Source organism: Lactuca virosa, chromosome 3, assembly GCF_052849685.1.
Source record: "Lactuca virosa cultivar CGN04683 chromosome 3, Lactuca_virosa_CGN04683_v6, whole genome shotgun sequence".
Taxonomy (NCBI): domain Eukaryota; kingdom Viridiplantae; phylum Streptophyta; class Magnoliopsida; order Asterales; family Asteraceae; genus Lactuca; species Lactuca virosa.
Genome location: NC_136428.1, coordinates 104,851,223 through 104,923,311, shown reverse-complemented (window position 1 = coordinate 104,923,311; position 72,089 = coordinate 104,851,223). Strand labels below are relative to the sequence as shown.

General features: G+C 33.3%; 2 protein-coding genes across 2 annotated transcripts; both read left to right on the top strand.

Annotated features, from left to right (window-relative positions):
- Positions 1–30,257: 30,257 nt before the first annotated feature.
- Positions 30,258–32,502, top strand: LOC145162519 (glutathione S-transferase U17-like). The gene is made up of 2 exons (XM_079081638.1): positions 30,258–30,614; positions 31,930–32,502. Exons 1-2 carry the CDS (start codon positions 30,291–30,293, stop codon positions 32,302–32,304), a joined length of 699 nt encoding a protein of 232 aa, XP_078937764.1. The 5' UTR covers positions 30,258–30,290; the 3' UTR covers positions 32,305–32,502.
- An 18,867-nt stretch (positions 32,503–51,369) lies between these two features.
- Positions 51,370–58,256, top strand: LOC145162518 (glutathione S-transferase U17-like). Its single transcript, XM_079081637.1, has 2 exons — positions 51,370–51,715; positions 57,816–58,256. Exons 1-2 carry the CDS (start codon positions 51,374–51,376, stop codon positions 58,185–58,187), a joined length of 714 nt encoding a protein of 237 aa, XP_078937763.1. The 5' UTR covers positions 51,370–51,373; the 3' UTR covers positions 58,188–58,256.
- The last annotated feature ends 13,833 nt before the right edge of the window (positions 58,257–72,089 follow it).

The following is a 72,089-nucleotide window of genomic DNA, read 5'->3' as shown; positions in this document are numbered from 1 at the left end:
AGGATTACGAGTGGGAAGTATTCTATCTAAATTGGTTTCTTGTGAAATCAGTACGATGACGATTTGATGTGAGCATTTTTGTCAGGGAGACAGACCATCTCGAACTTCAGATTTCGGATGAAGCATATGTGATCAGGTTGCAAGGGATTCGTTCATCTTCGGGTTCTAGAACCCAATAAGGGTTGGTTTCGGTGGCCTTGGAAAGGCTATGGTATGCTCGGGGCTATGGCCATGAGGCCTTATTTATTTGGCGTGAGGAATGGTAAGGAATGATTTCGAGAAAGAAATCTAATTTAAGTGGGGGAGAGTTGTGACACCCGATTTTGAAAGTGTTCGATTGCGTCTTCGGAGGCCAAGGGTATAACCGTAATCTGACGATTCGGTCTTTTATGGGTCTCGGGTTTATTCGAGAGGTTTTAATGCTTGGAGTGTAGCTAGGAGCGTAGGGCTCTTGCCACCTTTTCGTGGATATAAAGTTCGTCGGAAACAGACTTAGAACGAAGAAGTTATAGTACTTCGAAGTTCTTGGCAGAATTGGTCCCCGAATGGAAAAGTTTGCATTTCAGCTCGTGCATGCAAGGTGCCAGCCAGGTGAGTACGCCCAGCGTAAGCTGGGGTACACCCAGCGTAGTGTTGGTTAATGAATCGCGGGTGCTGAAGACGTACGCCCAACGTACGGGGATTACCCCCAGCATACGCCCAGGATGTCCAAAACCCTAATTTTTAGGGTTGGCTCACTATTTAAGCACCTTAAGTCCGAGGGGGTGCGCCTCCCTTTCATTCTCAGAGCCTTAAAACCCTAATTTCAAGTGGAAGCTTCATCCAAGAGTGTTGTGAGCTTGGTGGGTGCATTTTGGGTGGTTTTTGGTGCATTTCAAGAAGATGGAACTTGTTGCAAAGATGGGAATCAAGGAGGAGCTTATGGATTTGGCTTTTGGGACTCATTCTCAGCTTGATGAAGGTATAAAGCTTTGAACTTGATCATTCATCTCTTAGATCTACCATTGTGAGTTTTAGTTCATTTTGGTCCCAAGGATGGAACTTTATGGTTGAAATCCAATTCTTAGACTTAGAGTTGTCACTCTCAGTGTTAAATGAGTACCTAAGGCAGAAAGTTGCCATCTTTGACGTCTTTATAGGTTCATGTATGAGTTAAGACCATTTTCATGGGAGTAGTTTATCATTTTTGGAATTTGAGCTTATGTGGGTCATGCAAAGCCATCAAGTAAGAAACTTTATGGTTTTAGACGTTGAAGAGGACTTGGATCTGAAATTGTAGCTTATGGAGTAGAGTATTAAGCACTTAATGGCAAAGTGCCTTAACAAAGGAGTACGTTGGGCGTACATGCAGGTACGCGCAACGTACACGACCCTCAGCTAATACGCTTAGCGTACAAGGGAGTACGCCCCGCATACTCATCAGTTATGGGCTTGGAGTGTTTTAGGCCTCGGGTCGGGCCAAGCAGTGGACTTTGGGCCTTTGGGCCTTAGTAGATCATCAGAAGTCAGATGTTTGTGCTTAAGGTAAGGCCCATTGGAGGGGTTGGGCCCAATTTGGCAAATCGGGCCATTAGTGGGCCACTAGTGGGCTTGGAAAGCCTACCTAGTGTTGGGCATTTGTTTTGGGATTGGGCCTTAGTTTTGGAATGTACTGGGCCAGGGGTAGAATGGTCATTTTACCCCATGCATGGATTAAGGATTTTGGTATGGGACCCAATTGCTAATTGGGTATATTGTTTGGTAGTGACAGCTCGGGAAGCTGGCGGGGCAGCAGCTAAGGAATTCATGCGGGAAGCTTCTACAGTGCGAGGTGAGTCTTCTCACCATACCAATGGGTCTAAGGCACCAAGGCCGGCCCATTTTATGTTATGTGGTACACTAGCTGTAGTAGATATATGTGGTATGATAGTTAGCTTTATGCTAAGTGATATGCTAGTGATTATATGATATGTGATATGCTAGTTGTCTTTGTGATACTTGCATGGAAGACCATGCGGGGTATCCCATGGCACAATGGTATAAGACCCTGGGGGAGCCCATGGCAGCCTTAAAGGTTTATGTACGTGTTATGTGTAGATACTTCTGTGATACATGATATGTTATTTGATTATATATGATATTGGCAGGGAAAGACCATGGGGGGAGCCCATGGCACTTGGATGTAAGATCATGTGGGGGAGCCCATGGCTATCCGGCAGGAAAAGACCATGGGGGGAGCCCATGGCACTTAGGTGTAAGACCATGTGGGGGAGCCCATAGCGTCCTTATGCAGGGATATGTGGTAGAGATAGCTTTTATAGCTAATGTTATATGGTAGAGATAGCTTTATGGCTGATATGTTATGTGATATGTGGTAAAGACAGTTTTTATAGCTAATGTTATATGGTAGAGATAACTTTATGGCTAATATGTTATGTGGTATGCGGTAGAGATAGCTTCTATAACTAATATGATATGTGTTATGTGGATTATGTGTGGGGTATGCTCTGGGGGACTCACTAAGCTTTGTGCTTACGGTTTACAGTTTTGGTTTCAGGTATCATCGGTTTGGAAAAGAAGGGCTCGGATTGATTGCAGTGCACACACCTATGATTTCCGCAATGAATGATTTTGGGATGAACTCTGATAAATGATTTAGTTATCGATGATCTGAAATGTTTGAAGTAAATGGTATCAATGTTTTAGCTATATTAAAAATGAAAATTTTACCCTTGATTTTTGGGTCGTTACACGCCACCCCCACCCATTTCCACCACTCGCCACCACCACACCTGCCACCGTCACCAACCACCATCTACCACCACCCATTACCCACCACCACCACCACCCAGACCCACCACCTGCCACCGCTACCAACCACCACCCACAACCCATCACCACCACCACCCGCCACAACCACCCTATCCACCACCTACCGCCATCACTAACCGCCGCCACCCATCACTACCTACCACTATCACCCACTACCACCACCACCACCACCCATCACCACCATCCAATTCCGCCATCCATCACTACCACCCGCCACGTTTACCCCCACCCACTAATTACCAAAACCACCACCACCAACCACCAGCTACCCACTACCACCATCCATTACCACGTACCACCACCACCCATCACCACCACCCTGCCTCCACCACTACCAACCACCACCACCACCTATCAGCACCACCCCGCCTCTACTCCCAAGCACCACCACCCCCACCTACAAAAACTACCACACGTCACCACCAACCACCACCGACCACCATCATCACCACCACCACCACCAAACATCACCACACGCCGCCACTAGCCATCACCACCACCGTCGCCACCCACCCATCAACAAAACCTACACTTACACCCACCACCTACCAGTCACACAACCATCACCCACCAACCACCACAACCCTTCACTACCACTACTATCCACCATCCTTCACCAACCACCACCACTTATCACCCACTACCCCCATCACCCATCACCAATCTCCACTACTACAACCACCACCACCATATGAGATTAAATTCATATAATCACGTAAATCATATGTGATTATATGTATTTAGTCACATAAATTTCATGTGATTAAATACATATAATCACATATGATTATATGTATCTAATCACATATGATTTATATAGACAATATTCGTTTTCATATTCTCCATTCAATATTCTATCTCATGTATTTAATCATACCTGATTATATAATATTTAATAATATATGATTAATGTGGACAAAGTTTTTTTTTGTGCTTTTGTTTTTTGATTTAATAGTTGTTCTCGTGTATATTATCACATGTGATTGTATGTATCAAATCACACGTGATTATATGTATCGAATCACATATGATTTATATGTGATTAAATACATATAATCACATGTGATTAAATACATATAATCACATGTGATTAAATACATGAGAAAAACTAGTGAATCGAGAACGTGAAAATAAATATTGTCCACGTAAGATTTATCGTTACTCATGTCAGCATTCTCAGTTCTGATATCTCCAGGTCTTATCGGTTCTCCAGCATGCGATTTCATTCAGTATCGTATGTGATTAGATACATATAATCATATATGATTAGATGTACTTAATCACATATGATTAAATTTTAAAAAGAAAAATTATTGAATCTTGTCCACATAAATCATATGTGATTCAATAATTGAAAAGATTCGTTTTTGAATTTTCGATTCAATAATTTTATCATGTATTTAATCACATGTGATTAAATGTATCTAATCACATATTATTTATATTGAAAAGATTCGTTTTCGAATTTTCGATTCAATAATTTTCTCATGTGTTTAAATGTATTTAATCACATATGATTAATATGGACAAAGAACAACTTTTGAATCTAAAATTCAAAAACAAATCTTATGTACAATAGTTGTTCTCGTGTATATAATCATATGTGATTATATGTATCTAATCACATATGATTTCATTATCATATGTGATTAGATACATATAATCACATGTGATTAAATATATTTAATCACATATGATTAAAGTGGATAAAAAACAATTATTGAATCGAGAACACACAAATAAATATTGTCTACATAAATCACATGTAATTGGATTCATATAATCACATGTAATTATATGTATTTAATCACATATGATTTATATGGACAATATTTATTTTTGCGTTTTTGATTCAATATTGGTCTCGTTTGTTTAATCATATATGATTATGAGTATCTAATCGCATATGATTTTAATAAAATACTAAATGTTACAGGAAGCCATTTCCACAAAAAAAAAGGTTCATTAAACCATCATAAATGCATAAGCCGAACACATGAACTCAAACTCAAAAAATGGAGATATGACAACCAATTTTCAAAAGAATCCCTTTTACCATGGTTATTAGTTTGAATTTTGTTATTGGATCTGAAAACTAAAACGAGAGAGAGAGGGAGAGAGAGAGAGAGAGAGAGAGAGAGAGAGAGAGAGAGGATGACCAAGATTACCAAAGAGCTTCATGGTGGTGGTTTGCTGCCAGAGATGTGGCTATTTGAGTGTAGTGACAACCGTAAATGACAATCAGAAATCTGATTTCACTTTCTCATTAGCCCTCTTGGTTGAGGTCTTTGAACCTGGATAGCCAACACATTAGAGAAGTATAGTAAAAACCTTTTTAGGAGGATAATCAATCAGATGAAATGAAGTTATTGATCTAAATTACATGTGATTAAATATATATAATCATATACGATTATATGTATCTAATCACATATAACTTATGTAAACAAGATTCAATTTCATGTTTTCCATTCAATAATTTTTCTCATGTATTTAATCAAATATGATTATATAATATTTAATTACATATGATTAATGTGGAAAAAGATTTGTTTTTGCGTTTTTGATTCAATAGTTCTCATATATATATATATATATATATATATATATATATATATATATATATATATATATATATATATATATATATATATATAATCACATGTGATTATATATATAATTACATATGATTTATTTTGACAATATTATATTTTTTCCATATAAATCATATGTGATTAGATGTATTTGATAACATATGATTAAAGTTGACAAAAAACAATTATTAAATCGATAATATGATAATGAATACTGCCCACATAAATCATATGTGATTGGATAAATATAATCATATGTGATTGTATGTATTTAATCATATATGATTTATATGGACAAGATTTGTTTTCACGTCAATGATTCAATAGTTGTTTTCGTGTATATAATCACATATGATTATATGTATCTGATCAGATATGATTTATATGGATAAGATTCATTTTTCCAAATAAAATCATATGTGATTATATATATATATATATATATATATATATATATATATATATATATATATATATATATATATATATATATATAATCACATTTGATTAAATGTATTTAAGTGCATATTATTAAAGTTGACACAACAATTATTTAGTCGAGAACGCGAAAATGAATATTGTCCACATAAATCATATGTGATTGGATACATATAATTGTGATTATATATATTTAATATGATTCATCTGAAATATATTTATTTTCATGTTTTCGATTAAATAGTTGGTCTTATATATTTAATCACATGATTAAATTCTTTTATTAAAAAAAACCTTTACAAATATTTAATCAAACACATAAAGTGCATTTAATAATTTGCAGATACAAAATTTTGTTAAACCAAAGCAAGCCATACGTAGAGAACCGGTAATGATACTAACAAATTCCAAATAGTCAAGACTCAAAAACTTTATTTAACAAAAACAAAAGTTACAAATTAAAGTAATCAAAAGATTAAAAAAAAAGTTAAACTAATAAACCACCAATCCAACATAAATGATAAATAATGAAATGCAAATACAATAAAGCAAATATCAAGATACGTAAAATGTGAAAAGTAGTTCTTGAAAACAATCATTTATAAAAATAAATAAACAACGAAGATGGATTATGTAATAGTCAACAAATTGCCAAAAAAAACGACACCAAGTGTGGACATCATTTTGTCTCGGGTAGTGTATCCAGAATCATTAATTCAAAACAATAGATAATTAGGTTCTAGAAAAGAAACATATTAGATTTAAGTGTTTAAATCGGTGGACCCAACCTACTAAAACAATATTGTAATTCAATATTAACCCATTCCATTGATTATCGTAATTCAGTTTTAACCCATGGCATAAATCAATGAATGAAACACATACCGGCTAGTGGTAAATTAGCTCTGAAATATGATATTGGCGAATTTCTCCGGTCGAAATTGCTTTCTATTTTCTCCCTATGTTGACCAATGGAGATAATAATATCTATACATATGTATATAATGACAAATATATATAACTACTCATTAATACTTTTCATGTCTATATTAACAACAAAATAATAAAAAAAGATTATTAACAAGATTACCACACGATTTGTTTTTAGTAATAAATTTATCTTGTCCATTAAAATTGCATTCAACTTAATAGATTGTTTTAGTTATCATCATACAACGAATGAGAAGACAAACAGACAACAAGTTGCGCCGCTAAGCCCTTTTGTATGGTAAAACCAATTCTTTTGAAGACTACATCCATAGATCTAGGGGATATAACATGGTTATGCATGATCCGTTATAGTCTACTAAGGAGTTCCACTGCATCCGACGCAAGGAAACCAAACGTATCAAATGCAAATTGTATGAACGCGTGTTGATTTTCCATGCACGATTTCTCATGTTTGGTGACCTTGCATGTAGCACCTTTTAATGCAGCCTATCCCGCCGTGAAACCCACACGAATTACCTCCACCAAAGTCATGTCTGATTAGCCATCTAGTACTAGTTCCTAGAGCAATGACATCATTTCCAGATGTCATAGAAGTAATAACTCCATGGCCTTTTGTTGCATATCTCTCTAGAAGATCTATAGTAAATACATGTCTTAAGTCTAACTTCTCTAGGGTCCTGCATCCAAAGCCCAAGTCAAAACTTTAAAAAGGAAAAACTAGTAACATAATCTGTATTTTGGCCTCGTAAAAGATATGTTTGAGAAACTCCAATTCCATGGTGTATAAAAAGACGACAGTAGTAAAGGGAAGTAGAAAAAAAAACAAACGCAAAACTTGTGAACTTATGTTTTTGAGATACCAGATGATACTTTAATTGCATCCCTTCATTGTTTATACTTTTTAATCCACTTATGTGAATACGATATCCTATTTAGGTTCTTTCAGACAATATGACAAACAACTTGTGTGCATAAAATCCTAGAATGATCATCAACCATCTAATAGACTCCAATCCAGCCCACAGAGCATATTATTTTCATTTATCATTGATGCTAACAATTAGCATAAAGGAAAGATTCATGATCATAAATGAGAGAGTACTAAATAAACTGAAGGTAACTCGAGTGAAGAGAGGAAGATGTTTGTTTACCAAAAAAAATTGAATTCACTCCCTGAAGCGTATCAATATTCATCCATTCTTCATCCTCCAATTTCTGATCCACACCTTTCGATTGATTGTTAAAATCCACAAAGTTGGCTTTCACATCACATTTTTCATTATTAAATACCTTATTTTTATTTTCTCCACATATCCTTCTGGATGAAGGATGCCAGATTTGACAATATCATGAATCCAATTCATAATCAGATCAGGCCCATTGTTGTCCTGATCATAGTACAAATTAGAATGATTCTTATAAGGAGGATCTTTGATTCAAAAGCATTATACATAAATCCAATCATTGAAAAGTCTTGTCATTTGATGGTGCTTGATTACATGAGTGAAGAAGCTCAAAGGAGTAAATCGTGTTGAAATTTTCGAGACATAAGCTCGGTGGCCGATTTGTTTTGGAACAAGATGAAGATACGCTCATTTAATTTATTTGATGCACACTTTCGTATGTTAAATTGTTCTCAAATGTTCTCAAATTCGTAAATGTTCTCATTTGAACACACTTATATATATATATATATATATATATATATATATATATATATATATATATATATATGCATACAAACACTGACTCACTATCTCCCATTAATATGTGTTTTAGACTTAATGCCCAACCATTTCAGCTTCAACACGGGTCTATGTGGACCATTAGCCTACATGTCATTTCGTCAACACGAGTCTATGTGTACTTACGGGCTACATGCCAATTCGTCCAAATGTGGGCCTATAGGCCCCCAACCTCTTTGTTATTCCACCGTCACCCCTATCTAAATCTATTATCAAAAAAAGTTTACACATAGTGATTACAGTTTATACTCTACTAGTACATGTACATTTATACTTTCTACTCTTCTAGTTCCAAGCACCTAGAGACTATACTATCAAATCTATTCTACTAGCTCTATATCCTAACACACGTGGACATATTTTGTAATATATAGTATAGTGAGATAACCCACCTGAATAATTACTCAAAGAACTGACGGCTATTTGGGTGATCCTACTGGCGATCCAACTAGCGGGTAACGTGCCTAACAAGAATTAAAATATAATACTATAACTTATTAATCTATATGACGATGTGATAACTAAAGCAAGATCTTTCATTAATCTTAATGAATATTGAGAGTTCTATCAAATAAGGTTCAACCAGGTAGGAAAGTTGGGAGGCAGGACCATTTCGACATATAGCCTTTCTTAAATCCAACAACCAAGCCAACGTGAGCATTCTAGACACCTCTCCCGTAAGTAGATCAATAAGAATTTTAACTAGCATTACTGATAAATCTTATTTATACATTCATAAAAACGACTATGAATATAAATATAAGTTACACTTAAGCCATAGTAGGTGCAACTTACCTTACTAGAAAATTCAAGCGAAAACCAGAAAAGTCGCGGACAGAACCCCGACCCGAAAGATCCTTTTTTTGGGATCCTAGATATTCCATAGCCTTTCTAAAGTGTTTTAAAAACTCAGAAGTATCGGACTCGTGGTGTGAGAAGTCACTAGAGAGTTTTGGAGTGAAGAAGGTGTGAGAAACAAGTGAAATCAGAGCACCTCTATTTATAGTAGAGAGACATGTCACGCCCCATCTCTAGGGATGCCGCACCCTAGGGTAGGTAGGGTGGGTGGTCCAAGGTAGTGCCACGTGTCACCTGATGGGTGGTTCAAGTTTCCAGCTTCTAGAAGGGCGCGTTGCCCCCCATGCGCGTACAAATTTCTATTTTTTCAAAAAATCATATCTTTCTCATATGAACTTAATTTTTGACATTCTTTATATCCATGCGTAGTTTCCGGCAAGATCTACAACTTTTATTTAGACTCCGTCATCTAATTCTCTCTTTGTTTTTAAAGTTATATTTTTAACAGACTTAAACTGTTCAAGTCCGTTTAAAAATCATAACTTGTACATACGAATTATGTTCTCGACTGTGTTTATATCGACATAATTGTATCCAAATGATCTTTAACTTTTGTTTAGATTGTTGCGGCTAATAGTCAACCGATTTCTATTTCGATTTCAGTTTCACGCGCCGCTGCTCTAAAACTTCTAAAAATTATGACTTCTTCATACAAAGTCAGATTTAGACGTTCTTTATATCCACGCTCTTGCTTTTATGACTACTACGACTTTCATTTAAATTACTTCAGCTAATAAGCAATCTATCTTCATTTCATATTTTACGACGCACTTTGTTGTATAAGGTTGAACGCAAAATTCCAAACAATCATAACTTCTCCAAACGAAGTCATATTCAAGCGTTCTATATATCTACGAAAATCGTATTGACGTTTCCTATATGTTTATGACGATTACTTTGGCTTACTTTGGCTACAAAGTTATATATATATATATATATATATATATATATATATATATATATATATATATATATATATATATATATATATATTCTGACATCCCCATTTTCACGGCCAGAAAAGACCGATTTTGTTTATGCTTTATAAAAATCAGAGTATCTCTTTTAGTGAAAATGTTGCGGAATTTGTTCCCAGTAAAACATGATAAATACGTTATCAAAGCATTTCCAAAGAAATGTATTTTTTATTCATTTTAAAACACTTGGGATGTCTTCGTCAATACAGAAACATAAGCATAAACAGAACTTACATTCATTTTCACTAGTGATTTATATCTCCTTAATCTCTCAGTGTATTGTAACTTCGTATCGACACCTGTGATACAAATAAGCTTGAGTGGGTCAGGTTGGGAAACCTGGTGAGTACATAGGGATTTCATTCCCACAATGTTATATCATATAATTTAGAACTCACAAAATATACAATTTCACCATATATATATATATATATATATATATATATATATATATATATATACACACACACACACACATAAGCAACTCTTACCCTACCCCGTTAATCCTCACAACGAGACTATCCATACTCTCGGACCTTAAATTTTTAACTCTTACTTAGTCCATACTCTCGGATCTAATCCATGCTCTCGGATTAATAATTATGCCCATTCCATACTCTCGGGTGAGGGACAAGTGTCTATGTGTAAATCCATACTCCCGGATTAATGACGAACAACTATGTCCTGTCCATACTCCCGGACTAAGGACAACTGACTATGTCTTAATCCATATTCCAGATTAATGACATTTGACTGTGTCCAATCCATACTCTCGGACTAGGGACAATGACTATGTCTAATCCATGCTCCCGGATCAATGACATATACTAAAGTTCTATTCTCTGAGTATAACTCACTCATACTCGTAAGAAGATACTACCCAATATTCCTCATAATTAATTAGGTTTACTCTTTTTCCTAAATCATCATATATAATCGGGTATGTTCTTTAACACGTATTTCAGGCAACATCAAATAACTCACACATAAACATATATTTGATACTTCAATCAATACTTGTATTAAAATCATGTTCATGAAAGGGACTATACACTCACCTGTAGAGGTGGTGACTCTGAACTCGGACAGCACTTCGTTTACTTTAAAACAATTTCCTCGACAAAACCTAGTATCAATATCACTAGGGTTTAGTCTAACATTAACCGCGACTAATTAATAGTCTAGCTATTATTACTATTACACAAGCGTTAGACAATACTTTTCACCCACTATGTACAGACAGGGGAGAGACATGGAACACCGGAGGGCATGATCATTTCAGCATATAGCACTTCTGAATCCAGCAACCCAAGCGGCCCTCCAAACCAGATTCCCCGTACCGCGAGTGGTTAAAAAGACATTATAACGACACTTATATAACCATAATGATAGCCCAAATAATTATTCTAAGGCCCTAATAATATTACTATAATTAAATAAAAGCTATATTAAAAATAACATAGGCGTAGCTCACTTACAGCGGGTTTTTATTAAAAATCGGACTTCGCTGGAGCAGCGTTTCGGAGCCGAAAGCTTTTCTTCTTGGAGTCGTCGGGCGCTCCGGGGCTTCCTTCTCATGCTAGGGAGGTTCCCTAGACTTGGGAGGGGTTTAGGGAGGCTATAGAGAAGTTAGAGAGAGAAAGAAAGGCTTATGGTGTGAAGAAAATATGAATGATTCATCCTTTATTTATAGGAGTTTTATAGTAAAGTAGCCCCTAAGTTTCATCCATATCTTCCGAGTACGAGCTCCGTTTTCTACATTCTTTATATCAACGCGTTGGTATTTACAATTACTACAACTTTCATTTAGACCCCGTCGGCTAATTCTCCTTCTATCTCAGATTTACAAAAACTGTATCGTATTTATCGCGCTCGAAGAGTAGAGACTAAGCTTCGTCCATATCTTTCGCATATGAGCTCCGTTTTTGACGTTATTTATATCCACACGTAGGTAAAAATAAGATCTGCAACTTTCCTTTTGACTCCGTCGGCTAATTCTCGACCGATTTTAAATTTAACAGTATGAGGTGATTACACTGTTAAATGTCCGCGTAAAATCCATAACTTTTACATACTGACTCCGTTTTCGTCTGTCTTTTTGTCGTTGAGTTCCTATTAATGAGATCTTCAATTCTCATTTAGGTCGCGTTGGCCAAAAACTGCTCGATCTAAAATTCGAGTTTCGGGTCGTGCACTGCTATGCCAAATCTTAAAAAAATCATAACTTCCTCATACGAAGTCAGATTTGGGCGTTCTTTTTATGTACGCTCTTGGTTTAATGTATACTACGACTTTTGTTTAGATTTCTATGGCTAAAAAGTATTCTATCGTAAATTCACTATTTACGTCGCGTTGTGTCGTACCGGTTTTGCCGAAATACTTCGACGAGCCATAACTTCTTCGTTATAACTCGGATTTCGGCGTTCTTTATATCTACGGAACCCTTGTAACATATACTATAACTTAGTTAAGATTAATCCTTCTAAATTGATGCTTATTGCCTCTAAATTGACTAGCCCGGATCTAGGGGCGTTATATATATATATATATATATATATATATATATATATATATATATATATATATATATATATATATATATATATATATATATATATATATATATAATGTTCATTAACATGTCATCGACACTAATCAATCGTGCCCAAGTGGCCTTGTGTTAACAACAACATAGAACACGCTAACAAATACATTCATAAACAAATAGTACCTTAATTTCTCAAAGGACTCTCTGAATTATAAATAGGACACCAAAACAGAAAGCTAAAATGCACGAAGTGGGTGAGAAATCACTACAAAATCCAGTTGGAACCAATTCAGTTGGCACACAAAACAAATGTACCAAATTTAACACAATTATTTCCTTAACTTGAGAATGAAAATATTCAAAGATTCACCATGATTTATCAATATCAATCTGAACTTTTGTTGTCTTCAAAGGATCGATATCGAATATCCATTAGAAGCAAATAAAGAATAATACCAAATATGTATAAGAGATAAATATGTGTAAACACCCAAAAACACTTAGACCAATAAGAAAGGATCGTTCATGCATCAAATAAATCCATAAAGACATTTAAACCTAAAATATACCATTATCATGAAGATTATCCAAACTGCTTCAAATGGCATCACACCAAAATATTTCAAAACCCCCATAACAAGGAAAAGTAATAAAAAAAAACTAAAATGAATACTTAAATAGTGATGAGAAAGTTGTGTAACATCCATTATCTAAAGCTAAGTATACCCAAAACATAATCAAATGAGGCAATTCTAAATGATAGTATCTAAACCAAAAATGTTCTCCCCATATAATACAATGAACAAACATGATCATACATCCTCTTTGTATATTAAAAGCAACATAGATCCTCATGGACGATACATATGATCAGAAAAAAGAAATGAATATAACTCATGCATACAAACAAACTATCCCAAACAAATCAAGACACATGTCGGATGTAACGAATTCTCCAAGAAGTAATAACAGACACAATGCTCCTATCTGATCCACCTTAATTCCAAAACCTCAACGTAATACATACACACCTAGACAGATTAGAAAAGTGGACATACAATCATTGCTTCAACAAACAAAATTGGAAGGCAGAAAGAATAATCATTTGAAATTTAAATGAATTCTCTAGAAAAATGAGTGATGATATCACGAGATCTCCAAGCACTCCCAAAATAAGAAACCAATGCCCAAACAAAATGCTCATCCTAGATAACCAAGCTAACTCATGAATAACATGCAATCCAACTTGTTTGTGTGGTTGGGACCAGAGACACAACAAAAACATCTAGCATGGATGGTCCAAGTTAAAAAAACAAGCTAGGGATCAAGCGTGTAAATTACTCCAACCCACATGGACCATTCATGTAATTTACTTTATCAATGTGGTTGATGATGTCAAAACAGATGCGATAAGTTAAGAAAATTTCTCGCCACGGCTCATAGTTAAGGAAATCCATATTAAGAAGAAGATAGATATGAGACTTGATGTTTGTGATCCCAAAACCTTTGTTTGTTTGAGGTTGTGAATTAGTCGTGGTTAGCAATGATGGTATGTCGGCAGTGAGGGAAGAAGTAAATGGTGGGTACGATCAAGAAGAGAGAAACGAGTAGAGATTTTAGGTGAAAATTAGGTAGGATTAGAATTGCTCTAATTCCATGATAATTGATTTCCATATTTTCACATAAAGGAATAATACAACAATATACAAAAGAGATGTTGGGTCTTGGGTTGACTACGCTAGATAAGCTAAACTATGTGTGCTAATTACAAACTAGTGAAGAGACCCATGTTTTGCATGGGTCGGAAGGTATTTTTTTTAGATTTGTTGCCATTTTTGTTGTTTTTTCTAATGAAATAGAATATGTTTGAAGAAATGATTTTTTTAACTCTTTGATGATTTTCATTTAAGAAAGATGCATGTGTTTTTTTAATATTTCTTTATAGGATAAAATGGTATGCTATAATTAGAAGGCCCAAAATTGTAAACCATAAGGAAATTACATTGCTATAATGAGTGAGGAAAGGAAATTACATTTCTAATACAAATAAAAAATAAAGTAAATTGCCTATATTGGCTAAAAGAGTAAAGTCCATTGTTGTTCTTGCAATTCAAATTGAATTTCTTGGTTTCTAGGCGTAGCCAACAAAATCGATTTTGTTCTGTCTTTGGGATCCCTTCACCAGACTAGCTCTCAAAATTCTTTGTGACTTGGTAGTGAAATTACCAATTAGACCATTGCTAATAAGTAACTTAAATAAAGTAAAGATATTGAAATTACGTGAATACATATCCCAAGCAATGGAGATGTTCCCATTTTCAAGTTATCTCCAATTTCTCAACGGAACCTGTAAGAAATGGGCTTTCAAGATTTCTAACTTAATGATCCATAGTTGACCCGACAAACATATTGATCATTTTTTTAACAAAATCCATACATGTTATTTTAGAAGTATAAGTTGAACAGAGAAAGGCAATGCAAAGTCTGAATCTATCAATTAAGCATACCGACCGCTACAAACCACCCAACATGGGAAAATTTCTATGAGAAATGGGATTTGAATATTTCAAACTTCATTAGCCAGGTGGTGAAAATTCATTTTGAATTTTCAAAATTACCATTAATCTAAAATACTTTTTACATCTCAAAGTAATCACTTCTTTTGTGCTGAGAGTTTTCAAAGAACGAATTGCATGTTTAGGAGGTGCAACCAAATTCTTCAAAACCTATCAAGAAGAACCAAAAAAACAATTAGAAAATATTAATATAATAATAATATAGTGGTATGAAGATACTTTATTAATGTAGTATAATACTATTACTATGGAATGAAGGTAAAGTTAACCATCTTATTTTAGAAAATGATGTGGCATCCCCATTCTCACGGCCAGAAAAGACCGATTTTTGTTTATGCTTTATAAAAATCAGACTACCACTTTTAATAAAAAATGTTGCGGAATTTGTTACCAGAAAAAATATTATAAATACGTTATCAAAGCATTTCCGAAGAAATGTATTTTTATTCATTTTCAAAACATTTGGGATGTCATCGTCAATACAGAAACATAAGCATAAACAGAACTTACATTCATTTACACTAGTGATCTACATCTCTTTTAAATCTCTCAGTGTAAAGTAGCTTCATATCGACACATGTGATAGAAATAAGCTGGAGTGGGTCAGGTTGGGAAACCTGGTGAGTACATAGGGTTTTCAACCCACAATAATATAATTATTATGTTTAAACATCAAACAATCAACCCAATTACCCATCCCCATTATCTTCTTTACTCTTAAGGATCTACCCTAAGAATCAACTATTCCTCGTTCATTCGTTCCTAAGGATCATCCTAAGGAATCGGCACGAAGTCCATCGTCACCGGGGTTTAGGCACTAAGTCTGCATAGTCGCCAGGATTTATACAACATGCACTAAGTCCGCATAGTCGCCAGGGTTTAGGCACCAAGTCTGCATAGTCCCCAGGGTTTATACAACAGGCACTAAGTCCGCATAGTCGCCAGGATTTTGGCACCAAGTCTCCATGATCACTAAGGTTTAGGCACCAAGTCTGCATGATCGCCATGGTTTAGAGTACACCGGGTGAACACATCGTTCACAACACCTACAGGTTGCGAGCCTGCTAGTGTACCACTGGACTGTCTAGAATAGTCCTTGGTTGTCATCCATACTCTGCTAGATGACGGGGCCAACATTTGGGAACAAGGCTTCTCACATCGTCCACCTCTCACCCTTACCTCATGGTCTATATCACCTCTCAACTCATCATCCAACTCATATTTCATCTACCCATGTTTTACCCAACATATTATGTAAATATAAATACATATACAGTTTAAATCATATAAAACTTGTATAAAATCGTTCATCCAGCATAGATAGCAAGTATACAGATAATATGCACACATAGCACGTAGTTTATATAAAATACTTCATATCTATGTGTAAGATGAAAGTAACTATGCACTCACTTGATAAGGTGGTGACTCGGTACTCGGACAGCGCTTCGTTTACTTTAAAATAATTTCCTTCGACGAAACCTAGTATTATTACCACTAGATTTTACTCTAATATTTACCGTGACTAATTATTAGTCTTATTATTATTATTATTATTATTATTATTATTATTATTATTATTATTATTATTATTATTATATAAGCATTTAAACAATACTTTCCAACCACTATGTACAGACAGGGGCCAGACATAAAACACCGGAGGGCAAGACCATTTTGGCATATAACACTTCTGAAATCCAACAACCATATGCGGCCCTTTAAACCAGATTCTTTGTACCGCGAGTAGTTAAAAAGATATTATAACGACACTCATATAAGTCATAATAATAGCTTGAATATTTACTATAAGTTCATAATAATAATACTAATTTTAAATATAAGCTATATTAAAATAGGTAAGCATAACTTACTTACAAGGGGGGTTTTAGCTAGGAGTCGGGCTCTGCAGGGGCAGAACTTCGTCGCTGAATCTTTCTAAGAAAGATTTGTGCAGCGCTTCAGCGCTCACCTTACTATACTAAAACTACAGAAAGAGAAGTCGAATCACGAGGGACCGAAATGCTCGGGGGATAAGAAGAGAAAGACTCTTGAATCAAGAGAATGGTGCAAGAAATATGAGAGCCCAAGCCTCTTATTTATAGTAATTGAATTTACAAAAACTACCCTCCATAATTATTTAATGACCTTATAGTTATATAAACGACTAAACACCCCTTCATAATAATATTTTAAATAGATTTAACGATATTTGTACTAAACTAATGTCGAAAGTACTCAACACTAGTCTTATAATAACCGCATCGTCGATACCTTTCTAATGATATATATTTGTATATATATGTGTACGTATATATGATTTATAATTTATTTTAATACGTAAATATGCTATTATAATTTGTAACTCGTTCATAAGAACTTCATTTTTGACGTTCTTTATATCCACGCGTTGGTATTTACGAGTACTACAACTTTCATTTAGACGTCGTCAGCTAACTCTCATTCTATCTCAGATTTACAAAACTGTATCGAATTTATCGCGCTCGAAGAGTAGGGACCAAGTTTCGTCCATATCTTTAACATACGAGCTCTACTCTCGACATTCTTCATATCCATGCGTAGGTAAAAACAAGATCTAAAACTTTCATTTAGACTCCGTCGACTAATTCTCGACCGATCTTAAATTTAACAGTAGGAGGAGATTATACTGTTAAATGTCCGCGTAAAATTCATAACTTGTACATACGGACTCCGTTTTCGTCTGTCTTTTTACCGGTGAGTTCGTATTAATGAGATCTTCAACTCTCATTTAGGTCACGTAGGCCAAAAACCGCTCGAACTAAAATTTGAGTTTCGGGTCGTGCACTACTATGCCAAATCTTAGAAAATTCATAACTCTCTCATACGAAGTTAGATTTGGGCGTTATTTTTTTTTGTATGTTCTCGGTTTAACGTATACTACAAATTTTGTTTAGATCAATAAGGCTAAAAACTCTTCTACCGTAAATTCACTATTTACGTCTCCCGGTGTCGTGCCGGTTTTGCCGTAAAACTTCGACGAGCCATAACTTCTTCGTTATAACTCGGATTTCGGCGTTCTTTATATGTACGGAACCCTTGTAACATATACTACAACTTGGTTAAGATTAATCCTTCTAAATAATCTTCCATAAAAAACTCATTTTTGATGCTCATCTTCTCTAAATTGACTAGCCCGGATCTGCGGGCGTTACAATTATCTCCCCCTTAGGATGATTACGTCTCAGAATTATCAACGAAACAGGGCTGTATAATGACTCCGTACGTTGTCTCTTTATCCTAGATAATAATCGTAACTTCTATGTTCCTTCGAATGAGTATCTAATTCTTGGACTTCTCGACTGCAGGCGGTGCTCGATCTTGCACTTGTTCCCTATCTCACGTTAGACTCCAAATTATGACCTTCAAGTCACAATCTCGATCCTCACTGGATACGAACTTAAGATAAGTTTTTTTTATTACTACAATGGAACGATGTGTCATATTCTAATGACCTATCTTCGTATGTTGCAACGCTTAGACTCAGGTCTCTTAGAGTCTTCCAGAACAGACTATACTTTCGTTTATGTTCTAATCTCTTCTTAAAAGGTAGCATTTCTAGCTACAAGCAACTTTTCGCGATACCTCTACTGATCGCTTTTTATTTCAATCTTCCGTCTTAAGTTAGATGCTACATCGAACTTGATTCTCTGAACCACATAACATACTCAACGTAGTCGGACTCAATTTGATATGACCACTAGGGTCGCTGTCGGAATAACAATCATCTTCTTAGTCATTACCGAAACGATGGTAACGACATACTTGAATAAAACGAAATCAATTACTAGCTCCTTGGTAACCTTTTACTTGATCTAAGCGTGAGTCATGTGCTTCCGATAGTATAGGCCTCTACTACCATTCACACCTACTCATACTCGTCCCAAGTATTGTCTCACAGCTTTCCAAGTTACTATCACAAAAACAATTTTAACACATAAAAATGTGTCCAATCAATCATAAAATTTTCCCTAGACTCTACTAGGACTTCTTCCATGCACATCTTCAATCATCAATTCTACTTCAACTCGGTTGGTGATGGAAATTTTAGAAGATGGGATAACTTCATGGATTATACCAAAAATCTTTCTTTCTACAAATCGAAAGTTTACTTCTCCCGTACTAGACGTATTATTTATTAGATGCATTCTAAAGGCAAGATATCACTCTTATGATATCTTCCGATAAGTACCATTCAGTATCATAAGCCTTCTCATTTCCTCCATTTACTCAATTCACTACAAGTCTTCACCATGATGTTCTGTACACCAAAGCAATCGTTTGGTGTATTGAGACGAGAATAAAGATGGAGGAAGGTTTAGACGCGTATTCCTCCTTATTACCTCAAAAATTATATGCCAATTCTAATATCGTAATTAAACGTTTAGAAATCTGAACACATAAAATTTCCAGATCCGGTCGGCAACAGACCATAGATCCGATCAAACGATAGCATAAAGCATCACAAATTATTAAGCACATAAAAGAATCTTAGGCATCTTCCCTAATTAAGCTAGTGCTTATGTCTATTCAGGCGTACTTCCTAAAATATATTAGACGCACTCCTCACGATCATCGCTTAGCATTCTAAGTTTAAGTCTAGAAATAAATCTTTATTCCTAGTTCGCTTAAACTAATGCTCTGATACCAACTGTGACATCCCCATTTTCACAGCCAGAAAAGACCGATTTTTGTTTATGCTTTATAAAAATAAGAGTACCTCTTTTAATAAAAAATGTTGCGGAATTTGTTCCCAGAAAAACATGATAAATACGCTATCAAAGCATTTCTGAAGAAATGTATTTTTATTCATTTTCAAAACATTCGGGATGTCATCGTCAATACAGAAACATAAGCATAAACAGAACTTACATTCATTTACACTAGTGATCTACATCTCTTTTAAATCTCTCAGTGTAAAGTAGCTTAATATCGACACCTGTGATAGAAAATAAGCTGGAGTGGGTCAGGTTGGGAAACCTGGTGAATACATAGGGTTTTCAACCCACAATAATATAATTATTATGTTTAAACATCAAACAATCAACCCAATTACCCATCCCCATTATCTTCTTTACTCTTAAAGATCTACCCTAAGAATCAACTATTCCTCGTTCATTCATTCCTAAGGATCATCCTAAGGAATCGGCACGAAGTCCATCGTCACCGGGGTTTAGGCACTAAGTCTGCATAGTCGCCAGGATTTATACAACATGCACTAAGTCCGCATAGTCGCCAGTGTTTAGGCACTAAGTCCGCATAGTCCCCAGGGTTTATACAACAGGCAGTAAGTCCGCATAGTCGACAGGATTTTGGCACCAAGACTCCATGATCGCCAAGGTTTAGGCACCAAGTCTGCATGATCACCAGGGTTTAGAGTACACCGGGTGAACACATCGTTCACAACACCTACAGGTTGCGAGCCTGCTAGTGTACCACTGGACTGTCTAGAACAGTCTGTGGTTGTCATCCATACTCTGCTAGATGACGGGGCCAACATTTGGGAACAAGGATTCTCACATCGTCCACCTCTCACCCTTACCTCATGGTCTATATCACCTCTCAACTCATCATCCAACTCATATTTCATCTACCCATGTTTTACCCAACATATTATGTAAATATAAATACATATACAGTTTAAATCATATAAAACTTGTATAAAATCGTTCATCCAGCATAGATAGCAAGTATACAGATAATATGCACCCATAGCACGTAGTTTATATAAAATACTTCATATCTATGTGTAAGATGAAAGTAACTATGCACTCACTTGATAAGGTGGTGACTCGGTACTCGGACAGCGCTTCGTTTACTTTAAAATAATTTCCTTCGACGAAACCTAGTATTATTACCACTAGATTTTAGTCTAATATTTACCGTGACTAATTATTAGTCTTATTATTATTATTATTATTATTATTATTGTTATATAAGCGTTTAAACAATACTTTCCAACCACTATGTACAGACAGGGGACTGACATAAAACACTGGAGGGCATGACCATTTTGGCATATAGCACTTCTGAAATCCAACAACCATATGCGGCCCTTTAAACCAGATTCCCAGTACCGCGAGTAGTTAAAAAGATATTATAACGACACTCATATAGGTCATAATAATAACTCAAATATTTATTATAAATTCATAATAACAATACTAATTTTAAATATAAGCTATATTAAAATAGGTAAGCATAACTTAGTTACAAGGGGGGTTTTAGCTAGGAGTCGGGCTCTGCAGGGGCAGAACTTCGTCGCTGAATCTTTCTAAGAAAGATTTGTGCAGCGCTTCAGCGCTCACCTTACTATACTAAAACTACAGAAAGAGAAGTCGGACCACGAGGGACCGAAATGCTCGGGGGATAAGAAGAGAAAGACTCTTGAATCAAGAGAATGGTGCAAGAAATATGAGAGCTCAAGCCTCTTATTTATAGTAATTGAATTTACAAAAACTACCCTCCATAATTACTTAATGACCTTATAGTTATATAAACGACTAAATACCCCTTCATAATACTATTTTAAATAGATTTAACGATATTTGTACTAAACTAATGTCGAAAGTACTCAACACTAGTCTTATAATAACCGCATCGTCGATACCTTTCTAATGATATATATTTGTATATATTTGTGTACGTGTATATGATTTATAATTTATTTTAATACGTAAATATGCTATTATAATTTGTAACTAGTTCATAAGAACTCCATTTTTGACGTTCTTTATATCCACGCGTTGGTATTTACGAGTACTACAACTTTCATTTAGACGCCGTCAGCTAATTCTCATTCTATCTCAGATTTACAAAACTGTATCGAATTTATCGCGCTCGAAGAGTAGGGACCAAGTTTCGTCCATATCTTTAACATACGAGCTCTACTCTTGACATTCTTTATATCCACGTGTAGGTAAAAACAATATCTAATACTTTCATTTAGACTCCGTCGGCTAATTCTCGACCGATCTTAAATTTAACAGTTGGAGGAGATTATACTGTTAAATGTCCGCGTAAAATTCATAACTTCTACATACAAACTCCGTTTTCGTCTGTCTTTTTACCGTTGAGTTCCTATTAATGAGATCTTCAACTCTCATTTAGGTCGCGTAGGCCAAAAACCGCTCGAACTAAAATTCGAGTTTCGGGTCGTGCACTACTATGCCAAATCTTAGAAAATTTATAACTTTCTCATACGAAGTGAGATTTGGGCGTTATTTTTTTTGTATGTTCTCGGTTTAACGTATACTACAAATTTTGTTTAGATCAATAATGCTAAAAACTCTTCTACCGTAAATTCACTATTTACGTCTCCCGGTGTCGTGCCGGTTTTGCCGTAAAACTTCGACGCGCTATAACTTTTTCGTTATAACTTGGATTTCGGCGTTCTTTATATGTACGGAACCCTTGTAACATATAATACAACTTGGTTAAGATTATTCCTTCTAAATAATCTTCCATAAAAAAATCATTTTTGATGCTCATCTTTTCTAAATTGACTAGCCCGGATCTGCAGGCGTTACAAATGACTCGGGTCTCATCTGTTTTCTCCAACATTTGTAGAATTGCAAAATGTAAGAAGAAATTAATTTTCAAAGGTAAGACTATCAATTTTTAAATTGGAAAAAATCTAAACTGTTACAGATTGTTTCCTTTTCTTTCCCATTAAAAGTATTTGGGTGAATTGTGTTAATGAACAATCATGCATGTGGAACATCCTGATGTCAAGGTAATTTCAATTTCAACCCTAGAATGAAGAATTATTTCATTTTTACCCTTGGAATGAGATTTGGTTGGAAAATGGCCCATAGTGGCATTGTTGTAATTTTTGGGAGAAGCACATTTACGTTGGGCGTACATGCATAGTACGCTGGGCGTAAGGTCCTTATTGGAAAACGATGTCGTTTTGAGTACACTGGGCGTACTCTCAGAGTACGCAGGACGTACTCTGTCTGAACAAAAATCCTAATCTTGAGGGTCTGGACCCTATTTATTGATCCTTAAGTCCCATCCCCTCACCCCATCTCCAACCTCCATCACTAGAGACTTTTCCTTGTAAAAACCCTAGCCCCCTTTCATTGCATTTTGAGACCCTTGAGTGTGTTTTTGTGTATTCCAAAGGAGGAAGAAGGTGGTGGTGAACCTTAGAAGCTAGAAGCAAGCATGGATCTGGAAGTCTTGCATCATTCTTCATCTCCAGAAGGTAAAAAGTTCCCTCCTTGATGAATAAGTTGCTAGATCTATCTTACATGATGAAAATATGAGCTTTTGTCCCCAAATATGGCCTTTCTTGTGTATGGCATGTTATAGAACGTTTGGGTTGTCCTTTTGGATGTGTTTCCATGTCTTTAGTCATAAAAATATGATCTTGGCCCCTGAGATTCTTTCATGCAAGCCATTAAGAGCTTTAATGGTTAAGATAAGTTAGGGTTTTGTTGTTGGGCTTGATTTAGACATGTAGAACCATAAAGTTGGAAACTTTATGGTTTGGGATACCATTTGGGACTATGACTGAGATTTGGATGTCACGGCTTAAGGAAATAAGATCTTAAAATGAAGTTGTTAAGATGTCGTGTACACTGGGCGTAATCTGTCGAACACCGGGCGTACGTGTAACGCCCGTAGATCCGGGCTAGTCAATTTAGAGACGATAAGCATCAAAAATGACTTTTTGATGGAAGAGTATTTAGAAGGAGTAATCTTAACTAAGTTGTAGTATATGTTACAAGGATTTCGTACATATAAAGAACGTCGAAATCCGAGTTATAACGAAGAAGTTATGACCTGTCGGAGTTTCGCAACAGAACCGGCACGACATAGCGCGACGTAAATAGTGAATTTACGTTAGAGCGATATTTGGCCTTAACGATCTAAATGAAAGTCATAGAATACGTTAAACCGAGAGCGTACATAAAAAGAACGTCTAAATCTGACTTCGTATGAGGAAGTTATGATTTTTCAAAGTTTCAGCATTAGCAGTATGCAGCCCGAAGTTCGAATATGAGATCGAGTGATTTCTAGCCGAAAAGATCTAAACCAGAATCGAAGATCTCATCGATAGTAGTCCAACGGTAAAAAGACAGACGAAAACGGACGTCAGACGAAGAAGTTATGGATTTCTAACGGAGTTTTCCTGTCCCGGCCTACTAAAAATAATATAATAAAAATATAATAAAAATAAAGTCAAAATTAGCCGATGAAGTCTAAACGAGAGTTGTAGAGCATAATCTCACCTACGCGTGGATATAAAGAACGTTGAAAACGGAGTTCGTATGCGAAAGTTATGAATTTCTGAAGTTCGGGGCGCGTAACCCCAAAACTGTCAGAGTTCACGACGTGAATACAGTGTTCACGACGTGAACTCAGTATTTATGACTTCTGGAGCCTGACAGACGCAAGTTGCGATGACGCACCTGATGACTATTGAACTCACGACGTGAATATTTGAGATTCACGACGTGAATCCAGAAAAATGACCCTATAAATAGAATTCAAGGGGCAGCCGAGTTTGGTTTGCCCAATCTCTTCTCTCCCACTCCCGATACTCTCTCTAAGCCCTATTTTAACCCCCCGAAGCCCCGGTATCATCCCGAGACACGAAGCAAGTCCCGAAGCCCGAAGATCCCGAGAAGAAAAGAGTTTCCGAGCCGAAGCTCTGCCCGCGAGAAGCCCGGTGTGTGAAGAGATCACAGTTTCACCGAAGAATACTACTCTTAGAGCCGTAGTGCTGTCCGATCATCTTCTGATCAAGTAAATGTATAGTCCCTTTCATAAACACGATCTTAGTACAAGTATTGGTTGAATGTATTATATCTATGTTATGAGTGAGTGTATAGTTACTTTCTTCTAACATATAAGTATTAAGTATTTGCTACGAAATACGTGTTATGTGTTTATATATTGTTGTTTATTTGAGATAAGCGTGGAATGGATGTTTTATATAGGTTTTAAATGAGTTAAACTGTATATGTATGTTATATCTACAAATATGTTGGGTAGAACATGGGTAGACGAATTAGTTGGTGTGTGATGACGGATGAGTTTGAGGATGAGACGAAAGACGAACCTTGGTAGCTATGGATTTAGTACCGTATAGACAAACGTTGGTAGCTATGGACTTAGTACCTACACTGGTAGCTATGGATTTAGTACTGTAAAGATAAACCTCAGTAGCTATGGATTTAGTACTGTATAGATGAACCTTGGTAGCTATAGATTTAGTACCGTATAGACGAACGCTGGTAGCTATGGATTTAGTACTGTTAGATAGACGATGATAGCTATGGACTTAGTACCTGTTAGATAAACATTGGTAGCTATGGACTTAGTACCTACACTGGTAGCTATGGATTTAGTACCCGATGAATGAGCCATAGCAGCTATGGAATTAGTGCTTTACGAAAGAACCTTGGCAGCTATTGTCTTAGTGCCAAATAAAGAATCCTGGCAGCTATTGTCTTAGTGCCAAATAAAGAATCCTGGCAGCTATTGTCTTAGTGCCAAATAAAGAATCCTGGCAGCTATTGTCTTAGTGCCTAATACGGAGTGAACGAATAGATGACTCTTAGGGTAGACCCTTAAGAGTAAGGAAGATAATGGGGATGGGTAATTGGAATGATCGTTTGATGATTGAATATATATATATATATATATATATATATATATATATATATATATATATAATATTGTGGGTTGAAAACCCTATATGCTCACCAGGCTCCCAAGCCTGACCCATTCAGTTTTCTTTGTATTACAGGTTGTGGCACAAGAGTATAAGTTGGCTGACGTAACGAGAGATATGGATTATAGGCCCGTAGTTATAATTAACTGTGTAAGGTCTATGTTGTTCTGTTTATGCTTTTGGTTTGTATTGAACATGACATCCCGAGATTTTGTTATATAATGAAAATACATTCTCTCTGAGAATGTTTTGATAAATGGTTATCATATTTTTTTTTGGGACAAATTCCGCAACCGTTTTCTTTAAACGATCACTCTGATTTATAAAACAAAGCATAAACAAATCGTCCTTTTCTGACCGTGAAATTGGGGATGTCACAGTACGCCTATAGGAGCCTGATCTGGATCGCGAGTACGCGGGGTGTACGAGCCGAGTACGTGGGGTGTACTCGATCTGGGCTGACTTTCTTGACTTTGACTTGGACTTTGACCAAGGTTGACTAAGTTTGACTAAAGGGTATTTTGGGTATTTTGAGCAATAATTAAGTCTTGGTCTCTATTTGTTGAATAGGTGCCCTGTAGAGCCGGTATTTAGAGCAATTTATCGTTCAACTCTTCGTCAGACTGTGAGGTGAGTCTTCCTCACTGTACTTACGGATTGAAGGCACAGAGGTCGGCCTAGTGGATTGGATATCTTGTTATATGATAGTATGGTATTATGTTGTAGAGACTTGTTAGATCGGTATCCTGGTATATAGGATGTTAACATGCAGTAGTGATCTGTAAATCTGCTTGTTTGTCTGATGCTTGGTTAAATCTGCCTGTTTGTCTGATGCTTGGTTATATGTTTATATGTTATGTGTATGTCGACATGTTATGGTTGGTTGGGTTGAGGTGGTCCTACTTTGTGTTGAAGGCCAAGATACCCAGGGCGGTCCGGATACACTATAGGCCCTGCGAGGCGGTCCGGATAGGCTGTAGGCCCTGCGGGGCGGTCCAGTCATGTCAAAGGCTTGGTAGCGGTCCAGATAAGTTGTAGACCCTGCAAGGCGGTCTAGTCAGGTTGAAGGCTCAGTTATGTATGTTGTTGTTTGATATGTTGTATGTGGTGGTACTTTGGGGGAACTCACTAAGCTTTGCCTTACGGTTTTAGTTTATTATATTCAGGTATGTCTGATGATTGCGGGAAGGCGAAGGCGTGACCGTACACATCCTCTTTTTTATGAATCTATGATTTTGGGATACATTGATGTTGATAAACAATTTGGAAACAATGATTTTGTAAACATTTTATGACTATGGGTTGTTCTTAAACGTTTAAATTTGTTGTGATTTTTGAGCCATTACAGTATGCTTAAGGGCACTTTTTTTTTTCTAGACGGAATAAACCGTCTGAATGATACCAAAAGACCATTTTACTCTTACATCCCAGAAACAAATTTTACAATATTCATCATTTCTAAGAATAAAACCTCAAATTCAGTTCAAATACTCCCTTATTTGTTCGTGTAATGAGTACTAGCAATCACAAACATCTATAACCTTTCCTATAACAACTCAATTGGAAGAAACAAATAATCAATAAAAAATTGTTTCTATTTTTTCTACTTTATTAGTTTCAATATGAGCTACGTTGATATCTACATGAAAGTTGCAATAGGAAATATAAAAGAAATCAAGCGCAACTCACAAGGGAAATCATGTGATCGCATTCATCTTCTGTAAGAAAACCCTCGTACACGAAAGCCCTGCACAAATCAAATCATGAAACAAAAACAAATAAACCGAGCTAGTGATTATAAATGAATGAAAAAGCTCAAAGATTTGTATAAATAACTGGGTGAAAGTAATTAAATCAAACTGAACTGGGTTTCGATTAAACTTGTTTGACTCTAGATGGATTGATCATGGCAGAGCTGAAGAATCGGGGTACGATGAACATAAATGAAATCAGTAAAAGATGAAGAGGAAAAAGAGCCCTAAATTAATCACTCAAAATTCAAAAGATTAGATGTTTTTTACATGGTTTTTTACTTTTTTTTTCTTGATGCCTTGATACCATCACTGTATGGAATTCATGGGAAAGAGGAACATTCAAGGATGTAATCAGCAAAAAAACATAGCATGCATGTGAACAAAACCATATGGAGTGAAGGAAATCAACTGATCGAATAGAGAAGGAGACAGATGTACCGAGATGAAACTAGAGGAGACGTAAAATCGAGGAACCGGAAGTCCATGATTTCTGCTCTCACCTTCTCTCTCACACAGACGAACACAAATATCTTTTTCCCCTTTCCACTCTCAATTCAATGGAAAAGACGGAGAAGACACATAATTGACGTGTCGTCGACAATCGGAATACAAGGGACGGTCCGATGGTGGTGGAGTCACCGGTCTTGGAGAAGTCGACGTCAGAAAGCTGGTGGAAAGAGGGGGAGACAGAAAATCAAGGGTTTACAACGAAACAAAATGAGGTAGAGCGGTAGAGGTAGTGATCTTTACCTCTTCTGTTGGCGGTGAGTGGAAATTTCAACAAATATAAAAGAAACCTTTTGATGATTTTGTGATAAGCGAGACGGTGGAGGAACATATGGAAAACAGGACGACACACAGCGTGCAGGTGGAAGACACGTTGTTTGTGTCCATGCAAAGTCATCGGCTCCAAACCATCTGGTATTGGAGCCAGCTCTAAAGCGGGTACTATAGATAAGAGTGTTGTGATTTTATTGTATGATAAATAATACAACATTACAAGATAGTCTAACACCCATGCAGTATGAACGAGAGGTGATTTCCGCATTTTGAATGAGAGACGATTGTCGGACATTTAAACTAAAACTTAAAAGTCGTGAAGAAGCAGGGATGAAAGGCCATCGTGAAGATATCTGCAAACTGAGAGACGATTGCCACATTTTGAATGAGAGACGATTGCCAGACATTTAAACTAAAACTTAAAAGTCGTGAAGAAGCATGGAAGGAAGGCCATCGCAAAGATGTCTGCAAACTGAGAGGTCAATGGAATATGAAAAAACACGTATGAGACCTGTAGCCAACTTTTTTCATTTCACAAAAATTTAAAGTCTCGCGAGTTCTGATTTGGAGTTGCGTGAATTCGTTGCGAAAGCTTATGTTACCCAATAGTGAAGATTATGTGCTACAATCCAGGAATGGTCTTTTGCGGAATTAACAATTTTAAGAAGTTATTTTTGTTTTATAAATGCAATCACAAATTAAAGTTAATTTGAAAAAAAAAAACTGATTTGGCATAATATATGATCTTATGAAAATGTAATTACTTTGATGATATTCAAAGTTATATTTTAATCCCCATGATGGGAGCCTAATGGTTGCAAGTGAATTCCACAAATGAGGTTTGGGATTCGAATCATGAAATACTTAAAGTATTGTTAGTGTTTTGCGATTGACTTCCTACATGTGTCTTCAGACGGGCTGGCGTGGACCGTACATATATACGTACGGTTCACCATTTTTTCAAAATCATTTTTTTTATAGTTTTTGTTACTTGCTTTTTTTTTTACAATTTTGTTTAGTTTTTTTTTGGACATGATGGTTATTGTGTGCCAGTGTACTCCTCATATAAGTTATATTTCTAATGTTAAAAAAATGTATTCAAAATAAGTGCTTTGCATAGTAGTCCATATGAGATGTAGTAGATGGGGTTGGTAGATATGAAAGCAATATAAGATATGAAGGACAAATATTTAATATTTAACCAGAGAAGTTCAAATTGATCTTCTACCAATAACAATCATTTAAAATTGAATTTCCATGTTATGATGTAACTTTCTAAAGTTATATTACACTATCTTTAAATTATAACTTCTCATTATTACAATATACAAAGTCAAAGTACTCCCTCTCATTCAAAGGGGGGCTTCATATTATTTTAATCTCCCAAAAGTCCAACAAAAGCAAGCTGTAACCCCTCAAACCAGGGGTAACTTTTGTCATTTATCTAAACGTTAGGGGCCATATATGATTATATTTTGTATATTATATATATAACTTCTTCTCCCTCTTCAAGTCTACATCTATCTCATTCAATGACGGAAATCAGTCAAATAAAGCTTCTGGGCAACATTGCAAGTCCATATACCAGCAGGGTTCAGTTCGTCCTAAACCTCAAATCTATCAAATACGAGTTCATTGAAGAAGATTTCAATGATAAAAGTGAGCTCTTATTGACATCAAACCCACTTTTTAAACGAGTTCCTGTTCTTATACAATCAAACAAACCACCGATTCTTGAATCTCTTATCATAATCGATTACTTAGAACAAATCTACCCCGATGTCTACAAACTCCACCCAAATGATCATGCAGATCAATCTGTTCTCAAATTTTGGGCTTACTACATTGACACAGAGGTATGTTACCGAGTGATTCACTAATTTTGTTCCTCCAGAACCCTTTTACAAACTATGAAAATAATATTATACTTTATTTAATGTCTATGATCTTAGATAATTTTCGTATACGAATGTTGAAAGTTGAGAATGTTCCGGCGTATTGAAAGTTGAGAAAGTTATAGTAAAAAAATAGAGTTTTAAACAAGTCTAACTTTTTCGCTAACCTTTCGTCAGAAAGTTCGTTTATTTGATAAATGAACAAACATTAACACAAATTTTTATTTGTTAAGTTAAACGAACATGAACAATAGTCTCGTTTGTTCATTTATGTTTGTGAATGCTCGTTTATTTTGTTCGTTTACATCCATTAATGTTTATTTATGTTTATATATATGTTCAATTGTTTTTTAGTACATCACTATATTATATGATCGTTTATGTTCATATATTTTCAATGGTGTTTTTAATTTTGTTCGTTTAACATGTTAATGTTAATGGACGTAAACGAATGAACATAAACAAGATAATTTGTTAAACAAAGCGCGTGTTCATTTTCATCCTTAATAAAAGAAAAAGATAAGAAAACGGTACGCATAAAGGATAAATTATTAGGCCTAAAATAGCGGGATTGTGCTTATCCTTCTTTTTTTTGCATGACTATGTCACATGTCAAGCCAAATTTTGTGTGAGATTTCATTTTAGATTATTCTTGTATTGATTAAACTTTAAATTATTTTTATGAGAAAAACAACTTTTCTACTTTACGTAAGATATGAATCCAATCAATTATGATATATGAATTTTCATATCTTATGTTTTCTTAAATTTTGGTCGCTAAAAGTTTAAATTATATATGTATTCAATCATTGTTGAAAAAAAAGAGTAAATTACATTTTTGGTTTGTCACTATTTTGTAGTTTTGTTATTAAAAAATTTTCTTTTAAATAGTTAGTATTTTTCTAAGCTTTTATAACGTTTTTCTCTCCATATTCTAAGTAATATGAGTATATGACTATTTTTTTTGGCCAAAATTACAAAAATCAACTAACTTAAAACCAGAAATTATTGCATCATTTAGAATGACCATAAAAAAATGTTACAAAAAAGGTCAAATTTGCAAGAAAAGACTTGGTAGAAACAAAATTTACAAAAACTAACAATACTTAATAATGTAATTTACTCAAAAAATTATAATTTCTATTTGGATTTATGTGATAGTTTTAATTTTGTTATATACCTAAAGAGTCAAATTTTGCAAATTGATACACCATAATTATAACTTATTGTCGTTGTATAATCTGTTTTATTTACATATATCCATTTTGTTTGGCAGTTTTTTCCTTTATATGGAAGGTTGAGGAAAACACCCGATAAAGAGGGAAAAGAAGTCCTAAAAAAACAGATTATCGAAAAATCACATGTACTAGAAAATTTATTTGTGAAGTTTAGTAATGGGAAGCCTTATTTTGGCGGAGATGACGTGGGATATCTAGATGTTGTTCTTGGATGTTTTCTAGGTTGGACAAAATTTGTTGGAAATCATAACAATTTCAAGATATTTGATGAAGTTAGGACCCCAAATCTTATAGAATGGTCAAAACGTATGCTGTCACATGAAAGCCTTAAGGGTGTGATCCCAGACCAAGAAATACACATCGATTTCTATAAATGGCTTACAAAAGCTAGACCACCACCAAAAGCTACTTGAAATTACATTTGTGAAACTCATGAATATATGATGTTTCAATCCCAATAGTTAGATCACCAAGTGTTGCATGAAATTGTTGTTATGTTTTTCTTTGCTTGTTTAAACATTATTTGATGTCATGGTGTTTCGGTTTAGCTTGAGCTAATGTATCTTGTTTTATTATATATAATGACTACAATCTTACTGTTTTAGCATTTATTCTCTTTAATCAATGGGGCTAAATGAAATTCTATATTCTAAACTTATTCGTTTTGCTATGCTTGATTATGCGTAAAACTTGATAGAATGTCCATTTACCATTTTTTTTTTTTTGGTTTTTTTGGTATTTTACAGTTAACAAACAAACAATGTGACAATTAATATTAGGAATTAACAAACAAACAATCTGACAATTAATATTAGGAATTAATATCGGATTGTTATTAACTAGTTGTAAGACCCTTGTATTATATGAGTTAATTTAAAAAAAAGTTAAATATAAAGGTCAAAATATTTGACAATTTTGAATTTACAAGAAAATAAGAAAATAATGAATTATTATAATGAAAATGTTTTTTATTTTTTAAACTTAAACAAATCTTCCTATTCTAATCTATATTTATATCTATCTATATCTATCTATCTATATCTATCCATCTATATGTATATCTATATCTATATCTATCTATATCTATATCTATATCTATCTATCTATATTTATATCTATATCTATATCTATATCTATATATCTTATAAAGCTAGCATTTTCCTTTCACCACATTCATTTGAAACTCCCATGCATTTTTCCTTTCACCACATTCATTTGAAACTCCCATGACTTTTCAATTTCTTCATAATAATGGTTATAAGTTGGTTAATAAGATTAAATAAATATCAAACATAAAGTGTAATCATATATACAAACTAAATTTCAATATTAAAATAATATATTTACTTCTACTTATAAAGTTATGTTTTTAACTTTTAACATATTATACTTAATTTATTAGTTTTAATATATTTTTGGGTGTAAACCATTATCATTTTAAAGCTACAACTTTTGAACAATTTGTATAAAATACTTAAATTATAAATTTAAATATAACATTACAGGATCAACTTAAATATAAATTTTAGTTTAACTTAAATAACCCAAATAATATTTTGTAAATAGTTAAAAGTGATAAATTGTAGTGTCTTTCCAATAATGATTATAAGTTGGTTAATAACGTTAAATAAATATCAAACCTAAAGTGTAATCATAAATAAACTAAATTTCAATATTAAAATAACATCTTTACTTCTACTTATAAAGTTATGTTTTTAATTTTTAACAAATTATACTTAATTTATTAGATTAAGATGTTATTGTATGTAAACCATTATCAATTTAAAGCTACAACTTTTGAACAGTTTGGACAAAATACTTAAATTATTAATTTAAATATAACATTACAGTGTCAACTTAAATATAAATTTCAGTTCCACTTAAAAAATTCAATGAATATTTTGTAAATAGTTAAAAGTGATAAATTGTAGTGCTAAATGCAAAACATAATTATAATCTCAATTTAACTAAAATATTTCCTAAAGATATTTGTATAATCGTTAAAAATTTTCAAATAAGTAACTTAAAATAACTTATAATAATAATAGTTAAATATAAGTCTATATAAATGATTATATTGTTACCTTTAAAATAAAAAAAACAATGTTTGATGTTTTAAATAATTATAATGATAGAAATTAAAACGTTAAACAAATACATTTTAAAAAATTAATTAACAATAACAACTATAAATAACATTAAACCATATATTATATTTAATTTTATTCATGAGTAAGTCGCGGGTAGAAGTCTTTCAAATGGTTGAGATTATACCGTTATAATATATGTATATATTATCATATAATTCAAGATAATCAATATATTATATCAATTTAGTATACAAATTATTATATCAAATTTAACAACAACGTTATTGTTATACTAAAAAAAACATATATTTATATAGATTTCAACTATATAAGTCTTTCTGGGCAACGCACGGGCATTCATCTAGTAAATAAATAGATTTATTCACCTATTGACAAGGGTCATTATATTAAACTTCCTCATTAATATTATATGTCTAATATCATGTCACTTGTCAACATATTAATTATTCATTTCAAATTTTAAATTTTAAATTTCCCACCCTAATTACATTAAATTTTAAATTTTAAATTTTAAACTTTTTCACTTTAATTATATTAAATTAATAATATTATATTAAAAAATAAAATAAATTTTATACAGATTATAAGGTGATATAACTTCACGTATTTATTTAAATCAACGATTATAATTTTATATAACTAAAAAATATCTTTTAAGTAATAATTTATTAAAAATAATTGATTAATAATTTTGATTTTTTTATATGAAAGTTTAATTAATTTTATAACCGTGATTTTCACGGGTTATAAACTAGTAATTTAAATAAAGAAAAAAAACTAATAAGCTTTAATTTTAGGAATTTTGAAATTAAAAGGTAAGATTATTAATGAAATTGATATCTATTTATTACTTTATTTATTGCAATTATCACATTAAAATATTATGTTAAATTTAATAAAATAGAAAAATTCATAAAATGACATTTGGAAAAAAAATTAATTCAAAATAACCACAAAATGACATTTAGCAAATTGAATGAGAGTGTGACAAGTGACAAAAAAACATTCATTTATTAGAGAGGATATGAAAAACAAACATGCCGACAAATAATACTAAGAAATAAAATCGACACAATTATAAATCAAAATATTATTATTAGATTACCACCTTTCATCCATAAATCAGATTAACCATTCACGGTTAGATGTGATTATAAGAAAAAATAAAAATAAAAAAAGTGTCTCGTTATCAAACGAATTAACAGACGAAACATAAAATAAAACCAACTTGAAGATTGTTGATTCTTGACTAACATAGGCAACAAAGAACTATCGTCCTTAAAAGTTTTTACATCACTCAATAATTGTAAGCTTCAACATAAAACACCGGGATTAAATACAAATCGTCGTTCTTTTCACTAGTCACGGACACAAAATGGTATCTTAGAAATACGGAAGAACCGGAAATTTGAAACATCCTGCTATATAAATATAAGAATAAAGAAGAGAGTAGAGAAGATCTCGCTATTCCACTAAAAACTGTGAAAACTAAGTGCAAGAAAAGACTTATAAAACCATCAAATATTCTTCCTCCTACCTATATATGACAACTGATAAGAAAACTAGTCACGTTATTATTTCTATTATAATTTCCAATACCTTTAATAATTGCAATATACTTGGTACCTACAAAATGTTTTAAATTCTTAGATAATCATATTTTATATATTATCGAATTTTTAATTGTATATATATATTGAAGTTCAATGCTATAAAATCAATATAAATATAAATAATCATTTAAAAGTTTAATTAACATGGATTCAAATGACAAATGTGGTATGAGCAAATACTATATAATTCATATGATTATATACACAATTTGGATACTTGTCAAATAAATTATTATATACTCCATTTAATTCCACTGATTTTGTTATAAAGCAAACTAAGAACATTTAGAACATATAATACAGATGGAAATCCTTGCGAGAAAACCACAAGTCACAAATATTTAGTCTTGTAAAATTCAAAATGTGAAGATGTTCGTCCTCAACCTCAAATACATCAAGTACAAGTACATGGAGGAAGATTTCAATAACAAAGTGAGCTCCCCTATTACCATCAACCCCAATTCTAAAAAGCTCCATGTTTTTATATAATCAACTTTACAAATTGCTAATCATAATCGATTTTTTAGATGAAATCCACTCCAATGTCCACAAACTGCTCCCATCCGATCCTACAGATCGAACCATTATCTGAATTTAGGCATACTACATCGACAATGAGGTATCTGATTTTTCAAAACACTTTACAACCTATAATAAAAAAAGTATATTATACTTTATTTGGTTTTGGAGGTTGCTTGAGATAACCATATATGATGGTTTTATTTTTTTATTATTATTATCATATGTTAAATGATGCAAATGAGTGGACCTTTAATCTTTTAAATTTTCAACCAAAATTTTTATTTATAAAATAAGATTCAACTATCCAAAATCCATCTATATTAAAAAATAAAGATTCATTTTGTCATATGTAGTTTTCTCATTGAACTGGAAACTTATTTTCTAGGTTTTTGAATTATTTAATATCTACTTGTCTTTTTTATGTTTATTTTCTTTCTTATTCAAATTTCACCTAATAAATATCACCTCATATTAATTAATTTTATTAAAATATTAATTAATGTATATAGTAACCTTCCATATATGTAAAAGCCATTTATATTTGATCAATGTTTTAGAAGGAAAGTCCAAAATTTGAATTTAAGATTAAACTTTATTTTATAATTTTAGGAAAATACAATACGCTACAAGATTTCTCCTTGTATTTTCATTCATCGTAAAAGGGATTTTTCAATACCGATTTAAATAAAGGTAAAGAGCGTAAAAAACACTCCGTTTACACCAAAATTCTAATTTGACACCGTGTTTTTTTTGTCTCAAATTTGACACTGTGTTTTCCAATTTGTTACAATTCTGACCACTTGACCGGTTAACCAGGTTACATGCTGACGTGACATGATAACGTGTCAGTTTTGATGATGTGGCATGCTGACATGATATGCTGACGTGTTAAAATTGAATTTTTTTTCCACAAAAAACACTAAGTTTTCACTTTTTTTCGATTTTGACACTAAGTTAAAATTTTTCTTTCAGTTTTGACACTATGTTTTTTTGTTCCAAATCGAACATCATTTTTTCCAATTTTGTTCAATTTTGACAATTTTCCATTTGAAACCGTATAAATATATTTTTTATTACATTTTAAACCGTATAAATATATTTTTTTTGTTTAAAAACCACATTTTTATTTAAATACAAGGTGTTTTTTTTTTTTACATTCAAAGTATAATGTATAAATATGCATTAGTTATATCATGAGAATCAAACTAACCATAAGTTTCTAATAAGATGTGAAAATTTCAGGGGTTGCAAACTTGACATCCGAGTTTTAATCGACTACACGCCTCCAAACCTACAAACTCATTTTAAAGTTGCGTATTTAATATAAAATACGGTTTTTATATAACTAATACATATTTATACATAAAATTATGGTTTGAATGTAAAAAAAACAAAAAAAAAACTTGTATTTATACAAAACTATGGTTTTTAATTGAAATGGAAAATGGTCAAAATTGAACAAAAATTGATAAATGATGTTCGATTTGGAACAAAAAAGCATAGTGTCAAAATTGAAAGAAAAAATTAAACTTAGTGTCAAAATCGAAAAAAAAATAACTTAGTGTTTTTTGTGGAAAAAAAATTCAATTTTGACAAGTCAGCATATCATGTCAGCATGCCACATCATCAAAACTGACACGTCATCATGCCATGTCAGCATGTAACCTGGTTAACCGGTCAAGTGGTCAGAATTGTAACAAATTGGAAACACACAGTGTCAAATTTGAGACAAAAAAAAAACACAGTGTCAAATTAAAATTTTGGTGTAAACGGAGTGTTTTTTATGCTATTTACCCTTAAATGAATTTTTCAAAACACTATTTGATCATAGATCATTAAACAACAGGGCTGAATTTGTTTTTTAATTATCATGAGTATGTTATGTTATTTGGCAGGAAATTAGGTTTAATAAGTGATTTTAGTTGTTTAATAACATAAAAACTAGCTTCAAAGAAGAAGAAGAATTAAGGAAGAATATTATCATATTCTATTTGATCGACTTCATTAACTTTTCCAATATTATTTAGAAAACGTATATTAATTCTTACATTCAAATTGATAATCTACAAAAGATTCATGATCATCAATAACCGAATTTCATATAACTGTCGAATGCCTCTAATCAATATATTAATAAATTAATGTCATATCTCCTAGATCCATAAATGTGGTTTTCAAAAGAATTGGTTTTGCTATCCAGAAAAGGCTAGCGGCGCAGCTTGTTGCCTGTTTGCCTTCAATCGATATGTATTGAACTATATAATTCATATTAATTTAATAAAAAAAATGTCCAAAATACTAATAAATTAATTGATCACACTCAACAATAGTTATCAATATTTCAGTTTAGCATATATAATTTTAAAACAATATACTTTCGCAAGATTTCAATGAATATGAAGAGTTTATTATGTGTTCGAATTGAATGTCGTATGGTGAAGTACAAATATAAATTAGTTAAGTTACATATAGTAACCGTCAACGAAAATTAACATTTTAGACATTATCATTATATCATTTCCATCAAAAATATATTAAATATCACAACCATTGAATTTTTTTTAACTAACCATACAATTACATGCAACCAAAAAAAAGGTGTAAAATTGCATTTCATCCTTGTCATGTAAATTACACATTTCTAACATTGAATTGATTATTATGTTAAAAAAATTTAACACTTTGTTCACTATAGTTTTATTATAGGAGTTATGATTGTTTTAATGCTTTAAACATGAAATGGATTCTACCAACCCTAAAGACCGACAAAAACATAGAAAATTATTTGTGGATAAAAAAAAATCCAATGTTACGTCTACCATGTCAATTGGTAATTATTTGTCTTAAATTCAATGTAATTCGATTGACAATCATTTTTTTATTTAACATATTTTTCACAAATATTGTTTTATATATTTTGAGTTTGTATGTCACATAACCAACATAAATTTATATTAATCATTGTCACTATTATATTGTAACATCTTGATTTTTCTAGGTATTCCATTTTGCCCATTGGTTTGAGTTTTGTATGCAAATTTAGCCCCAAGTTGCATTTTTGTAATTTTGGGCCATACTTGTGTACGTTGGGCGTACGTAGCCAGGGTGCAAATCCTAAATTTTAGTGTTTTAACCATATTTAAGCATCATTATAGCCCCATACCATTCATTAACTCCGACCTCCCTCTCTATTTCGAAACCCTAATAGTTTACCTTAGGGTTTAGAAGGTAAACCCTTGTATGATTTTAGAAGGTAGACTAAGAGTTTACCTTGTATGATTTATTAGGAGGTATGTAGCATCCTCGTTTCGACCGTGTGAGCCTGTTAGCTACTGAATGCGTTCATGAGGTGAGTCTTCTTACTATACTATGTAGGGTGCTAGTTGTCTTTGCGATTCTTGCATGGAAGACCAGGGTTTCGCTCCTGACATTTGTATGAAAGACCAGGGTGTGGCCACTAGCATTTGCATGGAAGACCAGGGTTTGGCCCCTAACAAATGCTTGGAAGATCAGGATCTGGCCCCTGACACTTATACAAGTAAGACCATGATTTGGCCCATGGCAGGAAGTAAGACTATGATTTGGCCCATAGTAACCGTTTGGGGTTGAAATATACCCGTTATGTTTTGTATGGTATGTGGTATTTCGTGGAACTTGATAAGATTTGTGCTTACAGTTTTATGTATAAAATGTTTCAGGCACTTCTAGTTTGAAAGGGAAGGGCTCGACTTGATCGCACAGTATCCCCCGAATATTTATTATGCATTACCTATTGATACACTCTGATGTTTTGAGATCTTTATATACATTGATTGGTTTTAAACAAATGGTTGTATGGTTTTGGTGGTTTAAAATCAAAGTTTTTACTTAGTATTTTTGGGATGTTACAGGGTGTTACATGATTCATGCAGGAATCAAGATTGTGTATGGTTAGAGAAGATAAAGAAAAGGTTCCATGAGTGGAACAAGGCAAGAGAGTTCTTTTATGAGCATAGATGTAATCCATGAGGGATTAATAGTAAAGAACCCATGAGGGGATTCAAGAGAAGAAGAATGGTTAAGGATCTACGAGTAATCATAAGAGAGGACAGTAAGTTCGGATGAGGTTACTTGGCAATGTAATGGGATGATGTATCCCTTAGAAGATAGATGATATTAGAGTATGAGATGTGGCCGTTGGGTCTAGTTGAAAGTAGAATGTTTAGGCATGAGTACGTGAGAATAGAGATATGAAGAGGAAGAAGAGTATGTGACATGCATGCTAAGAGTAAGAGACGTGTAGAAGAACAGAGTAAGAATATGAGAAGAGCATGCATATAGTATGAGGATAAAAAATAGAGTACAAGAAAGAAAAGAGATGTAGAAAGAAGAGTTTGAGAGATGTAAAGAAAGAGAAGATAGCTAGAGTACGCACAGAGTATGAGATGAGTCTAGGAAGAGGCTAAGAAATAGTATGCATAGAGAAGAAAAGAGTAAAGAATAAGAGTAAAAGATAGAGCATGAGATAGATGAAAGATAGAGCAAGAGTAGAAGGTAAATATGAGAAACAAATATAATAGATAGATGAATGAGAAATAATACTAGTGTATGCTATTAGAGATAGAGATTAGATTGCAGATTATGAGAAAGAAAGAGAAGAAGATTAGAGTATGTAAAGATGGAAAGATAAAATAGAAGAGTAAGATTAACATAAAACATATTATAATATAACTCACCAGACCTGTGGTCTAATATATAGTTTTTCATGTTTTGTAGGTTCAGGTAGCAGTCGTGATTTGTGAGAAGACAGGAACACAAGGACATAAAATAGATTTTATTTCTTTGTTGTTTCAATTTGTATGTAAGATTTTCTTGTAAACCTGTTAACCCTATGGTGCAAAAGGGTTTAATATTCATAGAATTCCACATTTGTTAGAAAACTCTGATATATCCTTGTAGATGTATTTGTAGAAAATCCGGGTCGTTACATACATTTATAGTTTTCATGTTTTTTTTTCTTTTCTTATTTCATAGTTTAGACTAGGTTATCAATGTATGTAGGGGTTTTATTCATCGTTTTAGTTGGTTATCTATTTATTCAATTTGGTTTAATCAGTTTTTTACTTCTAAAATGTTAACCGAAACTGAACCAAATAAGGTTTGCGTAAATCGGTTTTCAGGTTATTTTGTTTGGTTCTCGGTTAAATATGAATAAAAAATTAACATTTCAAGTGTATTAAGAAACATTGATTTGTCCAAAAATAACTTAACAAACAATGTTTTTGCCAGTCGTTGGTCAAAAATAAAATGAAAAAAAACAATGAAAACTATAAATATGCATTGTGTATATATGCACATTTGTGAATATTCAAATTTGCATATCTGCCAACTTGTGCATATATGCACATTATAAAAAACAATATTTTTTTTATTATCATGGTGGAGTGGGCTTAGTAAATGTGGTGGTGTTAGTTTTGAAAAAATTTAACCAAAAAAAAATCTCAAGTTCTCACACAAATATTAGTTTTCTAAAAAACTTTTAATTGTGTTCACATTTAGTCCATTTTTTTACATTGTATATCATATAACTTGTTGAAAATGTTCAGATTTTACCCTTGTAACCTGCACCAACCGGTCACAAGGATCAAATGTGAACAATTTCAACACGTTTGATGGTATATGGTGCACAAAAAGAAAATGACTAAATGTTAACAAAACCAATAGTTCGTTACTCCTCTCAGTCATTTACCCTGGTCTTTTAACGGATATACCACTTAGTAAAATTTGTTTCTTAATGAACATAAAAAAAAAAGTAAAGGAACAAACTTCAAAGTCTGCCAAATAATTGCATGTTTAGCTTTAACGAGCGCTACCCAGAACTGGATTTAATTTATGGATAATGACTTAATAAATTATACTTTTGTAATTTGTATAGACATTAGTTACTAAATTTTTTTATACAATATATATATATATATATATATATATATATATATATATATATATATATATATACACACACTAGCCGTTTACCCGCGCTAAGCGTCGGACGGCAAATAGTTTCTTTCGGAAGATAGTTTTAATGTGATGATTAGTTTCCTTTAGACGTGAGCTATTCATTGCGGCCTTTTGGTAGACTATTTTGTGTCGAATAGTTCATTTCAACGGATAGTTTCTTGTTAGGTGCATAGTCATAAAATACGACAGAAGTTGAGTCTACATTTGAAATTTCATATAATAGTTCATACTTGATTTTACAATATATTGTTAGATTAGTGTCTAAGTCCATAACTATTTTGGTATGTACTTGACCCGATGGTGCATGGTCCTTTTGGGTTGCCTTCACCAAAGCAACTTGATAGGATGAATTATGGAGAGAGAGGATTAATTATGATTTATTAATATATTATGAGAATAATATATTAAAGGAGAAATCATATTGTTTAATTAATATTAGTCAATAATTAATTAAGAATTAATTTTGTGGCTAAAAGACATTTATTAAATAAAGGGGACTAGAACTGTCAATTGTGTGATAGTTGAATATTGGGCTAATGGACTCCATATTAGAGGAGTGGACGAATTCTATGGGGAAACCCATTAGAAATCGTCCAAGGCCTCTAAAGGAGGAGTCTATGGGTTGCTTAGGGCCTAAGCAGTCAAATTAGGGTTTCCTTGTTAGATAACCCTAATAGCCTCACTATTTAAGGACCCTTAGGGCACCAAAAACATGGCCAACTGATTCCTAAGGGTTTCTAGACGTTTTTGGGTGCCTCTCCTCTTCTCCTTCTTCATCATCTTGCTCTTGGTGTTTGTGAGCCATTAGAGGAGTGACATTTGTGACTCTAAGCTTTTAGAAGCCAATTACAAGAAGGAATAGATTGTTATTGCTACATAACAATCAAGGTATGATCTAAACCCTAATTCTTATGTTAATATTGATTATCACATGCTAGATCTAGGGTTTATGGCTTTGGATGATTATTGCATGTTTATTAGACAAACTAGATCCAAAGCTTTATGGTTTGCATGTACACCATATGAATGTTGTAGTGCTCATAACCCATCATATATAAATAACAAAAATCTGCAATCATATAGTTTTGTACATTTATAACTCGTCCAATATATAAAGTACATCAATCTGCAATCATGTTGCTTCGTCTGCTAGCCCTGCATTAAACATCAAATGAGCATCTAAGATGCATATTTGAAGAAATTGTAAAATAATAAGTTGTTGATTGTACCTTGTTAATCACATAAAACTTCTTTGTACACAACGTTTGATGTGTAGATTCCATCATTATCAAACGTTTTTTCCGGCTTTACTAATACCTTGGTATTGACACGTTTATGTTTCTTTGTGTGCTTCTACAGAAGTTCTTAGAGAAGCAACTTCTGGATCAAGAGAAGCAGAACGTGTGAAACTAAAACTTGAAATCAAAGTTGAGGTAAGGTAGGTTTATGGCATCCGAATTCTCATGAGGTCATATTAAAATATGTTATATATATATATATATATATATATATATATATATATTAAAAAAGTTCACTCTTATGAATAGTACCTGACCCCAGGTACTGCTCATGGCGTTTTACCTGGGTTACTCAACAATGGTCACCTATCTTTTCTTCTCTTTCATTCCATCGCCTCTAGATTATTCTTTTTAGCTAAACACGAAAAGGTCTCACCACCACCGCCCTTCAGGCGATCGCTCACCACCAACTCTGCCTCTTCCGTTACTCACCATCACACAACCGCCACCATCATCCAACCGACCCCTCCAACGCCCCTGTCATCCAATAGCCTCTTACACTGCCATAGGCTTGCTCCACCGTTTGGGGTTAATCTAGCGACGCAACACTCATTATGTTCTATGCCCTCTTGTAATCAACCATGAAAAGGGTCTCACCACCACCACCCTACAGGCGATCGCTCACCACCAACTTTTCCTCTTCCGTTACTCACTGTCACACAACCGCCACCATAAGCCAGCCGACCCCACAGAGCCCAAGTCATCTAATATCCTCCCGCACTGCCATAGGCTTGCTCCACCGTTTGAGGTTAATCCACCGACGCAGCACCCCTTATGCTTCTTTGCCCTCTTGCAATCAACCACCGACCACAATGGAATCGCATCATCTTTTTTTTGTCCATTATTGGGAAGAGAGTACTTGAACAAACCGTGTCAACAAGCATAAGGGTGTTCAGACGGGGAAGTAGATGAAGAACGGAAAATCCCCAATTTCTACATTTTCTTTTGGTTTGATTCGTGCTAGACACTTCAATGTTTACCCAAATCCAGATATGCTCCTAAATCAACTCCGATTTCAGTCAGGGCTTTCTTCGAATCGATTCTTCAAATTTCTTCTTAAGTTATCGATTGGTAGGGTATGAGATTTTTAGTTTTATGGTTGTTGTGTCTCCAGCTTAGGTTATTGTTTGATTAGTATTGTGTGCTTAGTTTTTGCCCTCTGTTCGGTAAAATGCTTGAGCGGTTGTTAAGGAAGATGGATAATTTCTTTTTGACTAAACTGCACAATGGAGCTTCAGAGGGGGTTGAGGTACCGGCGATGGCACAACCCTTTTAAGTTTTTGGAAACCCTAGTCGGTTTGTGTGTGTTCTTGTATATATCAGATTTATTATTTTGTGTATAAAATCTTCAACAAATGTATGTTTTTGGCGTTAGAAAATCTTTAGGTTTTGTATGTGTTGTTATATGTTAAATTTCAGAATTTTGTCTGTGTATTCATCTGGAGAAGAGAGTGGTGTTGTTGACCAGAAAATCGAGGGTGGTGGCGGTAATAACCTGTGGTGCTTCCATGGGTTGACCGGAGGCGACATTACTGACCGGTGGTGGTGGTTTTACCGGAGGACGACGAAGAATGGGGAAGAAAGGGTCTAGAAGCAGGGAACAGAATAGAAGGTGGGAGGGTTTAAGGGTTTAATTTTATTTTTATTTTTCTTTTATCAGAAAAACATTAAAGTAATTTTAAAAAAAATAAAAAATGATAAAATGAAGGGCAAACTCGTCATTTAAAAAAATTCAAAACAAATCGGACCAAACTCGCAACAAAATAAAAACTTTGGACCTGTGGGTGCTAGTCCAAACCTTTTTGGACCAAAGTGACAATTTTGAGCAAACCACAGGGACCATTTGTGTAGTTTAGTCTTTCTTTTTTCATCCTATCTTTATCTGTTCTAAAACTTCACGAGTTATTTAAAAACTAAAAAGCTACATCTGCTAAAAATGTGATTTTTTACAAAGGTAAGTGTTATTTAATAGGTTTACAATGGCAAATACGTGGTAGCTAAATTCCAAAGAATGTAAGTGTTTTGTTATTTTTGTGATATTTAAGAAAGTGGAATGCTATTTTTGGAGTTAAAAAGGCAAAAAAAGAAAATTTCAGAAAATTTTGGTATATAAGTAATCTCTAATTTCAAGCCATGTGATATTTAAACAAAGTTGAAAAAAAAAATTGAAAACTCTCTCAACACTGTGCTTCTCCATTTCCTACAATATTGATCCAAATCAAATAGTAAAATCAGTTTTAGTAGTGGATGGATGGATGGTAGTATTATTCACCCAAAACTACTTTGTTGGGAAATGACACTCCCTCACAAAGATCAATAATCACCAAGTGAAAACCAAAATTTGACTCTAAAACCAAAATAATATGGTACTTGTGTTTCTAAAACAAGAATAACTTGCTACTTTGATATTTGTCTGCAACGAGTAAACATAATTTACCTAATTGCCCTTGTACTAACTTTTTGTCACTTTTGTTTGTTGAAGTTGCAAGTACTAAAAGGGTGACCTGCATAGTTAAAAGATGAAGGTATTTTTTTAGATTCTTTTGTCTGTTTAAATAAAAGGTAGTTTGCTTTCAACTAATTTTTGAAAAGAAAACCTTTTCCGTTGTAAATACCATACCAGGTCATCATATTTATATACTTTTGTTGGCTTGGCTGTGATGATATCTGCAGAGCAGAGATAAAGCAAGAGCCTAAGATTGATCAGTTGTTAAGCCTTGTGACTCTGAAAGGAAAGCTCCAATCTATCATTATAGGTAAAGTGATTGATATATGTTTGATTTCTAGGATCTGATTAGAAGAAAAGGTTTGCTTCATCTTTGGTTTCATGTTTGCTTCAAATTCAATTGCAGTAATCAATTGGTCGGAAGTGAAGGTTTACAACATTACTAAATCGATAATTTTGGGAGTAATTAGGTATCAGCCAATTTTGCATTTTGGCTTTTATTTTGTTTTAATGGTAAGAAATGTTCTAAAATCATTCATCTTTTTCATCTTCATTATAACTTTCAGGCCGGACTTTCACCGTCTCTTTCTCGTAACTTTTTCCATCTTCAACAAGTTGACTTGCATCATACGACATATACCATACTGGTGGCGGTGCAATTATGAACTATTTCAGAAAATCGACATTGTGTGGTGTTTTTCAGTTTATCAATTGGCGTACCTCATTTTTTTTATTCTTTTTGTTTTAGGGGGCTACCAAAATGTTATTTTGATAAGAATAGACTTTATAAAATTGGTCTTTGATGCCCCATAGCCTAACCTTAATGCATCTTGCATACTTCTATATGATTGATTATTGTTGAATTAATGGGTTTTATAGTAAAAAATATCTTTCAAATGCAAATACCTTTAATTCAAGGGCTACCGGCTAGGGAGGGGTAAAACTGTTGCTTCTGCTGTAATTGTTTTCTATGCACTTACAATTCCAAATATGGAATTTACTCGCAAGGATGTAGACTTGAGAGAATGTTATCATGTCATGGGGGAATGATGATTGCATGTATTTGGTACATACTAATACTATACAATTCATAATTTTCATACATATTTTGTGAGGCCCTCATTATGTCATTTTTTCTAATATTTTGACTGTTTATGTTTCTTATTATTATTACTTTTTTAATGCCAATGTCAGTTGCATTTTAATTTTTCTGGGTTTTAAACTTACAGATACACATCAGAATGTGTGTGATTGAGTTTAGTAAACACGTTTTGTGTCTTTATTCTAGACGAATGAATTTATAATTCGTCCATTCCCTATAAACGTTTCTTTAATTGCAAAAGAGAACAAGACCACTCTTCCATCGGTTGGGCTTTTCATCCATCGTAACATATCATTCCTTCTATGGTAATTTTTGTTATGATACGTTATGATGAAAAGTCCATTACTTGAATCAATGATTTTTTTTGGCTATGACCACAAGGTGCTCGATTTAATGCCAATGTCAGTTGCATTTTAATTTTTCTGGGTTTTAAACTTACAGGTACACATCAGAATGTGTGTGATTGAGTTTAGTAAACACGTTTTGTGTCTTTATTCTAGACAAATGAATTTATAATTCGTCCATTCCCTATAAACGTTTCTTTTGTTATAGCGATTGCTATTCGAATTATGATTTTCTTTGTATACTTTTATCAATTATCTAACCAAAATGGTCTTAATTTTGATTATCTTTTTTCTATATCTTTCATTATTTACTTAGTAATGCTCACTAGATGCTATGAAATTAGTCTTCAAATAAAATTTGTGATGTTTTTTTTGTTTGTGCAGGAGTATTTGGCTAACTATTGTTATTGTTACATATTGAGAAACATACATCGTTGTATACTATATAGACGGAGATGCCGAGCAGGAACAAATCATTGATGCTAAAGGTAAAAAGTTTTTTTTAATTTAAAAAAAAAAAGAAATACAATGATTTTTCCTTTTTTTAAAATAATTTAAGAAATGACATAATAAATAATTATATTAATTGAACCAGCTGATGTTCCAACAAAATTATTAAAATAAAACTAAGCTTGAAGTTTTATTGTTAGTAAGTTAGTTATCACTATAATGAGCACTTCCTTTACGTAAATACACTAACTTCAATTCAATGTAAAACTGAATTAAAATATATAGCATAAGGCCATGTGTTCTATTGATTTACAGGTATTTCCAGAAAAAATAAACTCTGCTTTCATGATTAATTGACTCTCAAACGTTGTCAAATTGATGAGAGGGTGTTTGTTTGAAGACTATTCCAATATTCAGAGAGTCTATTCTGATGTGTTTTCTTCTTGGTATTTTAATTGTAGTCTTATATCTCTTCAATTATTTGTGAAAATTAATAATCGTTTGAATATCAGCGAAATTCCAGAAAAAACAATGCCATTTGGATTTCTTTTAGTTGAACAACCCAAGAATAATGATTATAACGGAGCAGTGACTAAAAATAATGTAATTAAGGAGTTATAAATTTGGGAGATTGGAAACAAATTTTTACTAAATGGACACATTGACGACTTAGGTAAGTGCGATCTCTATTTCACCAATTTTGTTTTTTGTTTTTTTTTGTTTTCTTTTATTGCAAATGTGGCAGCATAATAGCAAGTTCTTGGAGGAAAATTCAGGTTTAACTGAAACCTTTTAACCTAAAATTAATTTTTAACTGGAAATTATAATTCTTTTATGTTGCAAGGAGTTTGGCAACTAATAAGTTGATATACTTGAATAGGATTTCACGTGCTACACTATAGTGTAAGGTTCATTTCATTCTAAATGGGGTTCATTAGCTACACATAATTGGTCAGTTAATATAAAGTCAGTTAACATAAAGTATTAAGTATTAAGTTATGGTTAAAAATACATTAGATTGTTGCTGTAAAATTGCTGTGAAAATGTACCGTTTTGTGAACAAATTGATATAAAAATGACAAAATCTGATAAAATTGCTCTTGACAAAAATGTATCAAGTTTTTGCTGATATTTTTCTTGGCATCAGTTAGCCTTATTAAACAGAAAAAAAATTACATATAGTTCTTTAATTAGCCCATAATGGTATGTTTGTCTAAGATGAAATACATAAACAAACCTTCAAACTCTTCCCAAATTCTTGGTAATTGGTATATAGTTGTTATGGGTGATATATGCTGCATAGTCCCAATTAAAATCCATATTTTTCTATAAACAGAATCTGGGAATTTTAAATGGCCGGTTGTTGGTGAATATGATAAGCGTAAGAAAGACAAAAGTCGGTGCTAAACAAGTAATTTTAAATGGCTGTTTCTACAACTTCACCATTTGTTGACTTATTGCACATTTTTATTACATGAAAGCATATCTTACTGTGTGTGCAAATGGTTTTGGTCTCTAATATCTTGGTATAATACACATTTTTTTTTACATTATGCAATTTTAAATCTTTATTCATGAAGATCTTTTCAGTTTTGATATTTGGATTGGTTTGTTTTTACACAGAAGGATGGGGCTGATAAGATTAAGGAAGCAACCCAAATTAAATTGAAAAACAACAACAGCAGTGAGTGTTTGCAGGCTGAGTTAAAGATTCTTTTCTTTGTTTCTAATTTTATTAGGATAATTTGTTTGCATTTGGCTTCTAATTTCTCTATTTTAATTCTTATGAGATTCTTTTTTTTTTGTCATGTTTTAAATTTAGTTTCGCTTGCTAAATGTTTAAGTATTTTCATTCTACCGAACCTTTTTGGCATAGTTTAAAAGTCTACGACAAATACATTTCCCATATTATTAGCCAAACTAAAGTACATTGCTATTTATGTAATGGTTTTTAAGAAAAATGTGTAACTTGGGAGATTTTTTATGGTGTTTATCATTAGTAATCCGGTCAACTCTACAATTACAATTGCTATAGAAGTTTTCAAGAAAGTTGTATGCAAACTGGTTCAATAATCATAATAATTAACAAACCCAACAACGACCCCTCCGCTCCATACGAAGCATGGGCACCTTTCTAGTTTACCATTAAATTAAGATTTGTTATTGTTCAAGAAACATTATTTTATGTTTGTTTTTTGGCAGCCTAACATCTATGATTCGGTCATCTTTTCCAGCCGAGACATACAGGAAAAACCTACATATCTCCAAACAGACCTTCTAGCGACTCTGACCAATAGGAGTCAAACACAAACACAAAAAAGGTCAACAACATGAAAATACAGACACATACTATTTCTGGGTTTAATTTCGAATTCTCCATCTCAAGAACATGAACACACATAATTTGCATATTTGGGTTTCCCTCTCCATCACACTATCAAATCTATAAAACGTTTTGTATCTCAGAAATTGTTTTGATTTCTTTTTTGTTTCTTATTATTATTATTATTATTATTATTATTATTATTTTTCAGATTTGGGTTTCCTTCTCTTTCTAAAATTGTCTTTTTTTCAACTCATCCAATAATTAGGTATGAAATAGATAGATAGAAAGATGAGAAAACAGATAGATAATGGTGTGATAGTATATGATGCATCTAGAGGGATGGAAGGATAGAAACTAAAGCCTATATCTAGATTTATAGGAGGAAGTGGGGAATAAATTAATTTTATAATAAACCACAATCTCAATGGAATGGAAATTTCAAACCTTGGGTGAAGAGAGGTTTTGTAAAATTACACAAATAAAGGAAAATTTAATAATATGAGATTTTAGAATCATTTTTTTAACAAGAAACGGGTTGAAACGAAATTTAATACCAAATACATTTAAATCCATTAAAATTCTTCAAACCAAATAATCCCTAAAACTTAGAAGTAGATAACCCAAGTAAAAAACGCAGTCGTAGATAACAAGGAAATTGACGACACATACATCAACTCCTTTTTAGAGAGTGTCGTCAGAGAAACCAACACTTAATTACAAGGTTGGATATTCGGTGCATGTTAACAACTTAATTATTATACAATATTGCCTCATCCGTCTTATATATAAATATTTATTTGATTTATTATTCCATCCCATACATATTAATTAACTATCCATTTGGCATCTCTTCATGAAGCACAACTTGATTCCCAACTCGTTGTCTGATACTTTAATCAAATAAGTGTACATATGTAAGACAAAGTTGTTTATTAAGCTACCGGTTAACACGAGACATTCAAATTGATCTTTTACCAATAATGATTGTACAATCATTTACAAATTAATTTCCATGGTATTAATTTGGTAACTCATACAATATTTTCTTTAATTTTGCGACTTATTTTCATACGAATTACATTTTTACTATTTCTTAAATTGACAAATACCTTTTGATAGTTTTTACTTTTACAATACAAACTTTTCTTATGCTTCACCAAGATAAACGGAGTGGTAGGTCTGCATATATGAGGTAGCTGTTGTCATTTACTTAAACATTAAAGGGCATTCATGGTTATTGTTTTGTATAAATATAGTAGCTTCTTCTACATGTATGCATCAATCTAATTCAATGGAGGAAAGTAATCAAATAATGCTTCTGGGCACAGCTGCAAGCCCGTATGTCAACAGGGTTCAGTTCGTCCTCAACCTTAAATCTATCAAATACGAATTCATTGAGGAAAATCTTGCATGCAAAAGTGATCTCCTCTTGGCATCAAACCCAGTTCTAAAAAAGGTCCCTGTTCTTTTACAAGCAAACAAACCACCGCTTTGTGAATCTCTTATCATAATCGATTACTTAGAGGAAATCTACCCCAATGTCCACAAACTCCTCCCAGCTGATCCTTTAGATCGAGCCATTGTCCGATTTTGGGCCAATTACATGGATAACGAGGTATGTTGTAGATTAGGTGATTTCACTTTCCAAAACACTCCTCAAGTTATAACAAAAAACATTGTACTTTATAAAATGTCTATCACACTAGAAAATTTTATAGTTAGATTAACGAGTTCTTAAATATAATAGAAAAGATATGTCGGATAAATGATAGATTTGTAGATCTAAAATAATGTGATTAAATTCTATATTTATATGAACAAGTTCTTGAATATACTAAAAAAATATGTCGGATAAATGACAGTATTGTAGATCTAAAATAATGGGATTATTATTAGACCACCCCAAATATGTTTATACCAACATAGTAGCAACATAATGTCTTACTAAAATGCTATTTTCTCAATGCCCCACTGATAGCGACCGATTCGAGGTGGTCAGCCTCCCAAGAATAATAGAAAGGAAGATAGGTGAGAGCCGATTATGGATGGCTATTCCCCAAGAACAAAGATAATGAAATAGACTAAAACATACTTTTTTCTACCTCTCCTCGTAATGCAAATACATCCATATATATATATATATATATATATATATATATATATATATATATATATATATATACATATATATATATATATATATATATATATATATATATATAATCCTACTACTAGCTAATAATAAGGAAAACATGTAATCATGGGTAATGAAAACGTGTACTAGTAACTAAATGGAAATATGCATGCATGGTTGGAAGCTTCCAGGAGGTAAGGTTGGACTTTTTCAATTGCAAAGTAATGCCGACGTGTGAACCATATTATCAATCCAGTTGGGCGATGGAGGTGGCCTCGGGTATAACCCTAGACACGTATCAATTCCTCCGCCCTTAAAATTGACCTCGTCCTCGAGGTCCAACAAATAAATGTTTAGAGTAAAGAGGGTGTTGAAACATTCGTCAAACTGACGGAAAAATATCTTCAGATGTCGGATATGTCCATAGGTAGTTGTCGATGGCGGTTGTGGGAGCGGTTCCTTTGGCGATGGTGGCAATAACGGTTTTATCTTCAATTGGATTGGTGACGGTGGTGGTGTTGGCGGTGTTATCGGTTGGAGCGGGACCTTTGGCGATGGTGGCAATAACGGTTTTATCTTCAATTGGATTGGTGATGGTGGTGGTGGTGGTGGTGTTATCGATGGAGATGTCGGTGTTGCTAGTAGCAACGATTGTGATATGGATGTCACTGGTGGTGGAGACGATGGTGGTGGCGGTTGTGACATGATAGCCCCCATATTTGTGCTTACGAACAATGTCGTAGTAAGGATTGTAGTGGTTTCGGTTAGCTTGGCGATGATGGCATCGAGGCGGTTGTTGTTGGCGATAGTTATGGCAACGAGTTGAGCCAATTGGTCGGATATGGAGGCAAAAGACTCTTCCCGATGGAGAGGCATTGTGAGTTCGGGAATGAAAGCACCAAATGATAGCGACCGATTCGAGGTGGTCAGCCTCCCAAGAATAATAGAAAGGAAGATAGGTGAGAGCCGATTATGGATGACTATTCCCCAAGAACAAAGATAATGAAATAGACTAAAACATACTTTTTTCTACCTCTCCTTGTAATGCAAATACATCCATATATATATATATATATATATATATATATATATATATATATATATATATATATATATATATAACTAAATAATCCTACTACTAGCTAATAATAAGGAAAACATGTAATCATGGGTAATGAAAACGTGTACTAGTAACTAAATGGAAATATGCATGCATGGTTGGAAGCTTCCAGGAGGTAAGGTTGGACTTTTTCAATTGCAAAGTAATGCCGACGTGTGAACCATATTATCAATCCAGTTGGGCGATGGAGGTGGCCTCGGGTATAACCCTAGACACGTATCACCCACCTACACAACTAATTTTATCAATCAATCTCAAGTTTTTACCTTTTATCACCAATATAACCAAACATATAATATTATTTCTTTTTTCCATTTATTATAATTATTTAGATTTTTATATAAATTTTGATATTTAAAAAATAATAAAATATATACTTTATATGTATATTTTAACAACCTCGTTATAATTGAAATAAAATGTGCATTATATTAAAAGAAACAAATGGAATTACAAATTGATGCAATAATAGAAAAATTACACATATGAAAGATTACATAACTAATAGTCATCATCAACTTTTTGGTGTTTGAAAATCTTCAAACAGATTTCTAGAAATACACTGTAAAGTTTATTAATTGGGTATACGAAACACTTGACTCAGATTTGGAGAAAACTAATGGTGCGTTTAGTTGCGGAAAAATGGACTATTTTCCGGAAAATTTTTCCAAGAAAAATGAGAATTTGAAAACGCGTTTAGCTCGTCTATTTTTCTAAATTTTTCACGGAAAATGAAAATTTTCTGTTTTCTAAAATTACAAAGAAGTTGGAAATTTTTGGAAAACTGATAATAATTGTTTTTCACATTTTTTTAATTCCAAAAATTTTCTTAAATATAAACACACACCCACTCCCACCCCATCCACCTCTACCTGCCCCCACCTTAACACCCCCCACCCACACACACACACATACATACCCACCCCCACACACATCCACCCGCACACACACACCCACCAACCCATAAACACACACACCCACCAACCCATAAACACACACACACATACATACCCACCCACACACACACCCACCCACAAACACACACACACACATACATACCCACCCACACACACACCAACCCACAAACACACACACACATACATACCCACCAACGCACCCACACACACACACACTCACACACATACCCACCCACACCCCCACAAACACAAACACACACCCACACACACAAACCCACACCTACCCCCACCCCCACCCTCACAGACACACACACCCACACACACACAAACCCACACCTACCCCCACAAACACACACATACACACTCACAAACACACACTCGCACCCCCACCCACCCAACACCACCACCATAATCACCGACCTACCATCACCATCACCACCACCACCACCACAATCACCGACCTACAATCACCATCACCACCACCACCACCACTAATCCGTCACCAGCACCACCACCACCGCTGCCGCCACCATCACCACCACTGACACAATTGCCGACGCCACCACCATCGCCTGTCAACACCACCACCGCCGCCAACCCGCTACCGTCACCGCCCCCACCCACACCTTACCACCGCTACCGTTTTCTAAAAATGAAAACCGATAGAAAAATACACATCTAAACACGTTTTCTAATTTTCTAAAACTGAAAATGAAAAATGAATAAGTTTAACTAAACGCGTTTTCTAAATTTTTCAATGAAAAATGAAAACGGAAAACGAAAATCGAAAAGGGAAAACAAAAAACGGAAAATGAAAATTGTTTTTCCGTAACTAAACGCAACCTAAGAGTTTTCTTCAGACCGGGAGTTTAGAAGATTTTGAAAAATCTCCATAAAAGTCGGTGTTTGCGACTCTACTTATCTATAAATGATGTGTAAGAAGTAGACGAAGAGATAAATATGTCGAAAATTGTGGGTTGCTTTTGCATTGTCGTGCGTGTGTGAGCTTTGAAGAGACGGAGGAAATGTTCCTTCCATGAGGGGGCTTTAAACCTATATATATATATATATATATATATATATATATATATATATATATATATATATATATATATATATATATATATATATATATATATATATATATATATATATATATATATATATATAGAGGTTTAAAGCCCCCTCATGGAAGGAGCATTTCCTCTCTTTGAAGTTCACACACGCATGTATTGTAAAAATGTATCAAAATTCATGGTTTTTAATTTCTTACAAAAAACGAGTATAATATATATAAAATATATTTAAAAAAATAACAAAAAAATGAGAGGTAGTGAAAGGTCTTCATTTTCTGGCTTTTGGTGAGTGAAATATAAGTGAATGGACGTGTGGACATCTATTGTGTGGACTGTGCTATTCTGTGAGAATGACAAAGAAAATATGTTGTTTAATAATATGAATACGTTCAACCTTACATAACTATTGTCATTATCACACATTCTCACTAATTAAATCGTCTATAAGGTTATTATAGACTTTCTATTATTATTCTCATTCTGTCAGAATGTTGTCGGAATGTTTATTGAGTCGTATTCTGTCAGAATGATAATGAGTGAAAAACGATTTGTGAGAACAAAAATGAATAAGAATTAATGAGAATGCATGAAAATGACGATATTTTTGTAAGGTTGAACGTATTCGCATTACTAAACAATGTATTCTTTTAGTAATTATCAAGGTTCTAAATAACGTAAGGCGTGACTTGGCGGCAATGTCAAGCCTCAAGCTTTTCCGAGCCTTGGCGAGTCACGTCGTTTGTTAGGCGTGACTTAAGGCGGCAATTTTGTATATAATTCATATTTTTATATGTATTTTCTACTATTATTCATTTTTATACACATATATGGGTCAAGACGGCATTTTGGTAAAGCTTGGCGGCATATACAAGCCTTGGAGTCATGGCGTGCCATGGCGGAGCCATGTCGAGCTTTTTAGAACCTTGGTAATTATCATAAAATCGTATTGTCCACACGTCCACACAATAATTGTCCATCCACATTATAGCCTAGCTCTCTCTCTCTCTCTCTCTCTCTATATATATATATATATATATATATATATATATATATATATATATATATATATATATATATATATATATATAGGTTCTATGGAAAACAAAAAACCCTAAAAATCATAAAAATGAATAAAAAAAATACTTATAGATCACAAAATTTTTTTATGAAAAAATCGTATGTTTTTAAATAAATTCGTTGATTTTTTTTTTGAAATATTTTTTTTAATTTTTTTTAAAATAATTGATTTTTTTATTTTTTTTTTCAGCGAATTTATTAAAAAACCTGCGATTTTTTCATAAAAATTAAAAAAAAGGTTTGTAATCTCTAAGTTTTTTTTATGCATTTTTATGATTTTTAGGGTTTTTTTGTTTTCCAAATAACCTTTATATATATATATATATATATATATATATATATATATATATATATATATATATATATATATATATATATATATATATAGTTTTAGGTTCTATGAAAAACAAAAAACCTTAAAATTCATAAAAATGCATAAAAAAAATACTTAGAGATCACAAACCTTTTTTTTGAATTTTTTTATGAAAAAATCGCATGTTTTAAAATAAATTCGCTGATTTTTTTTTGAAAATTTTTTCTTTTAATTTTTTTTAAAAAAAATTGTTTTTTTTCAGCGAATTTATTAAAAAACCTGCGATTTTTTTATAAAAAAATTAAAAAAAAAGTTTGTAATCTCTAAGTTTTTTTTTATGCATTTTTATGATTTTTAGGGTTTTTTTAGGGTGTTTTTGTTTTCCAAATAACCTTTACATATATATATATATATATATATATATATATATATATATATATATATATATATATATATATATGAGTTTTTTCCAAAAACATGAAAATTTCTTTTTATGAATTTTTTAAAAAGAATTTATGCACTTCTAAAATGCTTATATATAAGCATTTTTGTCAAATAAGATGTGTATACATATAATGTACTTCACATTTACATTACATTACATGTTATGTACATATGTACGTTTCAAAAAAAATTACGTTTTTTTAAATAATGTTAAAAATAGTGTAAAAAATAGAATTTGTTATTGATCGTCTTATCCTTCTTTGCATAACTATGTCAAATTGTGTGTTTCGTTTTCCTTTTAGATTATTCTATATTAAGGTAACTTTTTTAACACAAAAAGTCACTTTAATATCTATTACAAGATATTAATCAAATTAATTATAATCTATACGTTTTGTCTTATTGTTGCTAGCGATATTTTCAACTTATTATATGGAGAAGTTGAGTTCCATTGCAATAATCACTAGCATATTCAATCATTGTTAAAAGAATTTACTTTTGATTTGAGTTTACATATAAGATATTAGCTTTTATATTAAACATCAAAATATGCTTATAATATGGTGTTGTAAAAATATTTGAGATGTATAATCTGTTTGACTTACATATACATATGTCTAAAACGTTTTTGAAGGTTTTACCTTTATACGAAAAGTTGAGGTGTACACCTGACAAAGAAGGAAAAGAAGTAGTAATAAAGCAGATTATTGAAGAATCATGTTTGATAGAAAAAACACATATCAAGTTTAGTAATGGGAAGTCTTATTTCGGTGGAGAAGATGTGGGTTATTTGGATGTTGTTCTTGGAAGTTTCATAGGTTGGACAAGATTTGTTGAAAACCATTATACTTTCAAGATATTTGATGGAATTAGGACACCCAATCTTGTAGAATGGGCAGAACGTATGACATCACATGAAGACATTAAAGATGTGATCCCAAGTGAGGAAACACTCATGAATTTCTATATGATGATTCAAGAACACAAACAACCAAGAGCTGTTTGAAGCTATATTAGGGACACACTCGTGAACTTATATACGATGCTTCAAATTCATAGATCAATAAGTGCTTGTTTGTAATTGGATTTTATGTTTATTTCTTGTTTATATATATATATATATATATATATATATATATATATATATATATATATATATATATATATATATATGTCATTGTATTTCCTTTTAGTTTGAACTATGTATCATGTTTTATGGTACAAATGTCCACAATCTTACTTCTGTATTGTAAGTTTTGTATTATGACTATCATAAATGTCTGAATTTATTGTTCAAATAATTATAATTTTTTAAATTCATCGGTTCTGCTATAAATAAAATATAATTAAAATGTGATAAAGTGTTGTAATCGGTAACCACATAATTGTTTCAAATACTCAGAAAAATCAAAATTTATATTATCTTATTAAGACATTTTACTTTTGAAACTCTAACATAGTTAAACATATAATTTTTTTTTCTAGTTATACTTAATTTGAAAATCTAAACAATTATAATATAGTACTCTGAAAAACTCACCTATAAAGATTTTTTTTTCTTATTTTTTCTTATTAAGACATAAAAATTTGAAAATCTAAAAATATTCGATTGTAGTTACCACTTGTAAATTATACATTTAAATTTGATTTTAGTTGTCATTTATAGTTTATTTTTCAAAATCATGCATGTTTAAACATTGTACTAATAACTATTTTTCTTGTTCAGACCACTTTTTTTATTTTTTTTAATTAAGACATTACATTTTGAAAATATAACATGTTTAGCTATTTGTCTTTTTTCATACTTAGAGCCTTTGTGCTATGAAAATCTCAACTATTTTAACACAATAATATTTAAATACAATTTTAACACAATAAATTTTAAATTTAACTAGTTAAGTAATTTTTCTCTTATTCATTCCTATTAAGATAATATACATTATAAATAATCCAATCATGGTTATTTTGGTTATCACTTGTAACATTATACTTTCATTTTTTTCTTTCATTTTATTTTTTGTTAGAATGTAAATATTGTATTGTTATTGTCAAAATTTGATAAACTAATTTCGTAACCAAACTAGTAAGTATGATGTGATGTTTAGAATAAAATGTTAAACTGTGAAATGCTTATGATCTTATATATGCAAAGATCTTGGTTATACCCAACATATTAGGAATAAAACAATAGTATTCAGAAAATTATTTGAGAGTGTTGATTTGTTTCGAAATGTAAATAACTATATTTGTACGGATTGGGACAAAAATAGTGTAAAAGTTGTTAAATTGACAAAATGAAGATTAAGTCTTAAGATATTCAAAGAAATGTCTGGATATCGTAGAATACATCAGATATTTTAGTAAGACTACAATTACAAAATCAAAGTAAACATTCAAATAAATATGTAAGAATGTTGTAATCTATCAAATGTCCGTAACTAAATGAAAATAAATGCAAGAAAATAGAGATGTGTGAGGAAAGCACTTAATCCTTTTGGATCTCTGACATAAAACCTCTAGGGGTGATAATATCACATGCCTTATAACTTTAATTAATTAAAAGCTAATTATAGGTGCTAGTTGATCGTAGTGTTGTGTAATTTATGTGTAAGAGTGTTCAATAAGCAAGCAAAAGTAAAAGGCAGATTGTGAGCGTGTGTGTGTAAAATGATCAACTAATTTATATAAGGATTTTATAACTAATTGCCCTAATATTTTAGAATACTCCTTGATTCATGCTTGATCCGGTGTTTCAGAGGGACTTCAATGTTTAATTCACTTTAACCACGTGTCCTTTGACTTGGTCCATCCTTTTTTGATCAAGTCATCAAGTCTGATATAAAAGATAACAAAAAACACGATGACAGTCCCAACATATTTGACTAAATCCAAAAGCTTGGGCTACCTAGAATGTTGGCATAAGTTCATGATATGAAAAATGGAAAGAAAAACATTCTACCAATAACAATTGCACCCAGAAATCTTCAATTTTGGATCTTAGGAGTTGGAGATTTCTAGATTTTAAAATTTTAGCGGTTAGATGCCGAAGAGTTGGGATGGTTGTGCAATTTCCCAGAAAGTTTAAGTTCGTAACAACCTGTTGACCAAGTTTCCTTTCTATTATAAATTGATCTTACAATCTTTTACTTTTCCATAGTTGATCTGTAATGTCCCAAAACATACCGATAAAAAATTTCATTTTAAACCATCTATTTCATACAACCATTTGTTCCAAAACCAATCAGAGTAAATTGTATTTTCCAAACATCATAGTTAAACAAACATAATCAGTGCGGAAAAGCCATCAGGGGATGTTGTGCAGTCAAGTCGGACCCTTCCCTTTGGAACTGGAAGTACCTGAAAATGTTTAAACCACAAATCGTAAGCACAAAGCTTAGTGAGTTCCCCAAAATACTACATACCATACATACATTGCCATGGCTTACCCCTATGGTCTTGCATACAAGTGTCATAGGCGACCCCGATGGTCTTTCCTTACACTGCCAGAGGCTACCCTATGGCCTCATATACAAGTGTCATGGGCTACCCCCATGGTCTTTCCTCGCATTGCCATGGCTACCCCATGGTCTTATATGCAAGTGTCATGGGCTACCCCCAGGGTCTTTTATAGAAATGCCACGGACTACCCCACGAGGTCTTCCATGCAAGTATCATAAAGACAACTAGCATCCTACACAGTATAGTAAGAAAACTCACCTCAACCTTGAAGAAAAGATAAACCACACACTCGAGCCAACGATATCAAGTCACCTCTTGCTAAACATATACATAATAAAACCTTAATTAATAATTAAGGTAATAACTAACTCACGAAAGGTCTAGGCTCACAATTAAACATCCTTTAGGCGAAATACCATTTTGCCCTTCCAATACTAAGTCCCAACATGGTTGACCAAAAGTCAAACCAGTCAAAAATTCAACGCTCAACCCTCAGTTGACTTATGCTCAGCGTAGCACACTAATCTACGCCTAGCGTAGAGTTATGCTTAGTGTACAGAGGGTTGCACCCAACATAGAGCCTTGTTTCCCCAAAACTTCAATTAAGCTCTTAATACAACAAGCCAAACTCTCAAACTCTCATATCTGATCTAAAGGAATGTCTTAATGGATAAAGTCTATGAATTTATCCCTTTGCATGGCCAAGAAGAGCACAACACCAAACTTTAAGTCCATATTGTCATTGCTCAAGAACTCATGCATGGATGGATAAGAGTGCCCAAACTCTCATTTTATGACTCTATAACCTCAAAAACATCAGATGGAGGCATTTAAGTGGTCTGGAGTAACCCATACTCATAAGGACCAAGATTATGGAGAAAAAACATAGTGATCTAAAATGTAAAAGCATCAATATGAAAGCTTTATACCTTCTAGAGGTAGATGTTGGCTTGAAAATCCCAAATCTACATACCTTGAAGCTTCCTACTTGGTTCTACAAACACTTTCTTCCTTCAAAGAGCACACAAAACTCTCTAAATGCTCCAAAACTCATAATTGGTGGCTCGGATTTCAAAGGAACGATATGAGGTGATGGAGGATGGTCATGGGCATGATCCCAAGAAGTTAGTGCCCTTAAATACGGCCCAAAACCTTAGGGTTGGGGTTTTGGTCTGCAGTGGCTACGCCCAACATAGAATAACCTACGCCCAATGTAGGTCATTAAACTTACATCCAGAATTCAGCACCTACGCCCAACGTAGGGCAAAATTCCCAATTTCCAATTCAACTTCAAACAACCATAACATCTTCGTTTCAACTCCGTTTTTGGTGTTCTTTATATGCACATAAATGTATTGAAGAGCCCCATAATTCTGTCTAATTACTTTTGGCTTATTACATGTCGAACAAAAACCATAATCCGTGCAAGAATCCAGACATGTAACTTTTCCCATTTTACCATTTGGTTCCAACACACAAATCAGGGGCTTAGATCTCATAATCAATATTATCAACATTCAATAAGGTCTAAACTTTATTTCCTCAAAGCCCCAAACCTTTAAATGATCGAATTATGGTCAACAATCCTGAATTAAGAAACGTCCCGAAACAGGGTGTTACATGATCGATCCCTTAGGTAACTTTCTTTTTTCTTCTTCTCTATCACTTATCTTCGTTTCTCGTCATGGATAAAGCTCTCACGATATAAGAAACACAAAACGAGGGTTTTATCCATGATGATTTTATTGATTTGGGGATTTTCCTAAGAAAAAGAACGATCGTTGTAATTTTTCTAACTCTAAGATTGAGTCCCTTCAATTGAAAGAAAATTTTCCTTCACAACCCATTTTCAAGGCTTTTGATCCTCGCTTAATACCAAATTTTGTATCTCCTTTATGGATTAGTTTTTAACATTTCTCATTTTCTATTGGACTTCCTTTTCCTTTTCCACCATTGATCTCTAAATTCTTTTCTATAATAAAATTGTTTTATGCCAAATCATGCCTATGGATTTGGTGAATTTTATTTTTGGTTGAACATCTTAATAAGACTGATAACACTAATCTTGATCTACCCGAAATTGCGAGTTTGTACAATCTTCAAACCTTTTGCTTTTCTAGAATTATTTTTAGGATAGAGACTGAAAAAAAACCCATTTAGTTTTGAACACATCCCATCATAATGGTGGATGGAAGAGAAAATATTTCTTTGTCGGTAAGAAATCTCTTGAGAAAGGGGAATCTTTTTCCCCTTGACTAGGTTACCGATGATAGGGTTTATAATTTCTTAGCATTCATATATTTTCATTGTGTGTATTAATTTTTTTTATATTTTATGTAGTACCAAAATTTGAGGATTTATTCTCGTCATAAGACACAAAAGAGAGGCTTCACAAATTCTTCAGCTTATCCCCTAAGAAGACATTTTTCAGGGTAATTGGGGGTTGTTCGTTTGCAGAAGACCAAGATTTTCCTCCTGCCATTCAATAATCCAAGATTTCTACTAGTAAGGCTTTAGTATTTTGGTTTATTCTTTGAAAATATCTATTAACATTAACTAAATTTTGGTAGGCTCAATAGTTACTTGTTTTGGTTCTCCATTTTCTTGCTTCAACATCGGCGACTTCCTTTCTAGTAATTCTCCTATAAAGGCTGACAAGTCATATCCCTTAATTTCCAAGAAGATGGTGGTAAAACCCAGAAGTCCCGAACGAAATAAAAGTAAGCTTGTACTAGGGTCTAGCCAAGATCTTTACCGTGGACTAACTCCATCAGAAGTCAAACAAAAATTAATAACCCTTACCCAACATGTAAAGTATAGTTATGTTTGATATACTTTATTAGTTGTAAAATAAATTTTTGTTGTTTGTTTTAGCCAACTACCCTCATGTTGAAGGGTACCGAGGATTTCAAGAGAGATCTTGACGCTTCGGAGAGACAAATGGAGCAGAGCCTGATGGTAAAGGAACAAGAGTTGAAGAAAAATGATGGGAAGTTGTTGTTGAAAAAGAGGTTTTATTCAAGGTGGAGGAGTTGAAGATACTGACAGAGAAATGGATGGAGCTTAAAGGAAGAATTGAACAAATAACCAAGGAGGCTAAGAGTTTCACGACCAAAGCTATTTTGGAAGAGATATTCAAGATTGTTAGGTTCAAAACTAGCCCAACCATGCTCAACATAGAAGAACAATGAGATTCCATTTTTAAGACCAACTGGTGATAGAAGGGATTACCCATTGCCTTATATGATAGAATCTAGTTTCTCTTTACCAATGTGGGATTGGGTTTGCACCCCCAATAATCCTACCCTCAAACCCAAGTTCCACTCTTGGCCTCCCCTTCAACGGCTGTTCATACGATCCAAGCATTTTTCATACTGTCGATACTCTCGGGACACGCTCACCTGACCTGGATCATCAGGAAGATTTTCGATACAAGGCTTCAGGATCAACTTCGTTGGAACGGGAATCACTAGGGATTGTGTCACCTGTGCCAACCACATCATTTGGGCCACAACTGTAACTCTGGTCCCACTTGTTAGGATCGCTACTAGCCCAACCATGCTCAACATAAAAGAACAATGAGGTTCCATTTTCTAAAACAATTTGGTGATAGAAGGGATTACCCACTGCCTTATATGCTAGCATCTAGTTTCTCTTTCGCCCAATGTGAGATTGGGTTTTCACCCCAATAAAGATGTTTAATGATGTCAAAGATATTAGTGTACCATCTTGGGACCAAGATGCTTGAGGTAATTCATTGAATAAATTGACTGGTAAGGAAGAAGTGGAGTCTGAAGTTGAGAGAATTGGTGAAACTGAAGGTGCTAATAGGGTATCTAAGGTCGTATCTAAGGACTGGAATAATAATAAGTTGGTTATATAGAGTTGTGTAACTTAGAAGAGGTATTAGTGCAATCTTAGGTGTAGAATCTTGGATCCTTGATGATCATGTTAGATCTTAGATGATATCTTGGGAACTTGTATGGATGTATTCAGGAGTCTCATGTAATGCTTAAATCTTCCAAGTTTTAAGTTGGATGTATTATGTCAGATGTTCATTCTTTGATTGATATTATAATCTTGGAATGCTCCAACCTTTTGTAATATTTATCTTTGATGAGCATGAATATGTTCAACCTTTAAACAATATCTTTGTTTCCAATACTTTGTAATTCTTTGGTTTTTATAAACATGAATATGCTCAAACTTGGGATATTCCAAGATTAACTTTGTGAACATGATAATTTTCAAATATTAAGTCAACATGAAAATATTGGGTTCTTAGGGTATTCCCATGTGCTCTGGTTAACTTGAATATGTTAGATACATGGGTGTAATTTCCCGGTGTATGACATACCCATGTCACTCCATTGATTTTAGCTTAAGATCTAACAGATAACTAGTAATATGAGGGTTGTCATTTACTAAAGCGTAAGATGTCCCCCTTATCATGTGACTATAACTAGAAATTGTGCGTCCAAGTGAGGTGTTTAAACCTAATCTCATAGAAACATGTTAATCTTTAAACCTTAGAAGGTATATTGGTACCTTGGATCTTAGGATGGAAGACCAGTCCACCTTGGTCAAGATCTTCAGTTTTTGCAAAACAAAGATCTTGGGTAAAGGGTGAGTGTTAGCTTGGCTAACACCACTCTGATGCTTAAGTTAGTACCCAAGATGAAAATATATAAAGATAATTGAAAACGGAAAAGAAAACATACTTGAATATCTTGGGCCAAGATCTTGGGTTTATGTAAAATAACTTTTAAGATGTATAACGCTCCAAGATCTAGGGGGTACTTGACCATTTAGAGTAGATAACCAATATGCGCCCTTTCCAGCTTTTGAATCTATAAGGTAAAGACCTTCTCACTTTGGGGCAAGTTCACATCCACTAAGTTCTGTGGTATTTTGGAAAACTTTTCTAAGAACGAGATCTCCTACTTGGAATCTTCCTATTTCGATATTCTTGTTGTAGGATTTATCAATCCTTTTCTGATTTACTGTTATCCTTATCTTAGCAAGATGGGTAAGTTCATCCACTGTGTCAAATCTTCAGCCAATATCTTGTCATTTTCTTCTTGATTGCAGAATATTGTCTTGGCTGTAGGGATTATAACTTTTGGGAGAATTAAAACTTATGTTCCATATACCAAGGAATATGGGGTACGGCATGTAGAATTTTTGGATGTAGTTCTATCAGCCGATAGAACTATGGGTAGTTCTTCAGCCCATCTTCCAATTATTTCTTTAAGTCTTTTATTTAAGTTGTTGATGCTGATTTTATTACTTGATTCGACTTGGCCATTAGCTTGAGGATAGACATGTGTAGGGGTGATCATCTTGATTCCCTAGCTTGTACATAAGTTTTGTGACTTTTAACTATAGATTGAGATCCATTGTCACATAGAATCTCAAATGGGATGTCAAACCTAGTCAAGATGTTGCGTTTGACGAAGGATATTATTTCTTTTTCCCTAACTTGAACAAAGGCTTCAACTTTTATCCATTTAGAGAAGTAATCAGTCATTGCTAGCATGAAAACTCTACCACCGGGTGATTTAAAGAGTTTACCAACAATATTCATGCCCTTGTCATGAATAGCCATGGTATATAATTTGATGTAGGGGTTCAGCTGGTTGGTGCAATAGGTTGTTATGTCTTTGGCATGCATCACATTTTTGGGCATACTCTATTGCATCTTTCTTCATTGTTGGCCAACAGTAACTGATTCTCAAGATCTTGGAGAAGAGTGCCCTTCCCCCTATATGGTTACCGCATTCTCCTTCATGAAGTTCTTTAAGGATGATATTGGCTTCATCATCTTCAAAACACCTAAGATAGGGACATGCTGTTGATTTTTTAAACAAGATACATTTAATTATGTTGAACCTGGAAGCTTTTATTCTGCAAGTACTTGGGTATCTTTCACTTTCAGGGATGGATCCATCTTTGAGATATTGAAAGATGTGTAAGGTCCAACATCTGATGGAAGGTAGTAATTCTTTGGATCCCAAATCTTCAGCTCCGACATCTTCACAATCTAGATCCTCGGGTCCAGATCTTCGATAGGTGCCACTACTTATTTGATGTCTTCTATTGCATGCTTTACAACATAAGATATTGGTATTTTAATTTTTGGATGAATCTTGAATGTAGAACCAAGATTAGCTAGTGTATCTGCTTCTGTATTATCTTCTCTAAGTACTCTTTTTATGTCAAAATTTTGGAACTTGGATGCCAAGTTTTTTACTATCTTCAAGTATGAAGCTCGTCTTTCGTTTTTTACTGCATAGGTCCCATTGAATTGGTTAGAAACTAATAATGAATCAACATGTACTTGAAGACCTTTAATCTCAAGATCTTGGGCAATTTGTAAGACCAAGATTAATGCTTCGTATTCTGCTTCGTTGTTAGTTGCTTGAAAATCACAACTTATTGTATGGGGTATAATGTCACTTTGTGGCGATTTTAGTATGACTCTCAGAACTGACCCTTTAGATTTAGAAGCCCCATTTATTTTTTGGGTTCTTCTGTATCTTAAAGCCACTGAACTTCTTTTTCCGCTTCAGGGTAAAGATTCGGACTGAAATAAGCCAATGCTTATGGTTTTATAGCAGATCTTGGTTCGTATATTTGGTCATATCTACTCAATTGTACAGACCACTTGGACACTCTTCCTGACATCTCTGGCTTTCTCATCACATTCTTAATTAGATAGTTAGTTTTCATACAAAATAGGATGAGTTTCAAAATAATGACGTAATTTAGTTGAAGAACATACAAAAAGATAAGATTAGTTTCTCAAGATGTGAGTACCTGGTCTCAGCATCCAAGAAACTCTTACTTACGAAATATATTTATCAAGACCGTGTTTGATGCTTTCTTAGATACAACCAGATATATGAAAAAATGTTCTCCATCTTCAGGTTTGGCTAACAATAGTGTTGAAGATAGGTAATTCTTCAGCTCTTGAAATGCTTGTTCATGGTTCATTGTCTATTCAAACTTTTTGTTCTTTCTCAAGATATCATAGAAACGTTTGCATCTTTTGGATGCCTTAGAGATAAACCTGTTTAGGGCTGCAACTTTACATGTTAACCTTTAAATATCTTTGGTCGAAATTAGGGATTGAAGATTCAAGATAGTTGTTGACGAAAATATGTATTCGCAAGTATACGAGGTCGTTCAAGTAATATAGTTGTAAGACCATATATCGTACCCACAAGGACTATCTATCTTAGAGGAAGATAAATCAGGTAATTGTTGGTAAAAATGAATTGGTTTGATTAAACTATGAAAACTAATTTTAAAAACTAAAATAAAATAAAATAAAACAAGACTACTAATATTTCTAAAAAAACTCAAAGGAAATTTAGCAACGCAATACTAAAACCAAAGTGACTAAAAGAACAAACATAGGCTTTGTGATTTCACAGACAAGAGAAAAACGAGATTTAGTTGACTTTTAAGGGGCCATGATTCATCTTATGCACTTACACAACTAACACAAATGTAGTGGTAATAAATTTGCTAAGACCACCTAAATTATCAATTACCTATTGGTCTCATGATTCGATTTAAATTCCCTCACTCATATTTCTATGCAGCTCATGAAATTAAAAAGCATTAAGTTTTGTGATTTTGTTAAAAGTACACCAACAAACGTTTATATTGATTTTAAGTGGGATCACAAAATTACACACTCATGTTTACATGATTTTCCAACTAACGCTTCTCTCGAAGTCATTAGTTGCAAATAATTACTCATGAAATTTAAATTAACATTTGACACCTATTATTGACCTGATGATAAACATTCAATTAATTAATCAAATTTCATAAAATAATTTAAAAATAAACACACATTTAAACATCAAAAAAATTACCATATTGAACTAATCAAATTTCATAAAATAATTTGAAAATAAACACACATTTAAACATCAAACAAACTATCGTACATAGTGTTAATTAGCTTAACTTATTAAAATCATCACTTAACCCAAGTCAACTAAACCCCTAAGAATAAATTACTCCATGATAATTACTTGAATAAAAATAAATACATGAGAGTTAAGCATGTTTTGATCAAATAACAGTAATCGGAAGGAAATTAAATAACATAAAAAAAGAAAAGCTAAAAATGACTCACCTTGACTTTTGCTGCTGTGTTCGTGATATATAGCCCACAAGAAAAGAAAATCAGATTAGGTGGTGCCCTCCCTTTTTATGGTCGAGGGTTCAACATTTAGGAGTAGATTATATTGTATTTGCCTGTTAACAAAAGATTAGCCAACAAAAGAAAATGGCAGCCCAATACAAAGATCACAGGCCCACATTCAACTTCTCTTGACCTTGCTTGAGTGCGTCCCGGTATCCAGACGTTTCCTCTTCCATATTCTCGCTTTCGATCGACGAAATTAAAGTACCCTTAATCTTGCTGATCGATCATAGCTCCGAAGGAATCAAGACCCACCCTTTCTTTCTTCTCTGTTCTTTTCCGAATAAGTATTGTATTGGATGGTGGCTGATATGGTGAATGGTGATGGTTTAAGGTGAAGATGATGAAGGTGGGTGAATGGAGATGGTGTTAGAAAGCTGAAGGTGTGTTTGAAGGTCAATTGCTGTGGGTTTATGGGTTTATGGTGTAGGGATAGAGAAGGGTGAAGGAAGTGATGTTTTATGAAAGGCTTATGGTGGTTGACGGAGGGAATGGTGGAGGTAAGGGTGGTGAAGATGGATGTCCGGTCAAAGAGAATGATTCCCGTCTCCCTCTTTATCGAGTTGATCACAAAAATGGTTCAAGCTCCATTTTCTTTCCTCAAGAAAATGGAGTTTGGTCCCTTTTTTTTTCGCAGGCATCAAGAGATAAAGCAGGAGACAACTCTATTTTTTTTCGGCTTCATACCAAATTTATGTAATCTCAATTTCAAGCTTCTGTAAAAGAAAAGATTGTATCCCCTTGTATGTAATCTTGATTATGGTGCCAAACCTGAATGTTTTGGAACTTGAATGTGTGTTCTTTTTCCGTTTAAAACCTGCATATAATTTTGTGAATCAAACATTCTTGCTAATTGGACTTTCACAATGACCACAAACGATTTATTAACTTGGGCCTTTTTCTTTTTCGCATATCAAATTGGTTGCTAAATCTTTTTTATCTTGATGGTTTGAACAACCAAACCCGAAGAACATCCATAACAAAACTTGTACTTACGATCCGTTAATTCCTTACTAAAAACATGTATAAACTTTATAAAATGAAGACCATCCCATCGTCAATTCTTTAAAAACTTTGGACTTTATAAAAAAGTTTTAACTCCTATCATCGTGTCGAATAAGAGATGAGGGACCCACCAAAACATCTCATATTTGTTTTAACAAGTAAATCAAAATCCGCCAATTCATTATAAAAATAATTTGGACTTCATTAAAAGAAGACAAACTCCTACCAAATCATATGGAATAGGTGGTGGGGAACAAGTGAAGCACATGATACACTTGTAAAAACAAGTGAAATAAAAACCGTCAATTCAATTGCAAAGCACAATACTATATTTTGATTTTCATAAAATGAAAACCGACTCCCACCAACCCAATGATTAAGCGGAGGGGGACCCGAGAGACTGGGGTTGCACTTGTGATGACAACTGGTGATGAAAGTCGTCAACTCATATCAATAAGATATCAATAAGCTATAATTGGATTTCATGAGATGAAACCAACTTCCACTAATACTCGTCGAATAAGCGGTAGGGACCTAAGAAATTTAGGCAAACTTGTAAAGACAAGTTAATGAGCCGTTAATTCGTTTAAAAACTTTACACATCGTAAAAAGACGCCCAACTCTCATTAACATATCGAATAGTTAATTAGGAAGTCACCAAAGCAGGTCAATCCCAACTGAATGGGAGCAAGAAACATCAACCAGGACATTTGAAATCCATCACGAAATTTAACGTAAATTCGTCTTTTTAAGCTCAAAAATCATATAAAAACTTTAAAATTGAGGGGTAAAAATAGGTTTTTTAAATTATTTAGTGATCGTAAAATGAGAACTAAAAAATAGCCTTGATTTGCTATGGACTAACTCCGATTCCTCCTTTTGTCACCATGTGCCCAAGATTTTTCCAACCCTTACTCCAAAATGTCATTTGGAAGGGTTGAGTTTCTTGTTGAATTCGTCCAAGATATTGACTGCTTCTTCAAGATCTTGGAGATGGTTCTCGACTTTCTTGGACTTTACCACCATGTAGTCTATATAGACTTTCATGGTCTTACCAGGTTGCCCTTTGAACATTTTGTTAACGAGCCTTTGATATGTAGCACTTGCATTCTTTAAACCAAAACGTATTGCGATATAACAATATATACATGTTGGGATTATGAAAGTCGTATCTTCTTGATCCAGAAGTTCCATTTGGATTTGTTAAAATTCTGATGAAGCATCCATGAAGGTAAGGATTTCATGACTTGTAGTGACATCTATCGAAGAATCTATGTGTAGGAGAGGAAATGGATCTTTGGGACAATCTTTGTTAAGATCTGTGAAATCTGCACAAACTCTCCACTTTCCATGTTTCTTCTCGACCACCACGATGTTGGTCAGCCATCTTGGGAATTTTACTTCTTTGATCATCTTGGCCTTGAGCAATCTTTTAACCTCTTCTTGGATGATCAAGTTTCTTTCAGGTGCATGTTTTATTCTCTTTTGATAGATTGGCCTGGAATTTGTCTCATTGTTTAATTTATGAGTTATTATAACTTTGGATATACCTTTCATATCCTCATGTTTCCAAGTAAAGGTTGGTTTCCTATTTTTCATAAACTTGTTAAGATCTTGGTCAAGATCATCGCCTAGCAGCACTTTGATGTCAATATCTTCAGGAGTTATTAAGACTTCTTTGACTTCACTCTCTTTGGCCTCTTGGACATCTCGTGATTTTTTCTTTAATTGTTATGCTTTCCTGTGTAACTCCCGTAAGATAGGGCTAGATGATTAAAGAATAATAGGATAATTATTCGTTACGACGATAAGTAGATGTTTTCAATAGAATATTATTTAGGAAAAATAATCTAAATGAAAGTCATAGTTGTCGTTAAACCGAGAGCGTGCATATAGAGAATGCCTAAATCTGACTTCATATGAAGAAGTTATGATTTTTTTGAAGTTTCAACGTAACTATGTTAGCACAAAAACTGAATTTTAGATCGGTTGATTGTTAGCCGAAACAATATAAACGAGAGTTGAAGATCTCGTTAATAGGAATCCATCTTTATAAAGATAGTCGAGAACGGATGCTATATGAAAAAGATATGAATTTTTAACATAGTTTAGCAGTCTAAGCCTTCTAAAAATATTAAATAAAAAATAAAGTCGGATTTTGTCACGTCCCGATTTTCATAACAAATTTTTCATTTTTATAAAACAAAATTTCATTCATTT

Excerpts from the sequence above, each read along its gene's own strand:
- LOC145162518 (XM_079081637.1), top strand. The coding sequence starts at position 51,374 with ATGCATCAATCTAATTCAATGGAGGAAAGTAATCAAATAATGCTTCTG. Across the intron at positions 51,716-57,815 it reads CCAATTACATGGATAACGAG|GTTTTACCTTTATACGAAAA; the intron begins GTATGTTGTAGA and ends ACGTTTTTGAAG.
- LOC145162519 (XM_079081638.1), top strand. The coding sequence starts at position 30,291 with ATGACGGAAATCAGTCAAATAAAGCTTCTGGGCAACATTGCAAGTCCA. Across the intron at positions 30,615-31,929 it reads CTTACTACATTGACACAGAG|TTTTTTCCTTTATATGGAAG; the intron begins GTATGTTACCGA and ends TTTGTTTGGCAG.